Genomic DNA, 56,421 nt, shown 5'->3' with positions numbered 1-56,421 from the left:
GACACTCACCCTGTGTGCCTCAGGACCCACCCCATCTCCTTAACCTTTCCAGTGATGACAGCCAGTTCTTCCCCAAGTGTAACTCACACCAGCTCAACTCCCCCAGGAGACTTGAGTTTTAAATAAAGGAATCCCACTCTGGAAGGAAAAGGGGACAAAATAATAAACAGGTCTTCAAGTCATCCTGCTATGCAAACTGCCCAAGAGGATGAGGGCAGTGGTGGCTTAATGGGGAAGGGACTAGGCCCTTTTTAGCTTACAGGATCCAGTTTACCCCACTTAGCCTAGATGAGGGGAAGCGGGAGGAGGTGGCGCAAGGTAGTGCTCCCAAGCCCTACTTGAAAATCTTAGTCCTTGAATCTGGAAGATAGCAGCAGGTTGTGTGTTACATACCTCTTAGAAAGACCCCACCTGCATCTCCAGGATAAGAAGGTGGGCTCTGGGGCCTGTGTTAAAATCTGAGCTCCGTAGCCCAGTAGTCGTGTGACCTTGAGCAATTTATTTGATCTCTGTTCCTTAGTTCCTGCCACTATAAAATGTCAAAGATACTTAGATTGAGGGCTAGGTGTAAAGCACTTGCTTACCATGCAGGAGGCCCTGGGTTCCATTCTTAGCATCAAAATAAAAAGGCTCCTATAGTGAATTAATTGCATAGTCTCTTAAACAGTGCCTGGGCACATGACCAGCATTTAATAAATTATTGTTGCCATGTTATCATCATCCATTATCTCAATGATCTTCACTACCACTCTGGGGAGGGCTGATGAATTAGGATCACACTTAATTTTAAAGAGTGCTGGGAGGGCTGGGGACATAGCTCAGTTGGTAGAGTGCTTGCCTTGCAAGCACAAGGCCCTGGGTTCAATCCAGAGTTTTTTTCCCTGAGGGGTGGGGGGTGGGCGGGGAGAGTGCTGGGGATGTAGCTCAGTAGCAGAGCTCCTGCCTAGCACACTAGAAGCCCTGGGTTCCACCCCCGGCACCAACAAGAAAGAAAGAGCTGGGTGTGGTGGCACACACCTGTAATCACAGCAACTCAGGAGACTGAGGCAGGAGAATCGCAAGTTCAAAGCCAGCTTCAGCAATTTAGTGAGGCCCTAAGCAACTTAGAGAGACCCTGCCTCAAAATGAAAAATAAGGGTTGGGGTTGTAGCTCAATGATAGAGCACTTGCCTAGCATGTGTGAGGCACTAAGTTTGATCCTCAGCACCATATAAAAATTATTAAATAAAGGTATTGTGTCCATATACTAAAAATAAATTAAAGGACTGGGGATGTGGCTCAGTGGTAAAAGTACCCCAGTTTCAATCCCTGTTACCCCCTCAAAAAAGGAAGAAAAGAGACCTAGGAAACTCACTCTGGGTCTCATGCCTATGTGAAGCAGCAGGCAGAACCAGGTCTGTCTGACCCTGCAGGGCTGAGTTTTATGTGGCCACACAAAGCAGCACCCTGGCCCCTCCCATCCAGAGTCACTGGGCAAGGAAGACACGCAGTCCAGTCAACACACAGTGATTCAGGGGTTTTATTTACAAGAATAGAAGGACCTGGCTCTACCTGGAGCCTTGTTGGGCTATATACACAGTGAGGGGAGAGGGAGGTAGGGGCACAGCCTTTTAAATTACAATAGAATAGGGGTCCTAAGTTCTGGCATGGGTTGTGTGGGTAGGTTCAGTCCTCTGCAGGGATCAGGCCTGAGGCTGCAGAGAAAAGGGAGGAAGAAGTCACAGTGTGGTTAGAAGGAGGGGAGGGAAACAGAAATTTTTGGTCTGGGAACATCCTGGAAGGGTAGGGTAAGGCTCCAGCCACCCAGAGGAGTCGGGGGAGTGGAGGACAGGGAGGAGGCCCACACAGAAGGGGCCATACCATGGCCCCTTCAGGATGGAGCCCAGCTCACTTCCTCTTGAGGGAACCCTTGCTCTTCTCCTTGTCTGCTGATCGCTGCTTCTTCACTTTCTCCTCCTTCTTGCTCTTACTGTACAGGTTTTCATACACATCCTCCTTGTGTCTGAGGTAGGGTTGGGCACATAAGGTCAGTGGGTGCAGTTCAAGAGACAGTGCAGGGTGTCCTGGCATCCACAGCCCCTTCCAGTCATCCCATCTCACAGGTGAGCAAACTGAAGCCAGGAAAGCAAGGCAACCTGGTCATTGTCCCTTCACTGCTCCCACAAGGGCAGAGGACACATCTCATACATTAGTACATTGCTGGTACCTGACACAGGCCCACGCATGGTGGACACTTAGAAAATACTTAGGCACAGAGGTAGTGAAAACCAAGCCTGAACTTAAACCCAGACCTGGAGGTCTTCTCCAGGGAGGGAGGCCCAAGTCGAGCAGGAGAAAGAGGAAGATCCTAGGAGGCAGCAGGCAGGGGTCACTCACTTGGAGGAAGTACGGGAAGCCTTGACGTGGGCACTCCTCATGGCCGGGGGATAGGTGATGTTCCCATATTCTGACTCCTGGCCCTTCTGAGACTGTGGGCAGAGGTATGAAGGGAAGGCAGTGATCCCAGCAGGGCCAGGTGACACCTACTCTCCCCTGTGCTCCCAAGTGACCCCATTCTGCACTCACCTGCATGACTTCCAGCTTCTTCTTGGTGGTTTCAATGAACTGGGCAATGGCCACGTAGATGAACTTGTACTGCGCCTCTGTCTGCACCATGCCTGAGCGCTGTGCCCGCACCATCTGGATTGTCTTCTGGATGTCAATGTCACAGTCCAGACCTGGACAGGGATGGTGGTCAGACCTCAGGCCTACGTAGAGGCAGAGGCAAAAAGGCTACCCTGCACCCACCAGGTATGCCCACCTGCCCCCAGATGCCCCTCACCCTTGGTGGAGATGCTCTCCATGAGCATGTCGATGACAATGATGGTGCCTGTGCGGCCGATGCCTGCACTACAGAGAGAAGGGCGGCTATCAGAGCCCCAGCCGGCCCCTCCCCCCAGCAGCAGGGAGCTGCAGGGTTCATCCCCAGCCCTGGGCCAGGGTGCAAAGAGCCTGAGGCTCCAGTCACCTGAGGCAATGTGCCCAGAGCCTCTGGGCAAGCCAAGGCAGACGTGTGCCCAGCTCTGCACCCATGCTTCCACCTCAGCCAAAGGATTCCCTGGTGAGGGCCTGGGGTGCTGATGCTGGGGCCTGCAGACACATCCATCTTCCCAGCACTTCTTCACTCTTCTATTTCCTGCTCCAACTCATTCCTGACTGCTGGCTGTCCCCACCTCTAAAGATCCAGGGCCCCCACCTCCCACTATTGTCCTCCCAGCTCCTCAGGCAGTCTGGATCCTTCCCCATCCTGCCTTTCATATTTACATGTGAAAATGTAGCTTCCCATGCAAAAGGCCCTGGGTTCCAACTCCAGCACCACAAAAAAAGGGGGAGGTGGGGGGGGGAGTGACATCTGCCTCTTCTTTCTGTGGAGCTTTGTTTCCCTTTTTCTTTAAACCCTGGCGGCAGGCTAAGGGCAGCCCTTCGGACAGACGGGTGCAGGGGCCACTGGGGTCAGGGTGCAGTAGGATGTCTCCCTTCTCCTGTACACTCTGCCACTGCCCTTGAGAAAATAGTCCCTGGTGACCTGAGGCCCACTCATGGCTGGGCCCATCAGGCTGGTGCCCTGAGTCTGTCTTAATTTCAAACCCAGATTGTCAAAAATAACCCCCCCACACACCCACTTCCTTCCTGTAATGTCTAAATAAAGACCTTGGGGATTTCAAGAATGGGGGAGCGGGTAGCAGTAGGAGGGTAACTCTGGCAATGGACCTGTCTCTGGGAGGGCAGAGGACAGAGCCCAACTGACACAGTGTGGGGGCACCTCCACATTCAGCCCACCCAGCCCTGTCCCAAAACAAACAGTTGATGGTAAGAAGGAGGAAGACTGAGGCCCTAGAGGCTTGGGATCACATGGAGGCAACGGGAAGAGGAAAAGCAGGTTCCCATTTCCCCCATTCCCTGCCTGACATGAGTTACTACACCATCAACTGTCCCCATTTTTGGAGGATTTAGAGTATTCCAGACAAGAGCCCCATTTTGGGAGAGTTTAGAATATTCCAGATGTAGCAATAGGGTGTCATTTCATTTTCATGACAATGCTATGAGCTTGACTTTACAGATGAGAAATCTGAGGATCAGAGAAATTAAGTAATTTGCCCAACAACACACAACTGGTAAGTGAAGGAGCCAAAACTTAAACAAGCAGCCTTTGTCGAGGACCATGTAACTTGTGCCTCCCAACATCTAGGCCAGACCACAGGGTAGGCTCATTTGAGGAACCCCTACTCCTCCTGGATGAACCCTATCTCTCTGCCTCAGCCAGTACAGGGAACAAGTCTCCTGCATATGAACATGAGGGTCTTCAGAGGAGCTCAGGGTGCATGGGCCCATCCCAAAGACATCAACCACTGACACACTCTGGGGTCGAGGTGGGGGCATTGGCCGGAGAACAGGGAGAAACGGTGAAGAATCCTAAGTCCCCAGAGCTACAAATGGAAAAAGAGGAGGGTCATGGAGTCACACTGATCCTAAATGGAAGGCAAAAAATAAACTGGCTGAGGAGGACAAGAAAAACAGGCAGTTAGGACTCAGGTCTGCTGCAACAGCCAGTCTAGCCTCTCCCACTGAGCAGCTGGCGACTGGGAAAGTCAGAGTTGGCTTCCTCAGTTGGCAGGGGTGGACTAGATGGCACCTCCAGGGAGGTCTCTGGGGAAGGTACATCCAGCCAGCAGTGGGGCTGGTTCCAGCCAGGTCCGCCCACATGTCCAGAGCCAGGAGGGAACCCAGAGAGGCCAGGGGCTAAGGTAGACAGTCAGTGAGCTCACAGCAGTGTATGGCACTTGCTTAGCACTATTTGTGTCCCAGCTGTTATTTATCTATTTATTTATTTTAATACTGGAAATTGAACCCAGGGGTGCTTAACCACTGAGCCACATCCCCAGCCCTTTACATTTTATTTAGCCCTTTTATATTTTATTTAGAGAAAGGGTTTTGCTGAGTTGCTAAGTGCCTTGCTAATCTGCTGAGGCTGGCTTTGAACTTGCAATCCTCCTGCCTCAGCCCCCAGAGTTGCTGGGATTACAGGCATGGGCTACCGCACCCGGCCCAGCTGTTATTTTTATTACCACTGCTGTCATCATTATTCTCACCTGCAATGCACAATGATGGGCCCTGCATGAGGCAGACTTTCCTGCCGCTGGTTGATCTGGTCCAGGAAGCTGAGGACACCCCCAGGCTCACTGGGGACCCCATGGTCAGGCCAGCTCAGGTACTGGTAGTGCCAGATCTCCCGAACCAGGTCCCCCTGGGTCAAGGACATGGGGTCAGTGCCCCCTGCTCCTATGCAATACCCCATCCTGCCTTGTCCCACCCACCCTGATGAGAGAATGAGTCCAAGGAGAGGCTCTGGGAGTAAGCAGGGCCTGGTGACACTCACATTGTCCAGTGGGGAGACCTGTAAGGTACGGAGTTTATATTCTGTTGTGTCGTGCTCTCTGCAGTTGACCACAGAGTAGAGTCCATAGACACGCTGAGTGCCTACCTCTGGCCAGTAGGGAACACATTTGCTCTGAAAAGGGAGGAGAATGGGAAAAGAGATATAAGAAGCAGGGCCCTGGGGCTGTTCTGGGTCCCACTCTAAGTCCTGAGTCCCTCATGCTGGCCCAGACATTGTTGAATGAATGGATGAGCTGATTGAGGGTCAGAAGACCTGGGATTCAGTCTCAGAACAGTCATCTACAGGTGGTGTGATCTGACCAGCCACTTGACCTTACAATTCGTTCAATACCCATTGAGGCTGTGCAAACTGGGCTTGAGTTACAAACACAAGAAGCAGGATGGATGTGGCTTAGCGGTAGAGGGCAGGTTTAGCATGTGGGAGGCCTTGGTATTCTATTCCTAACACTGCAAAAAAACAAAAAACTAAGTAAGACACCATTCAAGCCCTGGTGAACCCAGGAGCTCACAGAAAGACAGGCGAACAGGGAAACAATGTGCTGCTCAGGAGTGTGGCTGAGGAAAAGGTTTATTCTCCCTCTGGGTCAGGGAGGCAATCCAAGATGGCATAATAGAGGAGGTAGCATTTGAGTTGGGTCCTCCAAAATGAGAACTCTGCCAGGCAGAGAGAATGTAAAAAGAGAAAGTCATTTCCTAGAGAAAAAAAAAAAAAAAACAAGCTTGTGCAATGCATGGACGCCTGAAAGAGCCTGGCCCATTTGGAGGCAGGTGTGTTATAGGGAAGTACAGCAATCAGAGGGAAGCTACCAGGCCTTCAAGTGTGAATTAATCCCACAGGCAACTGGCAGCCATTGAGATTTCAGAGAAGAACAACTTGATCCAGTTTGTGTTTTGAACAGAATTATTTTGACTACAGCATAGAGAGGGAACCAAGTGGGAGAGGGGAGGCTTCAGAGAGAGTGGAAGCACAGTACAGAGTAGACAGAAGGGGCAGGGAAGGAAGAGGCAGAAGGGATGTTTGCCTTAACATATATTAAGGAGAGCAGTTTTTTCTGTTTATTTCCTTTATTGCAGTACTGAAGATTCAACCCTGGGCCTCATACATGCTAGGCAAGCACCCTACCTCAGAGCTAAATCCCCCTCCCCTAAGAACAGTTTAAAGTCTGAGTCTCACATGATTTTGTGTAACTATGTACTGCAGATTGAATTCAGGGCCTCAAAAATTGTAGGCAAGTGCTCTACCATTGAGCTACATCCCCAGTCCTTAAAGTGTGAGTCTAGAGCTCACAAGGGCCCAAGGTTGGAAGTGGGAGTCTGGGAGTCACAGTGTGTAGTAGAGACTTTGTCTCTAGGCTTCAATCTTCCAACAAGCACTGGGCCCTTGCCATTTGAGATCCTTTTCCACCCTGGCATCTAAACTTTCTTTGACTTAATGGTGGTGAATAACAAGTACTATGGAGGGAATTTGGGAACTAGAGGGATGGCACAGGGCTATGCCTACCCGGCCTTTCTCCACCTCTCGGGTGGTCATGACGATGATGCGGGTGTTTTCCTGCCATACCATCTGCCAGAAGTCATTGACTGTGGACTCCAGACAGCCCTGGCTGGCAATGTAGGCCTTAGAGTTCTCATCAGGGCTTAGCAGCTGATTCTGGATGCAAGAGTACAGAAACACAACCTAGGACTGTAGGCCCCATGGCCTAGACAGGCCCTGAACCACCACCACCCTCCCGCAACCCTAGACATCAGCTTTGACTCTGCCCAGGTATTTCTGGATCCTGGAGTCCCTGCAGGAGAGGGAACTCCCAGGGCCCAACCTTTGCTCCCACATGACCCACACCACCGACCTTGACATAGTTGGCATTGATGTAGTCTGACCCAGGGATGTTACTGTCCCGTCCCTGCAAGATCACTCGGCTGTGGTCAACTGGACAGGAAGAAGATGCCTTGGGTCAGTCAGGGCTGACCCAAAATGGCTGGGTCAGACCCTTCCTAAGCTAACAGGTCATTCTTGCCTCAAGGCCATGAGGCTCACAGGGGATTGCTGGTGGGCAGGTGGCAGAACTGTCTGGGGTTGGGGAAAGAGGCTTCATAAGGAAGGTAGCTGGGCATGATGGTGCATGCCCATAATTCTGGCAACTCAAGAGGCTGTGCCAGGAAGAGCGCAAGTTCAAGGCCAGCCTCAGAAATTTAGCAATACCCTGTCTCAAAATAAAAAAGAGAAAGGTCTGGAAATGCAGCTCAGTGGTAATGTGCCCCTGGGCTTAATTGCCAGTACCACAAACAAATAAATACATAAATAAATAATTTTAAATTGTTTTAAAAAAGGGTTGGAGATACAGTTCAGTGGTAGAGCACCCAGGGTTCAATCCCCATACCATAAAAAAGGAGGGTGGTGGTAGAAGGGGACAATCTGCCTATGGGGAGGCTCCTGGGAATAGAGGCTTCTTAGAGGGAGATGCTGGGGGTGGGCAGGTGGACCTCTATGTGGAGGGTAGAGACTCGGGGAGGTAGACTCTGGGAGGATGGCTCGGGAAGGAACAGTCTCATGGTGAGTGGCAGCTGCCTGGGAACCTGGGAGGGGCAGCAGCTGCCTGGAACTTACAGGGGAGAATGTTCTTGTATCGGTTCTTGCTCTTGTTCTCTGGTCGCTGCCCTTCCAGCCGCTGGTGCAAGTTCTTCACCTCCTGCTTCTGTAAACTCTGAGAGGTGAGAGTGGAAAATAAGCACCAGCCCCTGAGAGGGCAACTGGGGGTTGAGATGCTGTGGGGGCAAATCAGTATTGGAGGTGCCTAAAGAAGACAAGGAACTACCTGGGACCCCACAAGGGTGGCCAACTGCCCCCCCCCCCACCCACTGCATGTCCCATCCCTGCTGTCCTTATTGCACACCTCAAACTCCTCCCAGAAGCCAGCCTTGGCTGTGTCCTCTGAGTCCTGCTTCTTATTCAGCTCCAAGACCCGGTTCTCAATGTCAGCCGCATTTACCCGAGTGGCATAGTAAGGCTGAGATAGGTGAGGATAAGAAGTCAGCAACCTAAGAATCTCAAAATCTGCATCAGGGATGGCCAGAGGAAGAAAGGAGGCAGCAGGGTCTGCCCCTCACCTGCCGCAGGTAGACGAAAGCCCCCGAGGCCTCCTCAATTCCTGTTTTTTTGAAATGCTCCACCAGGTCTGTCAGGCTGTCAAAGGTCTCCGAGCCACCCACTGTGAAGCGTCCACCCTGAAAGGCACCAAGTAGGGCCAACCATCAGGGCCTGGGTCTACCTCCCTGGACCCCTAGCCTTGGATCCAAGCTCAGGCAGCCCTTCCCCACAGCCCAGGCGCTGGGCACAGACAGGAACCCCAGTATGATGCCTCTCCCACTGCCTTACCTCACACATGACCTTGATGTGAGTGACCCTGAGTGGGGAGCCCGGGCCGGCCTTGGGCTGGTCGCTGAGCACAGACAGCACAAAATCACCAGGCTGGCTGAGACTCTCACGCACAAGAAATGTCCAGGGCTCACCCTTGGCCTGCAGCAGTGCTTCTGCCTGTCCTCCAGACATGTGGCCATGGTACCACCTAGAGAAGGCAGCATGAAGGAAGGAGGGCCCCAGGGGAAGGTAGAGCAAGCATTCAAAGTGAGGGTAGGGGAATCAGTACCCTCTACATGCCTAAACCCTGTGCTAGGTGCTGTTAAAACCACCACTGCATTTAGGTCTGTTAACATCCTACAAAAACGAGGAAAGGAAAAATCCAGGTCCAGGTGGCCCATGCCTGTAGTCCCAGCAGCTTAGAAGACTGAAGCCAGAGGGCAGAGTTCAAGGTCAGCCTCAGCAACAGAACAAGCCTTTCTCAAAAATAAGAATGCTGGGCTGGGGAGATAGCTCAGTTGGTAGAGTGCTTGCCTTGCAAGCACAAGGCCCTGGGTTCGATCCCCAGCACCGCAAAAAAAAAAAAGAATGCTCACAAGTTGCATTCATCCCCATTTTATAGATGAGGAAACTGAGGCTGAGAATTTGAAAACTGGTCCCAGGCCCTTGATAGATAGGCATCAAACCTCAAGAGCTCCACCAGAGTAGAATGTGGTGGCACACGCCTACAATTCCAGCAACCCAGGAGGCTGAGGAAGGAGGATAGCAAATTGGAGGCCAGCCTCAGCAACTTAGCAGGATCCTGTCTCAAAATAAAATAAAAAAGGTATATAGCTCAGTGGTAGAGTATGTGCTTAGCGTATACAAGGCTCTGGATTCAACCCCTAACACCAAAAACAAAACAAAACAACAACAACAACAAAAAAAAAAAAAAAAAAAAAAAAAAAAAAAAGAAAGAGTCCTAATCAGACTCCAGAATCCAGAATCAACCTCTGAAAGTTTAAGATGGACAGAAAGGCAGGCAGTATCCAGAATATTCAGAGGGATGAAACCAAGAAAGCACCCTCATGAAACATAGGCTTGGGCTAGGGAAAGAGAGCAGAGAGATGCAGATGTAGGACAAGCCACAGAGGGTACTGGGAGATGGGGAGACAGAAGTCAGAAAGGAGAACTCCCCCAGGGAAGCAGGAAACACTAACACCCTTGGGGAGGGTGGTGTAGGGTCTGGAGGGTGCCCAGGATGATGTCACTGCAGGGGAGGCCAGACTCAAAGGGCTCAAAGGGGCCACTGAGGCAGAAAGCAGAACTAAGGCCTTTCCCCGAAGTACAACCCCTTCCCAGGAGGAAACTGCAGCCCCACAATGCCCAGCCCCACAGGAAACCACGTGATGGAAAAAACACAAAACTCCTTCTGGGGAGAGAGTGAGAAGTGAGGTTGTGAGGTTTCCTCAGCCCAGGGACAGGGGGGGCATTTTCCAACCGCAGGGATGGGGGAAGAAGGGAGGGGGCCAGGCTGTCCTGACCCATCTCACCCCTGCCCAGAGGGCCCTGCAGCTCAGAGACATCCAGGGTCTCCTGCCCAGACACGAGCACCCTGGGCCACCCCAGACCACCCTTCAGAGACAGGCCAGAGCCCCCCACCCCCAGGCAATGGGGAGCTAAGCCCCTTCCCTTATGGCCCAGGATGAGGAAGTCCCCATGCAAATGTCAAGCTGACCACAGACAGAGAGGACGCCATCAAGGGGACAAATGCAAATTCCCACAGAAGAGGAGGATGTGTAGCCAAAGGCAGGAAACACAAACAGAAGTTTGGAGAAAGAGCCTCTCACATGCTGCCAGGGTCAGGGGTGAGTCTCAGGCTTCCTAGCTCAGGTAAACCAAAGAACCTCTTCAAGTCACCCATCCTCATCCTTGCCTGCCCCAGCTCTGCCCCCTCTTCCCTCCTGTGCTCTCCCAAACTCTTCAAAGCCAGGCCTCAGCCTGCTCTCCTGGGCACCTTCTCAGCTCCACCTTCCTCCCTCAACCCCAGCCAACACCACCTCCTGCTCCTCTACAGCAGTCAGCCTTCTTCTCCAGAAGAGAGGACATGGGGAGTGAACGAGGGTCTGAGTGTCCAAGCCCCCATGAGAGCTGCAGGAGGCAGGTGGGGGCTGGTGGTAAAAAGGAAGGAGGTGACCATGAGTAGACCAACAGAAATCCATTCCCAGGCTTCACTACTAGAAGAGAACGTGGATCAGTGGCTTCATATTGACTGCAAGGAGGTCTCCAGAGGTGGGCCATGGCTTTTACCTCATTTCCCCTCAACCTTATCCAGTTCTTTCTTTTTCTCTTTTTTTGGAAATACCAGGGATTGAACCCAGGGCTTCATGCTTGCTAGTCAAGCATTCTACCACGGAACTACATCCCTAGCCCTTTATATTTTTAAATTTTCAGATAGAGTCTCACTAAGTTACTGAGGCTGCCCTTAAACGTGTGATTCTCCTGCCTCAGCCTCCCAAGTCTCTAGGACTACAGGTGTGTGCCCCAGTGCCCAGATATTTGTAAGCTTAATGACTTGAACAAAAAAAAAAAAAAAAAAAAAATTTTTTTTTGATACCAGGGATTGAACTTAGATGCACTTAACCTCTGAGCCACATCCTTAGTCCATTTTTATTTTTTATTTTAAGACAGGGTCTCACTAAATTGCTTAAGGCCTCACTAAATTACTGATGCCAGCTTTGAACTTGGAATCCTCCTGCCTCAGCCTCCAGAGACACTGGGAATACAGGCATATGCCACCATGCCAGGTTTTAACAAAACTACTGGTGCAAGTATATAGGCATTGAATCTCAAAATAACTGAAACCTCTACGCAGTAACTCAATGGTAGAGTGCATGCTTGGTATGCACAAGGCCCTGGATTTGATCCCTAGTACAAAAAAAAAAAAAAAAAAAAAAATTGAAAACCGTCAGGATCAAGGTTCAAAATCACTTCATCAACATACAAATATAGGACAAGAGTAAGTTGGTCTGGCCCTAGGAGTCCATGTGATGAAAAGCCTAGGTTTATTCCACTGCCCTATACCCTACTAGAATCTGTCATTGAGATGTAGCAGCTCAAATGAGCCAGTGTAATGAGGAACATTCATGTTTCCCCTCCCGTCTCCCATGCTTTGGGAGGACCTGATGGGGATAGCCAGCCCAGTTGTGGGAACCACACCTTTATAGCAAAGGGTGGAGTGACTGTTTTGAGTATTGCCCTGTGTCCAGGACAGTACTGGGCCCTTTACAAACATAACCACATTACACCCTGTTTTTAATTATTTATGTTTGGGTCAAAGAACTCTATCCAGTCCCAAAGAATGGACCCACCCTCACAGGGTTGCGGAATCAGGTACAGGCGCCAAGTGTCCTGATGAAAGAGAATCCAGTGATCGTCCTCAACATGGACATCTCACAACACTAAGCTAGGCCAGGCTGGGGTGGGGAAGTTGCAGGAAAGCAGATTCAGCTCCATAGAAGGAAGAGCTTTCTAGCAACAGAGCAGACCTGCTAGGAAATGCCAGCCATGAGGAGTGGCCTCCCTGTCACTCATAGGACTGAGCTGCCAGCTGACAAGGACCCTGGAGAAAGGCAAGGTAGCCCTCTCTTGCTTCCTGGGGGGCATAGAGGAGGGGGTTAGTGCTATGAGTCACCAGGCTGTAGAGGAAAGATACTCAGACCTCTGAGATGGGGCAGGATGGGGAAGGGACTGCAAGCAGATGGTGCCTGGGGCCCAGGTGCTCACCTCCCTGACAGGTAGGGAGAAGGCAGCTGCCTCCATGGGAGAGAGGGTCAGGCTGGGTGCCCCTCACCTTTCACTGGTGGGGTCGGAGCAGTTAAGGGGGTACTTGAGGTGGATGATGGTGCCATCACGGTCCTGCAGGATGCCCTGCTGATGGGTGTAGTATTCCACCAACTCAGTCAGCGTTGCAAACTTCTCCCCTCCATACAGGTCGTAGAAATCCCCTGAGTTCTGGATCCGGATATGGGTCACCTGATCTCCCACCCTGCAGGGACCAGGCAGTGAGGCCAGTGGGTACAGAAGCAGAGGTGGGGTGGGGTGGGGAACAGGCTGAGGGTCCCGAGTATGAGGCACACAAAGGCATGGGGTGGACACAGACAGGGATGAGAACATGTAGGGCTAGGGACAAGGACATGGAGGAGGCATGGGGGCTGGGGAATCAGCAATGCCCTGGAAAACCAAGAAGGAGTGCTCAGGGGCTGGACATGTACAACAGGGCTGCCAAAACACTGGAGGGTCACCTACCTGACAGAGAGAGAGAAGTCGCCCTGGTTCTTGCGACTGGGCCGAGCCAGGAAGCTCCCATGGACTCCTCGGCCCTTGAGCAGCGTCTCTGCATCCAGCCCACTGAGGTCTCGGTGAAACCACCTGTAAGGCCCCCCGGGCAGAGTGTGAGGAGAGGTCCCTTGGGCCCTAGGGCTCCCTTACCTCCTGCCTTCTGTGGGTCCCAGGCCCTTACCTCACCATCCTGGGGACTCCAGAGAGGAAGGGGGTTCAGAGAATTAGGAGGTGCCACCTGTATGGGCAGGCAGAAAACTCTGGGGCTAAACCTCAACCGTGGCCCTCAGTGTCCTAGCCACCTTGCCACCAGAGCCTGGAGGTCCTGGTTCTGAGGCTGCCACTCCACTGGCCTGGAGCAGCAGGGCGGGGACAGGAAGGGGCGCGGCCGACCCCTTGGGGGAACTCACTTGTACTTCTCTTTTCAGAGCAGAGCAAGGGAGAAGCAGAAGGGTGGCAGGGCCTGGGGGGAGGGGCCCACTTCCCACGCTTCTGTCATCAAGGGCTCAGGAGCATGGCACCAGACATATGTGAAAATTCAAGAAATAAGGACACAAGTTTGTTGGACCTCCAGACCAAGATCATGCCTCACATACGTGAATTATCACAATCCCACATCATCTCTTCCTCCACCAGCGACTTCTACACAGCCTTTGCTGGCACAAGCTAATAATAATGACAGTGACAACTATCGTTTAATGGAGTGTTACTACACACCAGACACTACGACGATGTTGTTTACATGCCTTCTGTGAATTATTCCTCACCACAGTCCTATGGCCCTACCACCATCTTTATTCCCATTTTACAGACAAGAAAACTGAGGCTCCAGGAGTTTAAGGAATTGCCCGGGGTCATACTGTTAGTAAGTGGCAGTAGCAGCCAATGATTTTAACTGCTATATGCCAGCCCTCAGGGCCTCAAAGAACAGACGTTGAGAGACACCCCCCATGTCCAAAGTCACTGCTATGGGAGAGGATGACTCCCTTACAGCAGAAGCTTACAAGGAGGGAAGCTGTCACACATCTGAAGAAATGGGCAAAACGAGCCCCATGAAGCCCGGTCAAACTTCGCCCTTTTCTACCTCTAGTCCCTAGGCCTTTGCCCAGTCCCGGACTCAGAGATTGTCTCCCGGGGGCCATGGCTGGTTGACATTAGGAGATACAAGAACTAAAAGTTTGGGCTGGGGTTGTGGCTCAGTGGTAGAGCACTTGCCTGGCATGTGTGAGGCAATGGGTTCAATTCTCGCACCACATATAAATAAGTTAAATAAAGTTAAATAAAGGTCCATCAACATCTAAAAAACTTTTTTAAAAAAGAACTAAAAGTTTGTCTGTACATGTAATCCCAAGTACAAACACAAACACTACCAAGCCAAGACCAGTGGCAAGTTGCTCAACAGAGGACAGAAAGAAACCCCTAGGAAGGACAGGGCTGGGAGGGCCCATGCATCTTTGTTACACCTTTATTTAAACTAATTTTTGCAGCACCTGGCATCGAACACAGGGCCTTGTACATGCCAAGCAAATGGTCTGCCTCCGAGTTATATCCCCAGGACCTTTCCTTTGTTTTATTTATTTATTTAGAAACGGGGTCTCACTAACTCATTAAGTTGCTAAGGCTGGCCTCAAATTTGCAGTCCTCCTGCTTCACCTCAGCCTGCTGAGTAACTGGGATCGTAGGCATGAGTCAGTGTGCCCGACCCCTTTATACCTTTCTGAATGTTTTAAGGGGCTAATATTGTACTCAGCAGTAGAGCACTTGCCTAGCATAGGTGAGGCCTGGGTTCCATCCCCTGAACCACACACCCACAAAAATGTTGTATAGGGGGTATGTGTGACCTTTACAAAAATAAATAAATTGGGAGAGGGCAATTTCTAGGAAACTTTGGGGTGCTGAGAACACTTTCTCCATCTGGATGGTATTTACATGAGTGTGATTAAATGTCAAGTTAGGCTGGGAGCATAGCTCAGTGGCAGGGCAATATTTAGCATGTGTGAGGTCCTGGGTTCCCATCCCCAGCACCAAAAGAAATAAATTAATAAATAAGGGTGAAGTTTATCAGGTAGGCTTAATATTTTATTCACATTATGCATGTTGTATCTCAATAAAAAATAAGAGAAATAAATAGCAAAGTGTTAAAATCCAACACAGTCTGAGGGTGTCACTCAGTGGTAGAGTGCTTACCTAGTATGCATAAGAAGCTTGGTTCCATCCTCAGCACTGAAAAAACAAAGTCTAATTACCCTATGACAGCATTTTATCACTTTTAAAAACATTGATCAAGTATCATTTTTCCCCTCAAAAAAATATTTTCTCTTTTTCTTTTCTTTTCTTTTCTTTTTTAACCTCTTTAATACTCTTACTACTGCCCTACAGAATTTGTTTGGTCAATCTATCACATGGTCCAACTTTGACTACACCTTCAGTTAGGACACTAAACCCTGAAAGATCTGGAACTCCCATGGACTCTGCCCACACCAAGCAATAGAAAGAACCTTTGCAAAGTTGGTTCCACCACGGGGAATGGGGAGAGGGGGGCACTGACATCTTGGCTTGACTCTCTCAACGTTCGGGGCCTAGCACAGTGCCTGGCACAGAGAAAGTGTCCAGTGAACAAACTCATCAATACACACACACAGACTAGGTCACAAGCACATCCTTCTGGTCCCAAATTTGCTTATCCTCTATAGATGAGTGTGTGCGCGCGCGCACGAGCACACCACTTACGCAATCACAGTCCCACCACACCCCCACCACACCCACCTCATCATCCAGGCCCATCCACAAATATATCTGGTCTGGGGCAAATCCCCAGCGTGGACACACAATCCTGACCACAAACTAAATTTCAGGTGCCAAAGTAGGCACCCCAAATTCCTGACCCTTGGAAGTGATAGGAATTTCTTCAAAGGGTATCAAGCCAAAAGACAGACTGACACTCAGATAAAATATATAGTCCCCCTAGGCACAGTGACACAAGTATGTAATCCCAGCAATTTAACAGACTGACGCAGGAGGACTAAAAGGTCAAGGCCAGCCTCAACAACTTAGCAAGGTCCTGTCTCAAAATAAAATAAAAAGGAACGAGGACATAGCTCAGTGGTAGAGCTCCTGCCTACAATTCAATTCCCAAGACAAAAGGAAAACAAAACAGCAGGGTGTGGTGGTACCCGCCTGTAATCCCAGCAATTTGGGAGACTGAGGCAGGAGGAGCCTGAGTTCAAAAACAGCCTTAGTAACTTAGTGAGGCCCTAGGCAACTCAGTGAGACCCTATCTCTAAATAAAATATTTAAAAGGGCTGGGGATGTGGCTCAGTGGTTAAGTGACCCTAGATTCAATCCCTGGTCCCAAAAGAAAGAAGAAGAAAAAAAAAAAGATGGCAAGTGTAGGGTTTCAGAGACTCCTGGGATGAGAGTGTCCCTGGGCCAGGGTGCAGATAGGTAGGTATCCTGTCACCCCACAGTCATGTGTCCACATCTGAGGATCTGAGGGTTTCCGCAGGTTCAACCAACTGTGGATGGAAAACTATCTATTGATCTATCATCTATCTATCTATCTATCTATCTATCTATCTATCTATCTATCTATCTATCTATCTATTGGTACTGGGCATTGAACCCAGAGCCATTAAACCATATCCCCAGTCCTTTATATTTTTATTTTGAGACAGGGGCTCCCTAAGTAGCTTAGGGCCTCACTAAGTTTCTGAGGTTGGCCTCAAATTTATCATTTGCCTGCCTCAGCCTCCTGAGTAACTAGGATTACTGGTGTGAGTCACTGCACCTGGATGATGGAAAATATATTTTTTTGATTGTGTCTGTACTGAATGCATACAGACTTTTTTCTCATCATTATTCCCTCAGTGATACAGTATAACAAGTATTTACATAGCATTTACATTGTATTCAGTATTCTAAATACACTAAAGGTGATTTAAAATATACTAGAGGATTTGAAAAGGTTCTATGCAAATACTACACCATTTCATTCATTCATTCACTGATGTATTAGGGATTGATCCCAGGGGTTGGAGCACTGAGCGACATCCCATCTTTTTTACTGTATTTGGAGACAGGGTCTTGCTCAGTTGCAGAATCTGGCCTTGAAATTTCGATCCTCCCGCCTCAGTCCTTCAAGTAGCTGGGATTACAGCCATGCACCACAGAGTCTGGTTCATGTTACACCATTTTAACGAAGACACTCAAGCATTCACAGATTTGTGTGTCTACTGGCAGTCCTGGAACCATCTCCCCATGGATGCTAAGGGACCACTGTATTATTAATTCTCATTCCAATCCTATTTATTTTATTTATTTATTTATTTTTTTTTTGGGGGGTGCTGGGGATCGAACCCAGGGCCTTGTGCTTACAAAGCAAGCACTCTACCGACTGAGCTATCGCCCCAGCCCCCCTATTTATTTTTATTTATTTTCTGGTGGTGGGGTTGGAACCAGAAGTATTCTACTTCTGAGATATATCCCCAGCCACACCCCCACATCCTTTTCATTTTATTTTGAGATAGGTTCTTGCTAAGTTGCTGAGGCTGGCCTCAAATTTGTGATTCTCCTGCTTCAGCCTCCTGAGTAGCTGAGATTACAGGCACACACCACCAACTCTATTAAGTTGTACTAGCCCAATTTTAGAAAGAAAAACGAAGATTCAGAGATGTTAAGTAACTGCCTAGTCACAAGATTGTGAGTGGGAAGGTGAACAAGCCAAGTCTGTCTGGTGCCAGAACCTGTTGCCCTGTCTACCACACCAACCACACTGCTGTGGGCAGACATGGGTACTGGCACAGCGCATGATGGAAGATGGAGTGAGTAGGTGTTCCCCAGAGAGGCAGCATGCAACCAGGGTTGGCATGCCCAGATGTACTCAAGCAGTGCCCAGTGTAAGCAGGGCAGTGTGGCTGGGACAAATCTGTTTGGAGAGGCTGGGACAAGATTAGAAGGATCTTATAGGTCTAGCATGAGGAACCAAGAAAGGATTCTGCACTGGGAGAGGTCTTTGAGCCACTTGGTAAGAAAATGGTCATGGCAGGAGTGTGGAAGGGCTCAGGAACTTCAGTAAGAACACATTAGTGGGCTTACAGTGACCAGGCACGCAGTGGGGGAGACGGCGCAAGCAGAAACGGCACATGTGAATGTAAGAAGCAAGAAGCAGCAGGACCGGGGTGGGGGCAACCCATGCACAAAATCACCAATATTGTGTATGCAGGTTTTCACACATAATATCCAAACTCCAACAAAGTCTATCCTACCCTGGCCCGGCTTCCTCTCTGGGTTCCCTCTGCTGTAGGCACACTGTCCTTTTCCTATTTGTTCCCACAGTTGGCTTTACATTCGCCATTTCCTCTGTATAGGGGTGCTTGACTCCTGACCACCACTACATGGTTTGCTCCTCATCATCCAGGTCTCAGTTCCAATGTCACCTTCTCAGGAAACCCTCCCTGACTCCATCAGCTAGTAATGTCACCAGCACCCCTAGTCTCTTGCTAGAACATGAAGCTGTTTCATTTCCTGCATAACATTTCTGAGCATCTGAAATAATTGTTCACTGTGTTATCTGTTCGGTCTGTCACCTCTCACTGGAATGTCAACTCTGTGAGAGCAGGGACCATGTCTGTCTCATTCACTCCAGTATCACCAGCATCTTAAACATACCTGGCACATAGTAGATGCTGAACATGTAACCATTGAATGAATACTGTAGGGAAGGGGGAGGTGAAGGGAAACAAAATGGAACCAAGGCCAGAGGTTGGGAAGTGAGAAGGAAGTTGGCTGGGAATGGGCACCTTCTCGGGTGTGCCTTTCAGACTATTTTAAGGTATTGTGAACTACCCAGGGGAAAAGGTCCTAGGTAGGAGGCAGAAACAGAGGTCCAGAGGTTGGAGATAGAAATGTGAGGGTGAGAAAAGATACACATCTATCAGGGGAAAAGTGTGAAAGAAAAAGGGAACAGGGAAGTATGAATAAACCTAAGGGTCTTCACATCTTGTGGGGAGGAGAAAGTCTGTAGGGACAGGAAGCAGGCATGGACAGGGGCAGCAGGAGATTATACTTATCATCACACACCTGTTGGGAGTAAACAGGTACAATGTCCCTCCCTCCCAAATTTACAGACTTTGGGATCCAGGTGGTACAGAGGACTTACCCACGGGACAGCATCTCCTTGGAAGGATGGGGGAGTCACAGGCAGAGGGTCACGGGGATGGGGAGGAGCCACTGGCACAGTAGTGCACAGTGGTCCAGGAAGGAAGAACACGCCTGATCTCAGCCACTTCCTCCTCGATCCAGCCCGCCAGGCCAATGGCACTGAAAGGACAAGCCCCTGAACTAATGGTCTCCGGGGAAAGGACAGGTGGGGCGGAGCTGGTCTGAGACCGCCCACAGCTGCCTGCTTACCCCGCTACCCGACTCTAGTACAGCAGGCCGCCAGCCGGTTCAGGGCTTCCTTCCCTTAAGAGGGGAGGAGCCACCTGCAGCTCCACCTGGAGTGCCAGCTGACAGAGCAGCTGCAGGGCCTGCAGGGGCAAAGACCAGGAAGTAATGCTGGCCAAGGGAGCACCGACCAATGGGGAACCTCTCTGTCCGTGGAAATCAAGGAGCTCAAGGAAAAGCCCCGGAAGCCCACTCTTCAAAGAAGGAGGTGCCACCTATGTGGACCCACCCTTTCACCTGCCTTGTGGGGAAGGGAGGAGCCTTAGGTCCTCACTGGAGCTGGGTTGGGCTCATCAGGGAGTATAGGAAAGGCTTGGACAAGGGAATGAAGCAACCTGAAAAGGAAGAAGGAATCCAAGGAAGTAGGGGGACAGGAGGGAGTTGTCAGGATTACAAAAGACTGACACGAGATTAAGTCACAGGCACATTTATTGTCCTCTGAAACACCTGAGGTCTTCCTCGCCCCTGCAGCAGCACAGGGAAAGGCCAACTCTCAGGAGGCAGCCACGCTGCCACCAGAAGCAGGCCCATGGGGTGGCAGCGTCATGGGTGGTAAGAACAGAGCCTTCAGCTTGCCTGACAGGCTGGCAATCTCAGGATCCTGGGCTTCATAGGACTTAACCAAGCGAGCAAACTTAAGGACACCTGGAAGAGGGAGTGGACAGTCAACTCACATTCCTGGGGCCCAGTGTGCCAAAGACAGCTGGCAGGATGGTGGGGGGGGGGGGGGGGGGGGGACAGTGACTTGAATATGAGATACTGGCTGTGCATGGTTTGGAACAACCACTTCCTGGTGTATACTGTGTACAACTGGATGGAATGCAGTGAATAAAAATATCCCCAGTGTTCACACCCCAAGTATGAACATCCATGAGATCCCATATCTACAGCCAGGACACGGGAAGACGGTGGGGTACCTGGACCGAATCAATGAACACGCTTGGGGTGGGGAATTCAACCTCTAACCCCTGAACGGATTAGCTGAAACACCTTTTAGGAACTACAGAAGGGTGTTGTCATGCAGACGTTTCGCTAAACACTAGCAAAACAAGGTTCAAGTCCCTAGTGCTTGTTACCCGGGGGAATGGCTTTGTTTTAAAGTCTGTTCCCTCATCATAATATGGAATAATGGTGTGGTTAATGGTTAAAACAAAATGTACTTAGGACGTTGCCGGCAAAAGTTCATAGTAGGCCTTGGGCTGCGTGGGCCAATACTATTAGATTGTGGCTGCCGCCATGTGGCAAGAAAGAGGACGACGACTGTGGGGCCCACAAATTCTGCACCCTCTCCCCCATCCACCCCACCGCTGACCCTCGTCCGACCCACCTTCCCCGTCGCAGCTGAAGCCATAGGCTTTGATAACCTCCTGTTGAATCTGCGTGGCCACGGGCAGCACGAATTGCAGCATCTTGCCCATGTCGTTGCATGCATTGTCTCTGGCCTCATCCATGCGCACGGCGTTCTCTGGAGCCGAAAACGCCTGGATCACTTCCGCCAGGACCACTGCGTACAAGATGCATCCCCGGGAAGCGTCCCCGGGTGTGCGCCGGAGCACGGCCGGCGGGCCCAGAGAACAGCGCAGGGAAGAGGGCGGGGGATTAGTGAATTGGGGACTTAAGTAACCCGATAAAGCTCGTAATCCGAATTCGAATAGGAGCAAGGACTCCATATAGGAGGGGGAAAGGGATGGTACACCACGCCCTCCGCCCCCGTTTCCCGGCGAAAGTGGCCGAGTCTCGGGCCCAGAAACCTCCCAAACAAGCAGCCCAAACCATGACCAGGATGCTTCTCACCCTTGGCCTGCTCCGCGCTCAGGGGCGCGGGTTGGGCCGCGGCGGACGCCATAGAAGGACGAAAGCTGCACGTGCAGCAAAAATATAAAACTAAAACTAGAACAACCCAGAGAAGCAAGACACCTCCTAAAGCGGTTCTCAAGGCTGAAAGAGGCGGAGGGGAAGTGGCATCATCCGTAGCCGGAAGTCTTAACGTAGACTTAATTGTAGCGCCCACAAGATTCCGACAACGTATAACTAGAAACAACAATCCTGTTTTTATATACAAATCATGTGGGAGGGGCCTTCCGGCAACAGCCAGAAAGCCTGCTAGACAAATTCTAAAAGAGCTGCAACACTTGCAAAAAATGTGTATGGAGCCAACTTGGGATGTATGTTGACTCCACTATTAGTGAGGGTGAGATCAAAGTGGTGCTTTTCGAATCCCGGCTAGTGTAAAAGCAGTAGGTCACATTATAACGTTCAGGAAGAAAAACAATACTCTAAGGAACTTAGTGAACTGATTCAATTCTAGAATTTGTGAATGTTTGATATCTCGTATGCAAATGAGCTCGATGCTGACTGGCTGAGAAAGCAGCCAATCACGGCCCCTTTCTTAAGAACCAGGACAGCGATTTGCAGCAATGAAAGAACCGTTCAGGCCTTTTCAGACAGCCATGCGTAGTTACAGGCAGTGTTGCATAACGCTCTGTATTCTTTCCCTTCCAGGCGTTTGGAATTGTCACCCACTGAATGCCAAGTCCTAATCGCATGAGTTTACCGAAACTATACTTATCCTACTTGCACTTCATAATGTGCCTCGGACTATTCTCGGAAAGGATTCACGACCCTGAAGAGGCTTCAGGGTGACAACTAGTAGGATCAGTGACAGAAACGCCTCCAAAATTTGAGTAGTTTCTTTGACCTGGCCTTGCCGGATGTAGGTCCATCCCAGGAATCCCATTCCTGGGAAAAAGGAAAGGCCTAGCACCATAGTATCCCATTGCCAGCAGAGCCGACACTCTGAGCTCTTTTGAGGTCCTTGTCCAACTCTTTAGGGTTCCTATACCTAGTTCCTTAATAAGGCCCATCCTTTCCCACTTCCCTGCTGCAATAAGACCTCACCCGAACCCCTTAAGCCCACAAAGAACAAGTCACAGCCATCTTCCTGGGGAGTTGTGAGGATGTTTTTGTTTGCTTGGTTTTGGTTGGGATGTTTTTTAAAGAGCATCATATAGATATTTATATATATAAATTATTAATGTGGGGAGGGGGAGGGGCATACATCGCAGAGGGGGCGCGCACACAGGGATTGGGCAGGGCAGGGCAGCACACGATGCTACGCAAAACAGCCACATCTAACAGATGAAATAATCACACCAATGGGGTTGGGGAGAGGCAGTGACCACGGAGGGCTGGGCATAGGGGAGGAGGAAAGCAGGGTACAAGGAAGAGGGACCTGGTCCAAGATACTGTGCGCTTTCTGTCCCCACCCTTGCCACCTCCCCACCTTTGCACACCTCCTGGGCCTTGGCCTTCTGTCTGTTCCTTATTTCCTCCCTCCCTCTTGCCCAGCTGTGGAGGCCCTGCAACTGAACACCACCCTCTCCTCAGCTCTGGGTGGCAGCCAGAAGGGGGTCCTTCAAAGTTCAGATGTAGGAGTCATGGTGTTCTCTTGATCCCAGGTTCTACAGTGGCTTGTCACTTTCTTTCTTCAGGTGACTAGGGAAGAAGTGATGAATAGTGGAGAAATGAGACTGAGATCAACTCTGTCTTTTTCACAGCTAAGGAGGGGAAAGGAGGGGGTTCCTCCCCCAGGACCCTACCACCCTATTGTACCATATCCACAGCTCATCCCATGCTGGCCTAGCCCGACTCCTCTGACTCATCATCTAGGGCACCCCACAGTACCTGTAGTAGTCCTCCTGGGCAGGTAGCGGGACGCTGTGCAGCGGGTGATGAGCGTGAAGCCACTGCTGCTGCTCCAGCGCCAAGCGCTGCAGCTCAGCAGACTGTGCGTGCATGGCCTGCAGCTGATGGGCTGCGGACATCGGAGCAGAGAGGGAGGCTGGCAGGTCCCGGTAAGGGGCAGCTGTGAGCAGGAGGGCAAGGGGCACATGACTGATGAATACCAAGTACCTTCTTTAGGCCAGGGGTTAGCCAGCCACTATATACCGAGAAAACTGAAAGCAGAAAATGAAATAACACAGCCCATCCTGCAAGCTGCCAATGGTGGAATGGAACTAGAAGGCAAACCTCTTAGCTTGGCCCTAAAACCTGAGCCTCTCTTGGGCAAAGCCTCAGTTCTCTATTTTTTTATTATTTATTTACTTATTGGGGGTGGGGGAGTATTGGGGATTGAACCCAGGAGCCCTTAACCACTGAACCACATCCCCAGTGCCTTCTTTGCATTTTATTTAGAGACAGGGTCTTGCTGAGTGGCCTCATTAAGTTGCTAAGTCTGGCTTTGAACTCTCAATCCTCTTGCCTTAGTCTCCAGAGCTGCTGGGATTAAAGGCGTGCACCACTGCACCCAGCAGCTCTCCTATTCTTATTCCAGCTGCCCATGCTTCGCCAAGTCCCATTAGATCCATCCCCAATTCCCCCATTCTGTCCATTCTGTCTTCTCATTAGTGCTTCCCCACCCCGGCCTCTGTCCTTACCGAAGAGCTGGTGACGAAGAACTTCGTTCTCGTGCAGAGGGTGAGGAAGAAGGGGGTTAGGGAGGGTCCCAGCTGGGTAGGGAATCCGGGTAAGGTGAGACCCTGAGGCCAGGGGGTCAATGAGAGGGTGCACTGAGGCAGAGGCTAGAGGGCAGAAAAGAGGAATGTGTCACTAGAAGGCATGTTTGGTAAAAACCATGTATTTGGGTGAAGGGATCTGAGCAGGAGAAGAGACATGGACAAACACAAGGGAATGGAAGCACTAGAGACCTGAGAGATGGACAAGAAGAGACAATACAGGAATAGGGACACACAGTGACAGATTATAGTTATCAGAGGGGTCCAAGAATGAGGAAGGAGAGAGAAAAGATTACTTCGAGGTGGGAGATGATGGAAGTTTAGGAAATGCAACAGAAAGAGTGAGGAGATTATGAAGACAGTACCAGGGATCCGAAAATGAATATGAATTTAAGGCTAGGTCAGGCAGTGTTTTATTAGGAATATGGAAAAATAGTAAGTAAAGCTCATTACTGCCTATAACACCACAAACAAAGTCAAAGGGCCCCTTCTAGAAAGTTCCAGACCTAGACAGGGAAGGAACATAAAAGACCTCTAGCTGGAACAGAAGGAAAGGATGACAAGAAGCGAAGTCTGAATTCAGGGAACAAGAAAATTAGTATGTCAAGGGCTTTGGGAAAGGGGATGCAAGGATGGAAAAGTGGTGTACCCTCAAAAAGACTCCAGCTTGGGCCTCTTTCAGATGGTAAGGGGTGTGGAGAATGCACAGGCTCTATGGCTAGGCAAGTGGATGGAGGAATGTAAGGGAGACAAAAATCAGGAAAGCTTTCTTAGGAGTTTGTGTCAGAACAGTAGAAGGAAGTGGGTCTGAGAAGCAGAAAAGCCCAATCAGGTAAGGTGGCCCCAGAGGTCAAAGCCAAGAAGCAGGGGTCTCACCTGCATGAATGGCATCCTGCTGGTGCAGGTGCAGGTGAGAGTGGATGTGAGAGTGCTGGTGGTGATGAGGGGTCACGTTGAGCATCTGCAGCCGGGCCAGTGGGTCATTGCCCAGGGCTGCCACCCTTTCTGCATGTTGCCTCTCAGCTGCCAGTCGTTCGGCATAGGACATGTCGGGCCGCAGGGCTGGCCCAGCTGCCAGCGCTAGACGTTCTCGCTCCAGGGGCCCCAGGCTCGGATGAAAAGGGAAAGGGTGCAGGCCAGGAGGGCCAGGCTGCAGAGCCAGGCCCCCATGTCGGGGGAAGGGATCCAGGCCCGGCCCAGGAACCCCATGTAGGGGTTCCAGCTCACTAGGCTTCACCTCGAAGCCAGGCTTGAGACGATCACGGAGGTCTCGTTCACGGGCTTCCCGCTCCCTCTCCCGGGCAGCTGGATCACTGCTGTATAGGGCTGGGACATTGTAACCCAGAAGCCCTGGGTCCACTGCCCCCAGTGGCACGTAGAATGGATGGTTTCGATTGCCAGGAGACATGACATGAGGTCGGGCATATTCACTGAGAGTGCGCAGGGCTGGAGTGTCAGGACCCAGGTAGGGGGGCACCGTAGCTACAGCACTACCAGGCTCAAATGGAGGGCGATGGGGCACTGGGCCCAGAGAAGGGCACTCCACTGGAGCACGGCCCTCCTGCGCCAACTTCTGTGGGGCAGAGGAAGAAGTAAGAGTCAAAAGAGCAGTTATGAGAATATTTGGCTGGTTCCAAGTTGCCCATCTACCTCAGCAACTGAACGCCACAATGCCTCACCCCATTGCAACTACGCCTATAAAGGAATGTCCTTGCATCCCACCCCGTCGCCTTCTTGTGATCTACCGGTAGTCTGACGGGAGCAAGCCTTCCCCAGACCCAGGAATACAAAGATTGCTCCCACTGGAATCCTCTAGGGCTCCTAGTTATGGGCTGCAGAGGCTCCTCCTCTCCAACAGGTGGCGAAGTGATTCTCACTTCGCCCCCAGTCCCAGCCCAACCGGAGCCCAGCTACGCAGCGTAGAGGGAGGGAAAGGTGGTGGGTGGCGCATTTAGTGACGCACTCACCACGCTGCGTTCGAGCTCGCGCTCTTTCTCGCGCTCGCGCTCCTTTTCGCGTTCCCGTTCCCGTTCCCGTTCCCGCTCCTTTTCTTCGCGCGCGCGCTGTTCAGCCTCGCGCCGTACCTTCTCCACTAGGTCGGCCCGCTTCTTGGCCAGCTTGGAGCCCTCCAGCGGCACGAAGTACAAGTCGCTGCGCGCGCACGAGTTGAAGCCGCGGTCTAGGTGTTTGTTAAACCTGTGGGGCGCGGAGGCAGCGCGCGCTCAGTTCCTGCGAGCGGCCCCGCGGCCGGGCCGCCCTGCCCCATCCTCAGAAGCAGCCCCCGCAAAGGCAGAGGGCTGTCTGGTGTACTTACAAAAAGCACCACGTAAACCCGAGGCTCCGGTGTCCACCGTACCCCGATTCCAAACCCACTGGCACCCTACTCAGGCCGCTCACCTGGCAGACTGACTGGCGTGGCTGGGCACGTCTACCACCTTGGGAGGGGGCGAGGGGCTGCGGGCTGGGGGCACAGGGCTCTCTGGGGTCTCATACTCCTCAGCTGGTTCTTGTTTAATCTGCGTGGCACTCAGAGGTGGCCCGGAGGCAGGGGTCGCAGGTGGTTGTGGCAGAGATGACAGGCTTGAGGGCCCCACAGGTGGCAAGGGCCCGGAACCCACCGTAGGTGAGCCTGGTTTGAATGTCCCTGGGCCTGCTGGCGGGGAGGTGCCTCGAAAGCCCGGTGGGGTCCCCGTTCTGAAGGAGGGTGGTGACCCGGGCTTGTATCCAGGTGGGGTGGCTGTCTTGTAAGCCCCCGGGGATGAGGCTCTCTTGCCATAGGGTGGGGGCCCAGGTGGGGAAGCAGTTTTGTAGCCTGCTGACGAGGACGCCACAGTGGCAATGACCGTGGAAAGGGTAGCAGAGGAGGTGGTGACCGGAGGCACCGGTGGGAAGGGGTAGGGCGCCCCTTGGGGGCCCTGAGAAGGGGAGGGATGTGAACATGGGTAGGACCCTTGAGAAGAGGAAGAGTTGGAAGAGGAGGAGACTGGGGGGCCATTGGGGCCTGCTTGACTGTAGGACACCTGACCATGAGGTGGGGGCAAGTGTGTTGGCCCTGATGGGTAGGGCCTCAGAGACCCCAGGGAGGGAGACATGGTGTAAGGGTGTGCATGGTGGGAGCCACTGCTCTCTAGAGGATGGGGATATGCTCCAGGTGGAGGGGGCCCAGAGCTTCCATGATGCTGTTGCTGCTGTTGCTGCTGCTGCTGCTGTTGCTGTTGTTGCTGCTGCTGCTGCTGCTGCTGCTGCTGCTGCTGCTGGTGGTGATGGTGATGTGCTGGGGCGGGTGGGTGGGCAGTGGATTGCCCCCCCGAAGAAGGGAAGGGGCCTGGATGGGCATTGCTGTTGGCCAAGAGACGACCATAGGGAGGAGGTGGAGGGGGACCCTGGCTCCACACAGCCTGGGATGGGAGGGAAGGCTGAGTATACTTGGGTGGCTGATTGGAGACAGACAGGCTTGTTGGGGGAGGGAAGGAGTGGGGATAACTGGGCAATGCCTGGGAAGCTGGGTACTGGGAAGCAGAGGAAGAGGAGGAAGAACTGGAAGAAGAGGCTGCCACAGAGCTACTGCTAGACGATGAATAAGGATACCTCATTGGGGGAGCTGGGGCAGAAGAGGAGGAAGCAGGAGGCAGAGGGTGGGGTGAGGGAGCCAGAGTTGGGCCCTTCTCTGGGCCAGGAGGAAGTCCACCCATGCCCTGACCCATGGCATGAGGAGAGGGAAGATGTCCAGGGAGTGGCTGGGCCCCCAGGCCAGGAGGAGAGGCGGAGGCATTGTTGAGGGGTCTCAGGGCAGGTGGGGGGGGCAGATTTGGTGTGACATGAGGGAAAGTGGCTGGTGGTGGAGCAGAAGTTAGGTTCCCACCACCCACTGGAGTATTAGGTGGCTTTGTTGGGGGAGCACCACTAGCTCCAGAGCTTGATATTGAAATGGGGGTGGTGGGTGGGGGGTGCTGCTTACCCCCACTAGGGGCCCCCACTGAAGAGACAGGCCCTCCTCCTTTGGGACCCATTGGGGGTCCAGATAAAACTCCCCCACCAGCTCCCCCAGGATAGAGCTGTGGGTGAGGAGGAGGGGCCCCAGTAGGAGCCTGGAACATTCGGGATGTGGGGGGCTCCATGGGAGCATGATATCCAGTGGGTGTCACAGAGGAATGGGGTTCAAAGCCAGGATCTGGCTGTCGGGGGGTGCTGTCTGCCTGTGGAGGGGAGGGAGGAAAGAGTGGAGGCGGATGGTAGGGACGGGCTGGGCCCTGGGACAAGCCAGAAGATGAATCGGAGTCATTCTCCACGCTCCCAGGGCTGTAGATGCTGGGGGACGTGCTTCGGTTGTCCTGGTCTATATCCCTAGGGTCACTGCTGCCATCATCGTTGAGGCTTCGCCCATCCAAGCTATCCAGATCAGAGGGAGACTGTGGCCGAGGGAGCTCCTGCTGCAGAGAGGAGGAGCTCCATGTTTTCCTTTCCTTCCTAGTCATTTCCTCCTCACAGCGCACTTGTGCTGCGATGTGATGGGGACTCCTGCCATCTGGGGTTCCCCCAATCTCCCCAGCAGCCAGGCTTATTTCTCTCCTTGTGCAAATCCTGTTCCTTCTCCCCCTCTACAGCTGACTCCAAATTTCTATCTTCAACCACCTCATATTTACCCTCATCTCATCTCATTGACCCCCTTTAACTTATCATCCCCTAAACCCTTTATTCTTAAAAAGACCACTTTTGCATTTTCCTTATAACTTATTTGCTCCTCCTAGTAAGTCTTCTTAATCCTCCAATTCTTCCACTTTCCTTTGACCCTGCCTGGTCATTTTCTGGTCTGACCAAAGCCCTAAAGATCTGTTTGACATAAACACATGATTACCTTAAAAAGGACTAGGTTATGACTTTTATATCCCAGCAGAGAACAAAGTAGAAATGTGAGCAAAAGGAAGTTTGGGAAAAGAGTGGTCAGAAAATGGCTCAGAATGGCTAACAAGGTCTCCTACCTCAGTTTTGGTCTTTTTTGGTGCATTGGTCTCCTCACTTTCACTCTCTGAGATCTCCTCACTCCGGCCCTGCTTGGTGACTTTTGGCGTGGAAGCTTCCTCTACCCGGGCCTTCTGTTAAAGAGAAAGAAAATTCCTGTCTTCTACCTCCCAAGCCTCCACTGTTACCTTCTGCTAGACTGAAAGCTCCCCCCATGATACATACACCCTCAGCCCCAGTGCCAGAGCATTCTGTGTGAAGACCTGGGGACAAAATACCTTGGCTGTCTGCCTGGACTTTTCAGCTTTGCCATCACTGCTGGATGTGCTGACTCCTCCAGGAGAGGCCCGGCCCCTTGATCTCAGTTCTTCTCGGGGCCCAGGGGCCTCTTTCTTCCGTCCACTCCTCATTGACATCTGAGGAAGGAAGAAGGAGGCAGGTAGTATTTTTTATGTTGCACCTAATTTTATAATGCATGTTATTTCTGTTCTTCCTCTCTAGGTCCTTCCTCCTAGTTTCTCTGCACTTGCCCCTAACCTTTCATGCCTCTCATAGTAGCTATTACTCACTGAGTCTTTATTCTGTCGAGTCTTCATTCTTCAGGCTGTGGAGACCCCATTCTCCTCTGCCTGGGCAGCTAAATACAGAAACTTCTCTGCTCTGCCCCAAGCTCCCCACAGCTGTGGCCTGGGAAGCAAGTGTAGACACCTGGAACGTGCAGAACCTGTTTTCAGCAAAACCTGTTAGGAAAAGACCATCAGAGTTTTCATATTGCAGAACAAAGTCTGAAGGAGGTACTACTGTGCCTGTCAGGGCTAAGCGGCCCAACCCTGAGCCTCTCGACAAGTGAGACCGATAACAAGACACTGCTGGCTTGCCCCATGGGCTACCTCAGCTGTCTAACTGAGGGGGATTCTATTCATACTACAATCTCTTATCTCTGAAGAAGGCAGAAAATTCAGATGTACCTATGAGCTCCAATCCAGGAGACCACTCAGCTTTCCCCTTCATGATCACTAAAGAATATTTATGTACCCATGAATTCCACAGAGCTTTACAAAGGAACACAAAGAAATGAAGCCAAAGTATTAATGTATTTACTGTCTTCCTTGTGTCAAGTCCTTTAATACATGATATCATGTAATATTTACAACCAACACTGAAAGGTAGGTATTATTCTCATTAGGTAGGTAATGGAACTTAGGCTCAAAGATTGTGTGACTTGCCCAGCCTCCCACAGTGAAGAACCAATGACAGCCAGAATCAAGCCCTTGTCTCTTAACTTCAAAGCCCATGCTCTTTCTTCTATACTTTGCTATACTTTCCTCAGAAGCTGGTGGGGAGAATTCTCAGAAAGCTTAGATCAGTCACAGAGATAAGAATTTTTTTCACATCAGAGTAGGTAGAAGAATGTCCCATTCTACAATACTCAGGAGCACAGCCCAGTGAATCCCAAAACCGAATCCAGATATCCCCAAATGGTAGAACTTCATTTTGGAGAACCTCACAAAGACCCATCCTCCAGTACGGTTGACATTCCACATCTACTGGTTCCGCATCCAGATTCAACCAACTGCAGATGTAAAATATTTGGAGAGAAAAATTCCAGAAAGTAAACCTTGAATTTGCCATTCCCACGCCCTATCCTGAATCTGAGAATGAAGTAATGTCTAGGCATCCCCTGCTGTAGCCTCCTGTGCTTTCACAGATCCTGTCTCTTCCCAGCTCTCATTGTTTGCCTCCTTCACATTCTATGTAGTTAGACCTATGATGGCTGGTTGCCTCTGTTCTGAACTGGTTTCCTCTGTTCTAAATACATACAGACTTGTTTTTCTTGTCATTATTCCTTTAGCAATACAGTATGACAACTATTTAATCCAACAATTTAAATATTATTTACATTGTATTAGGTATTTGTAGCTAGAGATGAGTTAAAGTATATGGAAGGACTGCATAGGTTATGTGCAAATACTGCATTTTTTAAAAATATTTTTAATTGTTGATGAACCTTTAGTCATTTATTTATATGTGGTGCTGAGAATCGAACCCAGTGCCTCACACATGTATCACTGAGCCACAACTCCAGCCCCAAATACTGCATTATTCTATTCAAGGGACATGTGGTATCCATGGGGGGTCCTGGAATCAATTCCCTCAGACTTCAAGGGAACTGTGTGTTCCTTAAGGTTAAGGGAGAAGTCAGGCTTTCACATTAACAACCAAAATATTAAACAACAACAAAAAACAGACTGGGGCTGGGGTTGTGGCTCAATGGTAGAGCACTTGCCTGGCATGTGTGAGGCGCTGGGTTCAATCCTCAGCACCATATATAAATAAATAAATAAATAAATAAATAAATAAATAAATAAATAAATAAAACTAAGGTCCGTTGACAACTAAAAAAATATTAAAAAACAGACTCAAAAGATGAGTGAGCACACAGTACAGATTTATAATTTTAAGCCTATCCTCTCACTTGGCATAGACTTTATCAATCAATATAGGTAGATGTTATCATATATTGGTGTTTCCATAGCCACCTATTTTCATCTGCACTTGTTTGTATTTCTTGCTAAGAGTCAAGACTCCTGGGCTGGGGTTATAGATCAGTAGTAGAGTGCTTGCCTAGCATGTGTGACGCACTGGGTTTGATTCTCAGCACCATATATAAATAAATTAATTAAATAAAGATTCATCAACAATTTAAAAAATATTTTTTAAAAAACTCCACATTACAGACAATAAAATCTTTTTTGAGCAAAAAATACTATTTTCATACTGTTTTCCTCTATGTATCTTCCACGGATGTAATTGCGTGTGTGCGTGCGCACATGTATGCGTTCTTTTCTTGATATTAATGTTTAAACCCAGTAAGTGCAGTAGATCTTCTTAGATTAAGTGCTGCTAGCCTTATTGGGACTATATTAAGCTTACCCACCTATTCTAAGTTAGAAGGCCTGCTAGGTAAATAGCATTTCCATATTTTGTAGCATATTTTCTCCAAGGAATATAAAATAATTACTTTTCACTCACCCCTACTGAACCATACTGAGGGAGGCAGCAGGGAGTGCATCTAACCTTTCCAGGAAATTTACTAACAATTTACTTAAGAGTCACAAGATAGTTGGGACACAACCCCAGGTCTGACCTTTTAGGTCTGATGTTCTGCCCAGTGGACTAGTCATTCTCTTTTAACTACAGCTAATAGCACATTTTTTAGTTGTTTATGTATATTGGTTTTAAAATACTATCACCTGTCAGATGTGGCACACGCCTATAATCCCAGCAGCTTGGGAGGCTGAAGCAGGATCCCAAGTTCAAAGACTGCCCCAGCAACTTAATGAGGCCCTAAGCAACTCAAGGAGACCCTCAAAATTTAAAAAAAAGGGTTGGGGATGTGGCTCAGTGATTAAGCACCCCTGGGTCTAATCCCTGGTACCAAAAATAAATAAATAAATAAATAAATAATAAAATGCTATCAACTAAAAACAACAACAACAAAATCCAAAGAACAAGACCCAACAAAATAAAAGAGGAAAACAATGTGAACAATAACAGAACAAAGATGACTATCTGTGACTGGTGTATCTTTGCCAGTCCTCCTACAGCAGGGTGCCTATCTCTTCTCTTCATCACAGACTTTGTTCACTAAGTCAGTTAAGAGCTAGGGATCCAAAATAGAAAATAACAGGGAGGTACCTGAATAACAAAGCAATCATATGTGCTCTTCTTACTTTTTTAATCTGCTGAAAACTGATAAAATTTGAAGTGAATAGCTTTGAAGGAGAAAAGCAGTTATTATTAAAAGGGAGGTAATCCCAGGGAAAAGGAGTGGCAGGGGGGAAGGACAGGGTTGGGTTGTATTGGATCACAGGTCTGTTTCTGAACCTGGGCTGTGTTCTAGCACCAATCAGTCAAATTAAACTCATTTTTGCCCTACCAGACAGATACTGTAACTAAAATTTATACAACACCTACTATGTACCTGGCAACACATTGAACACATTCATTACCTTACTACAAAAGGAAATTGATACAGCAGGTGGAAAAGTAAAAAAATAGGAAAAGAAGAGGAAAGAAGTAAGAAGAGGAAATGAAATTAAGGGGAAAAAAATAAGGGAAGGATATGAAAAGGAATACAATCAAGTCACAACGCTCTCCAGGAAGTGTTTGCTTAGAGAATTTCAGGATCATTGGCCCAGCCCCCCACTATTCCAGACCTGCCAGACCAAAAGTGTCCAAAGTGACTCTCAGATACCAAAGCAGTCCAGACCAGCAAATAACAAGGCACTAGCCTAAGCCTTCTTGGAATCCAGGGCAGTCAGAGGGGCCTCAGAGGTCATCTCATCTACAATCCCTTCATTTTTACAATGGAGGAGAGGTTCAAAGCAAGAGAAGTGACTTGCCCAAGGTCATAGTTTGTTAGAGGCATAGGCAGGACTACATCAAGGTCTCCTGGCTTCCATTCCAGAATATCTGCTCTGCTCTTGGCTATTTCAGTCCTGTCCCCTGAGCCCCCTCACCTAGAATGGGCGTGGAGAACCCAGCCATGCCTACAAGGTTGGAAAGTAGAAGGTCAAAGGTTAGTTGAGGGAAGGGATCACCCTGGGGACTCTGGGAAAGAGAAGAGATACATGGGAAAGGAGACTCAAAGAGGAATCATGTTTAAGAAAATCGAACAATAGTGTAAAGCAGCAAAACGTTTACTATGTACAAACTATAGTAAGAGAGGAAGAAGCCAGAACAATCTGCCCAAAGATGGTATAACTTATTTTGTTGTTGTTATTTCAGTGCTGGGGATTTAACTCAGGGCCTCCTACATGCTAGGCAAGCACTCTACCACTGAACTTCCCCCCAGCCCCAGATGGTATAACAAACCAGAGCATTTTCATCTTTCCCCTATTCTGAGGAGGAGGGACATGGAAAAACACAAGGTAAGTAACATATCTACCTGTTTCAACAGACTGATGGATGGAAGGGGGTGCACTCCATCTACTGTCAGCACCAGAAACATCCTCCCAAAGCCAGTGAAGAGTCCTTAAAGGACCCAGCCACAGGCTGAGGTCCCACCTATTGGACATCCCATTGGATCACTGCCCTCAACAAAATGGTAAAACAATATGCCCTTCAAGAGACCATCCCATCTGGCAGTCACTGCCAGCACCACAGTTGCCAAAGCAACTCCTATCCTTCTGTAGTACCTTTAGGGGAGGGTAGCTTAAGGGTGCCTACCCCAGGCACAAAGGAAGACCTCTAAGTTCAAAGTAGGAGTGAAGGCCTTCCCTATGGAGCTCTCAGCTGAGGGACAGTCAGTGCTTTGAGGGTTTGAGGGTGGAGGTCACAACTTGTTTGGAATGTCTATAAGGTTGCCCAATTCCCTCTTTTCCGTCTTCCCAAAAACCCCTTCTTCCTAACTCTGCCTTTAGCATTCCTGTCCTTCTCATTAGTTTTAGGACTGAGTCCCTCAAGAAGTAACTGTCTGGGATTGGACAAACAGGGTAAGAGGTGACCTGGAGTAAAGAAAATTGAATCACAAAAGACATGCCCTTCCCACTTCCACCCCCAGAAAACCTCTGCCTCTGTTTCTCAAAGATGGACCTCTCCTGGCCCCTTTCCCACCCTCAGTTTCCCCAGGTTCCATTCCCCTCTCAGTAGCAACAATCCCTCTCTTTCCACCTACCACACCCCTTTCCCGGCTCCCACTTCCCTTCTATTCCTAACACCCGCAACCCCCCAGCTCTGCAACCCATGTTCTGGGCCTTTGGGGCTTCTCCTGGCGCCTTCATGCCCCACCTCATTGCCATCTCTCCAATCCATTCTGCCTCCTCAGAACCAGTCTCACAGCATCCCCAGTTTCTCCTTCGCCAACCCTCCACCTCAGCGTTTCTCCTCCTTTGGTCTCCTAGTCCCGGCTACCCTCCTGCCCCACCAGCCCTCCTCCTGAGACCCCCTACTTTCCCACCTTCCGGATCCACCAGCAGCGCCCAGGCCCCCATCTCTCGTCGGAGCCGCCCCACCCCCTGAGCCCCCAGCCTCAGGCCAGGCAGTGCCCGCAGTGGGGAAACAGGATTGGGAAAATAACAAATGGAGGCGGCGGCGGGAGGGGGAACGGGGAGGGGTGGGGGTGGGGAGTCGCAGGCCGGAACCCGGGCGGGCCAGAACCCCGGCGGCCCGGGGCCCGGGGCCCGGGCGACAGCGGATCTTACCTGCTTGTAGCTCGGGACGGCTGGCTGGCTCCGAGCGGGAGTCCTGGCTCCAGCGCCTTCGGGGGGCGGTGGCGGCCGCTCCCCCGCCCCCCTCTTCTTTTCCCGGCTTCAGTCGCCGCCGCAGTTGCGGCGGCGGCGGCCCCGACCCCCGCGGAGGGCGGCCCCCATGCCTTGTTCCCCTGCCGGCCCCGATCGCCCGCCGGCCCACGAAGCAAACCCGGATCGGCGCCCTCGCTCTCGCTCTCCCCCTCCCAGGCCCGCCGCCTCCCCCCGGCCGCCCGGAATGCCCCGGGCCGCGCCGCCCGCCCCCGCCGCGCCGCTCGCCCCCGCGCCCGGCCGGCCCTCCGCGCCGCTCTGGCCCGCCGCCGCCCGCGCCGCCGCGCGCCGCCCGCACTCGCGCGGTCCCCGGCCCCCGAGGCGGCCTCGCCCGCGGCCCCCGCCCCTTCCCGGCGGTGGTCTCCCTTGCCCCCTCGCCCCTCCCCGAGGCCGGCGGTGCCCCCGAAATGGGTCCCGGCCCGAGGACCCGGCCCGGCGCGGGGCTGCGGGCGGGCTGGGCGGCGCGTCCGGCGACTCGCACAGGAAAGCGGACGGCGGAGGGAGGGCGCTTGGGAGAGGGGGATGGGAGAAGGGAGGAGGAGGGAGAAGGAGGGAGCGCGGAGGAACCGAGGAGAGAGGGGCCAGGAGGGAGACGCGAGGGAGGGAGCGCGAGGCAAGCTGCGAGGCGGGAGAGAGGGGGGTCGGGGAAGGGGAGGCGCCGTGCGAGTTGGCCGAGGCTGAGGACTAGGGGGCCGGGGCGCGGGGAGGGCTTCGCCGTGGCAGAATGTGGGGAGCCCGCGGGCCTGGTGTGGGAGAGGGCTGGGTAGGAGGGGTTGTGGAGTGTGAAGACAGCAATGAGTGGGGCTGGAGAAGTTTGGGGGGCGACAGGCTTGTAGCAGGGGTGAGGTGGGAGGAGTTTGGAGGATACTGAAGTAGAGATTCGGATAATGGGGTTAGATTGAAAAGATGGAGGGGCATGGATTCTTTGGGTCAAGGAGGTGTGTGGCAAGAAGTGAAAGAAGCTTAGGGTGGAGGGGTTGGAGGGCTATTTTCAGAGAGAATGAGATGGAAGTTTGGGGACTTGAGGGGAAAAACTGAAAAGAAGACATAGGAGGATGAGGTTTCTGGAAGAGAGTAAAGGGTTGAGTAAAGAATTTGAGGTTAATGAAGGAAAACGGGAGAGAAGTAAACCCACAGGAGATGTCTGTGAGTAGAGAAAAGTGAGAGCATGAGGAACCTTAGGGACGAAGGAGGATGGACCAGATGCCTATTCTAGGGGAAGACTGAGCTTCTAGGTGGGAAGGGAGGTGGGATGGCTAGATCCTGGAGGTGGGGACTTCCAGTTAGGAGGCTTTCCTTTGGCAGATAAAATGGGGGAGAAGGGGTTAAAAATATTGGAAGAAAATGGAAGATAAGACCTTTGATGGCAATATGGAAGGAAAGTCATTGATGGGGAAAGAGAAGAACTGGGGAGGTGGCAAGAGAGCTCTGAGGAAAATGACAGAAATGGGGGATGGCAGTAGGTAAGGGGTATAATGAGTGGAACACCATCCTCAAGCCCATCCATCTAGTTCATTTCCATCTTCTTTCCCAAGTTTGTTCGAAATTATCACTAATGGTTTCTTAGGTCACCTGAAGGGTTCGTTGTGGACCCATATCCCCCCATCCCAATTGTTTGAACATGGAGACAGTCCCCATCACAGACCACAGGTTCTTCCTAACCCTTCCTCCTCCCCTGATCTCTAGGCAATCTCTGGCTCAGTGTGCAGCTATTCCCAGTCTTCAACCATGAAGCTAGCACTCCCACCAATCTACCATCAGTGCCTTCTTCTGGGCTCCCTCCCTGGCCCCACACCAAGCAGCAACATCTCCCAGGACAAAGGACACCAGAGACACAGGGTGATTTTTGGCAGCTGAAATTGGGAAGGCCAGAAAAAGGGAGGGAGGCAGGCTGGGAAACAGGAAGAGCTGGAGCTGGAGTATGGATTGGGAGCCTTCAGTAGCTTTCCAGATTTGGGGTAGGGGTAGGGTACTTGAGGGTCCAGTCCAGCAGGAGGTCAAGGGAGACCCTGAACTGGCATGCTTCCACCTGTCTTCTGGGAAGGAAGGAAGTTGGCTTTGTAGCAACTCAGTAGATTTTTGTCTCACAATTCCTTAGACCAGACTCAGCCAAGTTCTGGGAGTACCCAAAAGCTCTAAACAGATTCCAAAGCACTTGGGAACAAGGAACAGGAGCCAGAATGCTTCCTTGGCCTAGGAATGAATTCCCGCTCTGAACTGCCCTAAATCTGTTGGCACTCACTTTACCACCACAGGTCCACATTTCTTGCCCCTCCCAGGGCCTCCTAGAGATCAGGCCAGCTCCCTATCTTCCTATGCCCCTTTCTGTATCTCTTGGGGCACTTTACACTTCTCTCTGTTTTCTCTGGGGTCCATGAAACCTATCTGTCCTCCGTGACTCCAAGGCTGGCTAGGACTATGTAGTTGGAGCCCTTCCTCAATGCTCTAGGACAGCCTCTACTCCTTCCTTCCACCACCTAACTCCTCCTTCTCGATACACCCTCTCCCCATTACATTTCCTCTTTCTGCACTTCTCAGATCAGTTCTCCCACTGGGGCCTGGCCCAGGCCCTCCCCAAACCCCTTTTAAGGCTAGATTTTCCTCCCTTGTTTTTTAACCACAAAGACATGAGCCAGGATAGTCATTTATCTGAACTTAAAGGAAAAATGTAGACATAGGTAAGGGCAAGTTTGGGGAGAGTGGGAAGAGAAGCCAGGGCCTACCTTTTCCAATTTCTCCTCAATCGGGGGGCGAGGCTCACAACTCAACTGTAGGGAATAAAATATATACACACAGCCCCTCCATCCCTCACCCCAGCTCCCTCTCTGGCCCCAATCCCCCACAACCCACTGGTCTCCAGGCAACGGCACAAAAGGAAAGTGGAAAGAGGGGCCTGGGAGGCCCAGGGAGAGCTAGATGTAACCCAATCCAACGCAGTACCTGGGGTGGGGGTAGGGGGTAATGTGCAATAACTGTCAGAGAGGCTGCTAGCAAGGAGGGAGGGAAGAAAGGACAGGTTAGGAAAGGTAGCTCCAACTATAATGGTCCTGGCCAGCCTGGGAGTTACTGAGGAAGATAAGTTTCATGGACCCCAGAGAAAAAGAGTGCCACAGAGAAAAGTAAGAGGAGCCCCAAGGGACAGAAAGTAGCTCTCGGAGAGAAGCGAAAGATGAGATGCCCACATTGAAATTAAGAGGCACAGGGGAGACCAGAGCAAGAAGCTCTTTGTTTTGTTTTGGGTCCTGGGGATGGAACCTAGGAGCACTACCACTGAGCTACATCTTCAGCCTATTTTTTATTTTTGGTTTGGTTTGGTACTAGGGATTCAACACAGGGACATTTTACCATTGAACTACATTCCCAGTCCTTTTTATTTTGAGACAGGGTCTCCTTAAGTTGCTGAGGCTGGCCTCAAACTTGCAGTCCTCCTGCCTCAGCCTCCCAGAGTCGCTGAGATTTCAAGGGTGTGACATCATGCCCATGCATAAGAAGTTGTTTGAACTGAAAATGGCTGAGGTGTCGGAAACACAGGAATAGAGGACAAAGAGGGACCTGGACCTGGGCCCTGCCCATACATAGCCAGAATCCTCTTTTAGCTTTAGGGTGGGCAGAATGGCAGAGGGAGTCTGGGACCAGAACTTAAGAGCATAGGAATTGACTGGGAGGTCCGCAGAGGGTACAGCCTTGAAATTGCTCCCACTCCACCTCACTTGGTGTCCAGTAATGTCCCACAGAACCTCAGCTCCCTCTAGTGGCAGTAGTTCTGTGTGTAGGCCCTGCCTGATGGGATGGATGTGTCCTTACTCCAAGGTACTGGGAGGGGGTTTGTTCCCAAAGGTGGTTCTTAAGCTCAGCAGTTCAATGCTGAGGCTCCACAAGAGCTGAAGAGTTCCAGGGGCCTGCAGTCACAAATTGACACCCGCCTTACAGTCCCACCAGCCAAGGAGTATGTTCAGTACTTTCAGTTTACTAGAGGGAGGACTGTTTCCTCAGGCCTGCCTCTGCACCCCTGCTACCATTTTTTCCTCCCCTCTTTCCCATTTTCAGGAACTGATGTCCACGAAGTCCTCTTACATTCCAGAATCAGCCAGAATTTTGTTGGGAGAGGCCTGGTATGAGCTGCTCCAGTCTACAGCTTTTATCAAGGACCCTTGTAGAATCTAAAAATGCTTTAGACTGCTTCCCCCTGCCAAACAGACACAATTTTTTTGATATTTCCAATGACTCCTGGATCCCAGATTAAGAACCCCTAGTTCTGGGTTCTGAGGCCAAGCGTGCTGAGAAGGCAGATGCAACATGGACCCCACCCCGCCAGATTGGGGTAGGCGGTACCATCACCTTAGTCACAATTGTTCATTTGGACTTCCTCTCTTGGTGCCCTCCTTCCCTAGCTATGCTATCCAGTGTCACCAACTTCCAAGTCCTCCATCTTCTCTCCACTCATTTGGAGCTGAGTAAGAGTCCTCAGACACAAGAATGCACTGTGATTCAGACTTTAATGATGGTGCTCATTTCAATGCCACAGAGGTGGTGGCAACTGTGGAACAGCACAGGGAAGTGAGACAGCACTCTGGTGCAGCTGGAGGAAGAACAGGGAACCTAGGGCTGGAGAAAGATATGGAAAGAGTCCCCCAGACACACAGCCCCACTCTGGACAAACCCAGGGCTTCAGTCAGTAAACACAACATAACTGATGTTAAGACCCTTTTTTGTTGTTACCCTTTCCATTCCAGCATAACCTCCCACCCCAGGTCATCATCGGATCTATAGCCACATGAAATACAGGTGCATAATTCCATCAAGTCAGGTCAGATTTAGGCCTGAGAGTTACAGGATGAATTAAAAATAAATAAATGAATAAATAAATACACTAAGCTTTAGCTGGGCATGACCACATAACCAGCATTCCCTACTGCTCAGCACTATGCCCAGAGTTCATGGCTCATATGCAACATGGAAAACAGAGCAAAGCACAAGTGACATATGGTCCCACTCTAAACACCTCAACACGCCAACCCTGAAGTTCCTGTCATAGACACTGATCATTCTTTCATGGACCTCCTTATAGTCCTCATTCTCATTTCCAGTTTTTAAGGAAAAAGGAGGAAGAAGTGGAGAGTATGGTACCCCAAAGAATGGAGCCCATAGGAGGGAGAGCAGAAACAGCAAAGGGGCAGGGAAGCTGAAGGGCATCCGGAGCAGGCTAGTCAGGGGACTTCTGAGTGCCCTGGGGCTCAGGGTGAACTATCACAGGTCAGGAGAGCAAGAAGGAGGTTCCAGGAAGATGGGACAGAGGTTCCAAGTCTCCAGGCAAGTAGAGGGATCACAGCACACTGGGATTGCGGAAATTGTGTCCAGCGAAGCGAGCTTCATCCCCCAGCTCTTCTTCAATTCTGAGATGAGCCAGAAAGGAAACAGTCAGGGAAGCAGAAAGGACCCACATGTCTTTCACGGAGTCCCTCTAGCCTCCACATTCCCTCATTCTACCTGTTTTTGAGTCCTGTCCCACAGCGAACATTTCCTGGCTTTCCCATGTAAGCTCAGTGGTCTACCAATCAGGCTGTCAGTAAACCAATCAAGCAAAGACAAGTATTTGCTGTGCATCTACTGTCTTGGGTTTTTTGTTTTGGTTTGGTTTCATTTGGTTTAGTTTTCAGGACTGGGGATTGAATCGGTGGGGGGGGGGGGGGGGTTCTACTACTGAGCTACATCCCCAGCCCTTCTTATATTCTGTTTAGAGACAGGGTCTCATTAAGTTGCTAAAGCTGGCCCCAAACTCAAGATCCTGAACTGTGCCATCACACCTAGCTGAACATCTTCTGTTAATTCAGGCCCTAGATGTTGGCGATATAGCAGTGGGCAATCTAGGTTTTTAATTCTCTGTGACCTTGGGCTCCCTTTCCCTGAGACCCTCACCTCATGAGCTGGTTGTACTTAGCCAGACGCTCAGATCGGCATGGGGCACCAGTCTTGATCTGAAACATTCCAAAAGATGTGCAATTTAGCTCAGCAGCTGCCACATCACTGCTAAATCTCTCATGCATGCTAGGTAAGTACTCCACCACTGAGCTACACCCCAACCCTAAAACTTCTACTCCTGAAATTTCCCTGACACCCTCAAACACTGGAAGGAGAGACTCATCTGGGCCTAAAACTCATCAATCCCACAAGGATCTCCCTCCACCCCTCAGGTTGTCCCCACTCACCTGGCCCGTGCACAGCCCCACCACCAAGTCAGCAATGAATGTGTCCTCAGTCTCTCCTGAGCGATGACTCACCATGACCCCCCAGCCATTCTCCTGGGCCAGCTTGCACCTGTGTCCACACATCAGCACTGATTCCCAGCCCAGCCCCACACAATGGTCATCTCTCCCACTCCCAACCTTGGTCTATGTCAAGAAACACCTGGAGGGAAGTTGTCTGGGAGAGGAGCAGAGAATCATGGGTGAAAGAGATTAGAGACAGGAGAACTTGTGAAGGGGACTCCAGCTCTTTTCAGCAGCCCTGGGCACAATCAGGCTGGGAGCATTTGCAAGAGGGGTCCTGTAAAAATGGAGGCCAAGTAAAAGGGCCAGTAGGCACTCACGCTTGGATGGCTTCAGTGACTGAGCCAATCTGGTTGACCTTGAGCAGCAGACAGTTGCAGGCCTTTTCTTCTACTGCCCGCTCAATGCGCTTTGGGTTGGTAACTGTCAAGTCATCACCCACAATCTGGATCCCTACATTGGCTGTGAACTTGGACCAAGCTGCCCAATCATCCTGGTCAAATGGATCCTCAATGGATACCACTGCAGAAGGAGTAATAAGGAGAACTTTGATCTTCCCAGGTCTCTGCTTCAGGTAGAGACAGCCCCCTTTGATTCCCTGAAATGAATAGGTCCCCTGGCTAAGCCTGTTCATCTTGCTCCCTCCCCAAACAAGCCTGTCCTGATTCCTATCCTGATTTTTATTTCATAAAACCTCCAAACAACAAGAGTTCAGAACCTTCCCACAACCTCCCATTGTATTTCCCTATTCTCAGTCCTAGCTCCCTTCTGCATCCAGTTTCATCAATCAAGATTACGGAAAGGTTCTAGTTCCCTGCCTGGACTATTCACCCTCTCACCATCCCTGGTTCCTTCCAAAGTCCTCTCCATAATCTAAGTAACTTTTTTGTGTGTACTGGGGATTGAACCCAGTAGTGCTTAACCACTGAGCCACATTCCTAGCCCTTTTGATATTTTATTGTGAGACAGTGTCTCACTAAGTTGCATAGGGCCTTGCTAAATTGCTGAGGCTGGCCTTGATCTTGCAATCCTCTGCCTCGGCCTCCCAAGTTGCTGGGATTACTGGCATGCACCACTGTGCCAGCTTCCTAGTAGCTTTTAGAGCCCACACTTTAATTCAGGATCCAAAGTAGATAGAACAGACTCATCACAGGTACCTGTACATTAGCACAACAAAGCCCAATCTGCAGAAGGCTCCCTCACCCTATCCCTAAAGTTTCCTCTTAGGCATCTCCACCTGGCACCTAAGTTGGTACCCCATAAGGTCCAAAGTTGCCCCTACATATCCCTGCCTGGCTCCTGCTCCTCCCCCTGCTCCTTCTCCCACACTCTCTTTTCTCACCAGGATAGTCCCTGACAAAGTCCTGGTAGAGTGCCCCCAGCTGGTCCCCAGTGATATATCTGGAAGGATCAGCGGGAGACTTGAAGTCCAAGTCATATTTGCCATCTCGATAAAACTCTGAGGCAGCGACATCCATGCCAATGACAATCTTTTCTGTGTAGCCGGCCTTATCGATGGCTTCCTTCACCAGCTCCAAAGCTAGAGATGGAATACAATGAGATTATATGCAGGAGGAGTGGGCAGGGAGGGAAAAGGGAGAGAAAAATTCTGAGCAGTAGAGTACTGTTGCTGGGGAGGTGTGGTTAAGGTGGTCGTAGAGATTATCTCTAGGTCTGGGAGAAGCCATCTTCCCATATTCTAGGGGGACAGAGAAATGGAATTATTGTGAATAGTTTTTCTTTAATAGTATCACATCACCTAACTACAGATATGATCTCATTTAATCCTCACAATGATGCTATGAGGTATAAAGTGTTATTATTTCCATTTTACAGAAAAGGAAAAGGAAGCACAGAGAAGTTAACTTTTCAAGTTAACTTTTCAAGTCAAGGTTTAAATAAATTCAGGCAATTTAGTCCCAGAAACAACTTTTCTCTCTCTTTACTTTTATTTCTCTATTTTGTAGTGCTGGAGATCAAACCTAAGTCTCACGTATATTTAGGTGAGTGTTCTACTACTGAACTACAGTACCTCTAGTACCTCTACAGTACCTTTACCACTACCTATAACTGAACCTCAATACAGTTTCTCCCAGGGCACAGAAAGATTTAGGGAGCCTAGAGGCCTAAAAGGCTGGGATTGATTTGGAATGGCTCCCTGGAATTTGATATATCTCCTATGGAGTTAAAGGATGGGATGGACCCCAAGATCACCTAGACCATCTCCCAGTATTCTCAGGGGCTCCAGTGAGAACTTACAGATACTAACAGATCTGGTTAAGCAGGTAAAAGACTATCCTGAGTCTGCATGTAACTTGGCAGGCCCCAGGAACCTACCCCAAGGGCTGGTACTTCTTGGGGCTTACAGCAGTTTCAAGGACCCTCCACCCACATTCCTCAGGACTCCTAAAGTGGAAACCCTTCTATCATGATATCTCAGAATACAATAAGCCTTTGAACTGGAAGTGGGGCTTCTGACCTCACCTTCACTGTTTTCCAGGATATTGGGGGCAAAGCCACCTTCGTCTCCCACATTAGTGGCATCCTTGCCATACTTGTCCTTGATGACCCCCTTAAGGGTGTGGTACACCTCTGCCCCAAGGCGCATGGCATCCCGGAAACTCTCAGCACCCACTGGGAGGATCATGAACTCCTGCATGGCCAGCTTGTTTCCAGCATGAGAGCCACCATTGATCACATTGAAGGCCTGGGGAGCCAGAGAGGATAGTCAAAGAGCCCTTCTCTCTCTGCCCCTGAGAGTGCTGTACCCAGATCTGTACCGGAACTGTACCCAGATCACCAGACTGAGTTTCATGTTCCCATCCCTTGTCATTAGCTGCCCCATTCATGTCCCCCTCATTGTTCCTCATAAGATTTCATGCTCCCTCCCTCCCACCCCTGAGAGAGGCTCAAGCATTGTACAGTGCTCACCGGCACAGGCAGGATGAGATCTGAGTTCCCAGCCAGCTGAGCAATATGGCGATATAGGGGCAATTCCCGCTCAGCCGCCCCTGCCTTACAAATGGCCAGGGACACACCCAGGATGGCATTCGCCCCAAACTTGGCTGGGAGATTATAGAAAAAGGCACTGAGCAAAAATGTTCCTTATCCTTCTAGCCCTGATTCTACCTATATTCCCCAAAAAGAGCCAGGAAAGAAGATCCCCCTCCCCTCTCCTCACCCCAGTGACATCCCATCCATTCTGTCCTGAAAATGGCAGGGCAGGGGGAGGAGGTGGAAGGAGGGTATTAGAAAGGGCAGAAAGCCACACCCCTTTTAAACTCCCCAGACTGTCTAGGCCAACTCCCTCCTCTTTATGCTACAAAGAAATTCTTCTTCTGTCTAATGTTACTCCCTCCCACTGCAGTGGCTTTGGGAGGATGGAAGAAATCCTCTGACAGTCTCTGAGGAAGCCCCCCAGCAGAGACCCCATTTAGTTCCTGTCTATTCTATTGCTCTACCCTTACACCCACTTCCTCCCAGCCCCTACTTACATTTGTTCTCAGTCCCATCCAACTCCAGCATCAGGTTGTCCAGTTTCTCTTGCTCCACCACAGAGAGACCCTGTGGGCACAGCCCCCATTACCCAGGGCCAGGATAGAGGCTGGGTCCTAAGGTAGAGGGTCCCCCCATTCACACAGGCTCTCATCTGGCCAGCATCCAACCAGGTCTCTATGACAGCAGCCTGCTAGCATTATGGGATGTGAACTCCCATGGGAGCAGGGGACAATAAGAAGTCTTTTCCCCACCCTTCCCCTTGTAACCATGATTCCTAAAAGATGGGTCTTTCCCTCCCCATCCTCCTTCCCATCCAGAATTCCTTCCAGGACACTGGTCCTGCCATCCCCAGCAAAGAGTGGGCCTCACTGAGCTGATGAGAGCTGGTGCAATAGTGCTGTTGATGTGGTCCACTGCCTTCAGGACACCTGGGAAGAGGAAGAGAGGCTGGACTGGGTCAGGGTAAGTCAGAGAAAAGAGGAGGAGGAGGGGAAGGCATGCTAGGAGAGGGTTGGGGAGCATGTGAGGTAAGGGTATAAGGCTGAGGAGTGGCAGAGCCTAGAAAAGAGAAAGGGCCTCACCTTTGCCTAAGTAACGCTGTTTGTCCCCATCCCTCAACTCCAGGGCCTCATAGATGCCAGTGGAGGCTCCGCTGGGGACTGCAGCTCGGAAAAGACCTGGAGAAGACAAGGAATGAGGAGGGAGGGAGAAAGACACTACAGGGACAGGGATTCCTTTAGCCTTCCAATCCTGATCCTAAACTCCTGCCTGCCACATCCAGTCCTCTCCCCATACTTCTCCCTAACACTACATACACCACCCCAACACACAGCCAGCTACATAAACAGTGGCTTCCTCATCCACCCAGCAGAAGCCCACAGGCACAAGTGGAAGCCATAGAAATGAAGCTCTGCCAGGAAGCACCACACACATACACACACACACACACACACACACAGAGAAGCAGATATACAGAGGTAGGGCACGTCTCACACTAAACTAGAACACAGACCCACCTAACCTGGTTCCCCTAGACAAGGAGGTTCAACTCCACAATCCAGCCTTGTGAGCCTGGCCCAGGACCCAATTTCCTCAGAGTATCAAGGAAGGCCTCTCAACCTAGACCAGAATTAGTACATTACCCTTAGCAGTATGCAGATCCACCTCCACGGTGGGATTCCCACGGGAGTCCAGGATCTCCCGCGCCCAGATCTTCTCTATGGACATGATGGCTGGGATCTCTTTGGGTGAAAGGGAAGAAAGACAGGAGGCTTAAAGGGGTGGAGCTTGATATCAGTGGGAGGGGCCAGAGGCTGGGAGGGATGGGAAAGAGGTTACTGCAGTGGGTGGGGGGTGGGGAGGAGCTGGCTGCAGTCAAGAGGCTATAGAAGGGGTACCCCCTCCCCCCATGGGGAGAGGAGAAGGTCAATGCAGTGAGGAAGGGGAAGTCACTGCAGGGGGGGCGGGGTGCCATCAAAAGAGGAGATGGGAGAACTCCGCAGGGAGAACTCACAGTGAGGTGGGGAGGGACATGACAGCGGTTCCCTCACCCCTCAGCAGCTTCTCCGGCTGGTGGGGTCCCCCCCCCCCCCCTATCCCCAGAGCAGAATGGCTGCCAGGCTGGCATTTTTCCTTGGAAGTAGGAAGAAGGTGGGTTGTCTGCGCAACCTCTCCTTGAGAGTCCACATCCTACACATATTAACACTCCAGGGTCCCAACCTCTCTCCCAAACAAGTGTCCATCTTTCTGAGAAACGTGCAGTAGAGGAATCTAGGGGGCCCTCCAGTGCCTGGGGGTTGCAGCTGAGTGGGGAAGCATGAGACCTGATGGGGTAGTGAGGCTGGGCCCAGACTCTCCTCAATCCCCAAATTCCCCACTCCTTCCTTCCCTCCTCCATAGAGCTGAGAAAAGGAATTGCAAAAGGGGAGAGGCGACGTGGGGAAGGAGTAGGAGAGAGGGGAGTCTAGAGGAAGTCTGGGGGAGCTAAGGAAGGGTGAGAGAAGGCATCTCCCCCATTGCAAAGCAAAAAAGACATGCCAGAATAAAATGCATAGCCCGTGGAGACGCCGAACTTAAGAAACAAATCGGCTGGACCCGAGGCACGGGGAAAGAGGCAGGCAAGGGTGAAGAAACGCGCAGTTAGGTGCAGGTGCAGAGAGGGTAGGTTCCTAAACGAGGGAGCGAAAACCTGAAAGCCAGAGGAGAGGTCCGCGAAGGCGGGGGATGGAAGGTGCCGGGGAGCGAGGGCGAAGAGCAGGTGCGCAGCGCCACCCGCAGAGATGCACGAAGGACAAGGAAGGAGGAAGGGACACAGCCAGGGAAAGGGAGTCAGAGGGTCGCCGGCTGGGCCAGGGCTTCACCTCGAGGCAGCAGACTCAGCTGGTGTCGGTGTCGGTGGCGGTGGCAGTGGCTAAAGCGCAGAGAGAGCGGGAGTGGTGGCAGCGGAGACTGCTGCGGCTCGCCAGCGAGGGCGGGGGGCGGGGGGCGGGGGGTGGCGCCTATAGGGCCGGGCCGGCGCATGTGACCCGGAGCCCCCGATGAGTCAGGAGCTGCCGGCGGAGGCGCACGTATCATCGGGTTGGGTACCGGTGGGGGTGGGGAGGGTGTGGGAAGCAAACCGGGAGACAGGGGAGACCCAGGACCTGCCCCAGGACCGGCCGAGCATACGCAGGCTCACCAACGCCCCGACCCATTCCAAGGAAACAGGCGCGGTCTCACACCATAACCCTGCGTGTACTGAGCCCCACACTGCCAGAGAAGCCCATGGCAAACTCAGTAGCTCATAAATCAAGTTAGACACAAGAGTATCAAAATGTCTATTTATTTGAAAACCAGCGGAACTGTCCCTAACACCCCTGACTGCCTCCGCAGCACTTTTCTCCAGCCAACCCTACAAGCATCCTTGGCTGCTCCCTGCCTAGGCTCCAGGCCCACTGGAACACCTCACACTGCTCCCAACAGTGCCTAGGTGACCATCACAGAGCCTGGACCTCAGGCTGTGATGAATTCCCAGCTCTGGAGCAAAAGGAAGCATCCTGTCTTCCCCGGACAGTGGTATGAATGTAGTGGCCTGAGACTGGAGTCTTATCAGGTCTTGGGGTCAAGGTCATTGGTCTCCTGGAGGAAAAGAACAGAAGTCCCCATCAGTAGTGCCAGCTGCCTTCCAGTTCTCTGCACTCCTCTTAGTCTCTCACCTGCCCTCTTTTCTCCTCCTCACCCCTGTGTCCTGTTATTTTTAGCTTTGGAGTTTTAGTGCAGGATCTTCCTCTCCTACCTTCTCTCCCAGGCCCTGCTGCATTCCTCATACACCAACTACCACTCCCTTATGCCATTCCATGCTCCCAGACCTGTTCTTTCATATCATCTTCACTCCATGCTAGCACTGGCTGCTCACCAAGTCCTCTGTCTGCGCCACCCCCCCCCCCCCAGTTTTTCTCAATTACTCTTCTGACCTCTTGATGTATCTCCTAGGCTTTTTATTAGTTCTCCCAGGCCCTCTGGTCCTTTCTTCTCACCCTTCACCCCTAACTCTGGTCTCTCTGAGGGTTCACCTTGCCTTACCCCCACTGCCTTTTGCAGAAACTTCACTTCCCCTCTCTGCCCACCCCTTGGCATCTTCTCACTGCCTCCCCACCAGCATCCTTACTATCCTTGGAGGCTAGAAGAACCACTGCTAGACCAATGGCTGGTCCAGTTCCAAGTCATGCTCAGGCTCAGCCTCCTGCTCCTGTTCCTCCTTCATCCTCTGACGGATCTCTTCAGCCTCGGCCCGCTCTTCCTCCTCATAAAACTCCTTGTCCAGACGCTCTAGGTGTGCCATCTGCACCAGGGCCTCCTGACGGTAGTCAGTCTCATCTGTACATGGGTTCTCCAGCAACACCAAGGCTCGAAGCTTGGGCAGGTCCCGAAGCTTTGCCAGCTCTCCCAGGTCACTCACCATGTTGCCCCTGCGACATGTGGGGTCAAGAGGGTTCATCCAGGAATAATGGGCTTTGGTTGCTAGCTGCTAGGAATGGGGCCTCTGGAGGGAACCTCCCACGGGGACTGTTTTTCTAGAAATGCAGACTAAGGACAGGCCTGCCAAGTGCAGCCAGATTTGCCACAGAGGTGCTGTCCAGTCCCACTCCTGTCCTGCTTGTGCCCTTCCAGGATACCTAAGTGCCATATTCTACTCTGTGATGTCTCATATTGTTATACCTTTGGAACAGCAAAGCTAAGCCATACCCTGTCCTGTAGTTGGGGAGGAGTGGGCAAATTTCCATATATTATTCAAACAGATTTTTTTCTGTGTCAATCACACCTCAACAGAAGTTAGAAGGTAGGACCAAGTTTAGTAGAGAAGGAATGGGAGGACTGGGGATGTACCTCAGTGGTAGAGTGTTTGCCTAGCACACTCAAGCCCTGGGTTTGAACCCCAGCAGCACAAGGCAAAAAAAAAAAAAAAAAAAACATTAATTCTGAAGAAATGGGATCTAAGCATGGCGTCAGAGGGTGGTGCTGTGCTGATACTCCCCATAGGAAGGAAAAGGAAGTAGCGCGAGGGATGGGTCAGGCCTCCCAGTCTGAATAACAAGTTTTGGTCTCCTAATGTGCCTCACTGCTGTGTGATACTCATATTTATTTAAATGTTTCAGCCTGATCTTCTTTTCTCTCTCTCTCTCTCTCTCTCTCTCTCTCTCTCTCTCTCTCTCTCTCTCTCTTTTTGTACTGGGGATTGAATCCAGGGGTACTTTACCATTAAGCTACATTCCCAAACTTTTTTTTTTTTTTTTTAATTTTGAGACAGAGTCTCACTAAGTTGCTTAGGGCCTCCCTAAGTTAGTGAGGCTGGCCTCTAATTTGCAATCCTCCTGTCTCAGCTTCCAAACTGCTGGGATTATAGTTGTGGGCCAATGCACCTAGCTGTTTCAGCCTGACTCAATGAATGTGCTAGGCCTCCTGCAGTGTTTCTCATGTGGAGCATTACAGGCATTTTGTATGGAATGTTCTAATGCATTACAGGATGTTTAGCAACTCTGCCCCAGAAGCACCTTCCAGTCATTTAGACAACATGTACACCCTTTCCTCCACTTACCTCCAAACATACCCAGTTAATAGTCACTAAGTGCGGCTGGGGATATAGCTCAGTTGGTAGAGTGCTTGCCTCACAAGCACAAGGCCCTGGGTTCAATCCCCAGTGCCACCAAAAAAAAAAAAGTCACTAAGGAAGGGCCTATTATCCCTATCTAGTCCATTAGTAGGAAAACCTGCATATGCAAATAGCAGATACATGCTATTAGCAGATCTATGTGGCAGAACTAATTGATAAAAGATTGCCCCAGGGGTCAGAGGCAGGAATAGGGGCTTCCAGGTGCAACCACCTCTTCCTATTTGGATATTCTTTCTCTTGCCAGCTCTTGATTTCTTTTTATTGCCCAAGAATGGAGACAATTTCCTTACATCACTGCTTGAAGAAACACACATAAATCCTCTAGGGATTGAAGATATTGCTGAGTGGTAGAGCACATGCTTAGCAAGTGTGTTAGTATGTGTGAGTCCCTGGATCTAATCCCCAGCCCCACCAAAAAAAAAAAAAAAAAAAAGAAGAAGGAGGAAATGGTAGAAGAGGAAAAAAAAAAAAATTAAAAAATCTTCCATTAGATAAGAGTTGCTCAAAGAAAATCCCCAGACCCAGGCACCTTTCTAGAGATTTTCTTTCAAATACTCCTCCCTCAAATCTGAACACATCTTGTGTTTAATATCAGTAAGGGAGCCATCCCTCACTAAGAAGACAATAGAGAAAGGAAATAGAAAAAGGTCACTCACCATGTTTATAGAAATAGAGAAAGGAAGTGGGAATTTGTATAGAATCAGGCCAGGAAAAGAGCTGGAGACAGATTATGAGCCCCTGAAGATCAGAGACTATCTCTGATTCCTTTAGATGTTCCCAAAACACAATACAAGGCCTGGCACATAGTATATTCTTATTAATTGTACATTTAATTAATAAGGATTCAAGAGTTTCCAGTTATAAAGGTCTTAGTGTTGGAATTAGAATCAAATGCAGAAGGAAGTTAAGAAAAGCAGGGGTGACCATCCAGAAGGCTAAGGTGAGGACCTGGCTATGCACTAGGATTGGAGCCAAGAAGGAACACAGGTTCAAAAATTGTTCCTGGTCAATGGTGACACAAGCAGGGAGTACATACCTCAAGTTGAGGTACTGCAGTGATTTCATTTCCTTGGAGAAGCCACTCAGAGTTTCAATTTGATTGTCTCGAAGATGCAAGGTAGTGAGATTGCTTAGGTTCTCCAAGCCTTCAACCTTCTTCAGCAAGTTCTGGGCCTAGACCCGGAGACACAGTTAATTGATTAAGAGAGGAGAACAGGGATAGGAAGTCAGAAAGAAATGAAGCAAAAGAGGAAATCCAAGAGGTGGGGGGCTGTGGGAGAGTAATAGGGATGAATGAGCAGAGGGTGTATAGAGAATAAAGGAGAGGGCTCAGTGGTAGAGTGCTTGCCTAGCATGCAAGGCCCTGAGTTCCATCCCCAACACTGCTGCGAAAAAAATTTTAAAAGTATGTGGGAACCAGGTGTGGTGGCTCATGCCTGTAATCCCAGCAATTTAGGAGGCTAAGGTAGAAGGACTGCAAGTACAAAGCCAGCCTCAGCAATTCAATGAGGCACTAAACAACTTAGTGAGACACCGTCTCAAAAATGAAAAATAGGACTGGGGAGATAGCTCAGTCGGTAAAGTGCTTGCACTGCAAGCACAAGTCCCTGAGTTCAATCCCCAGCACCACAAAAAAAAAAAAAAAAAAGAAAGAAAGAAAGAAAGAAAAAGGGCTGGGGATGTGGCTCAGTGGTTAAGCACCCTGAGTTCAATCCCCACTACCACACAAAAGAAAAAAAAATGTAAGCCAAACACAGCAGCGCACACCTGTAATCTCAGCAACTCAGGAGGCTGAGGCAGGAGGATCACAAACTTCAGCCTCAACAACCTAGTGAGAAAAATTTAAAAATAAAAAATAAGTAGGGCAAAGGACGGCGAACATGCTCAGTGGTATAGCACCCCTTAAATTCCTGGTACAACAACAACAAAAAAGACCCTGTCTCAAAATAATAAAAAGGGTTGAGGATGTAGTTCAGTGGTAGTGGCCCTGGATTCAATCTCCAGTACAAAAAAAGAAGGTCTAGGAGAAACTGCCATCCAGAGAAAGGTCAGCTGTAATTTCCTACTATATATCTCACAAATGCCACCTCTAATTAAGGAGGAGATGCTTTAACCCACTCTCAGACCCAGGAGTCCCATTCCTCCACTGAGAAGTGGCTATGGCACCATCCTAGAATGAAGAATCTCAAATCTAAAAAACTAGACATTTAAGTGATCTCCTTAGCCTGATATCTGAGCCATGGTTATGACACATTTTGCTGCTGCATTTTTCTGTATTAAAGCAAATTACTATCTGCACATTGTGTATTATTAGTCCTGCTTGGTGGGAAGCACCTTGCCAGTTTTAATTTTGCATTTCCATAATATCTGGCACCAAGTAAAGGCTCAAAAACTGACAGCAGTTACCTGCCACTGTATATTTGGTTATATGTAACTTGTTTTGATCTTTACAGGGCCTCACAGCCAAGAGTTTGCCTTGATTCTCAAATGAGCCTTTGGACTTGTACTTTTGGGCAATTTGTAACTGTTAAGATTATGTAGACTCTTGGAAATGAACTAAATGCATTTTGGAAAAAAATGATAATGGTTGGAATTATGATGATGAAGTTAGTAGCTAAGCCTAAGGATCCTGACCCCAAGGACTGCACCCTCTTCCCACTCCAGCTATTGTCCAGTGAACTACCAGGAAGAGGTTCTTCAGCTTAGGAAGGTTGAGTCCCAGGGTGGATTCTAGCTGGTTCCCCCGAAGCTCCAGGGTGTGCAGACTGCTCAGTTTTTGGGGGTCCAGACCCGTCACCATGTGGATGTGGTTCCCTGGGGAAAAGGAAGGTGTCAAGAACTCAAAGGGCCACTCTGAATGTTCAGCACTAGAACCTGAATTTGGGATGTTTATGAGTTGTCCTCTCCCTATAACACAAGGTGGATAGTGAGAAGGAACAACTTCAGAGCCCTGTGGCAAGTGGATCCACCCAAGCCTTTGAGGATCAAATGAAGAGTGTCCAAGCAATCGACATATCTAACTCTCTCTCAAGTTTTTGCTTAAATGTCCTCTTCTCAATGATACTTGTTCTAACCAATCAACCTATTTAAAATTGCCATCTGTGCTTGCCCCCATTCCTCTTGTCTGATCTATCTTTTCCACAGCATTTATCACTTTTTAATTGAACCAAGGGATACTTTACCACTGAGTAACACCTCCAGCCCATTTTTTTTTTTTTTAATTTTGAGACAGGATCTTACTAAGTTGCCCAGGCTGGTCTCAAATTTTGCGATCCATTTATCTAAGTGCCACAGGTCACTGGAATTACAGGCATACATCACCATGCTCAGATTTTTTTTTTTTTTATTGTGTTCATTGTGAATTGTCTGTCTCCCCCAACTAGAATGTAAGCTACACAAGTATTGGAATATAAGGGGGGGGTGGGTAGTGGGAATTAAACCCAGTGAGCTACATCCCCAGCCGTTTTTTTTTTGTTTTGTTTTGTTTTGTTTTGTTTTAAACAGGGTCTCACTAAGTTACTTAGGGCCTTGCTAAATTGCTGAGACTGGCGTTGAATTTGTGATCCTTCTGCCTCAGCCGCCTGAGCTGCTGGGATTACAGGGGTGGAATTTATGTTTTGTTCACTTCTATATCCCCAACACAAAGAACTGTTATAATGAACCATAATGAACTTCTTGACCTGTGTGTGTATGTGTGTTTCTGGTGCTGGGGATGATTCCAAGGCATCATGCATGTCAGAAAAGTGCTCTTCCACTGAGCTACACCCCTACCTCTCCAAGTGCCTTAATGAATGAATGAATGAATGAATGAATGAAGAGTGCTGTGTAACTCAGTCAAGGACAATATGGCCCTTCTGTCAGACCCAGACTAGGGAAGGAAAGAATCTGGGCCAGGAATGTATCTCAGTGGTAACAGTACTTGCCTAGCATGCTTGAGGCCATGGGTTTAATCCTCAGTACTGAAAGAAAGAAAGGAAAAAAAAAGGAAGGAAGGAAAGCATCTTGTGTAGCCCATCCTAAGGACCCACCTTTGAGATCCAGGCTTCCTAGCCGAGGATGAGAGATGCCTTCAGTGTCAGTGATCTGGTTGTAGGCAAAACTAGCAATTTGCAGATAGGGCAGTTCATTCAGTCGGGCAGTCCGAAGCTGATTGCTATCAGCTTTAAGCCACAGCAGGTGGGTGAGGAAATTGAGTGGTGACAGGTCTGTCAGGTGGTTTTCAGAAATATCCACATAGCGCAGATGGATGTAGGAGCGCAGCAAGTTAATGTCTGTCAGGTCCCTAGGAGATGGCAGAGGGAGGATTAGAGGTAAGAACACAGAATAGGCAGAAATGCTAAAGCAGAGGGTAATATGGAGATGGCTTATAATAGGGAGAATAGGTGACAGATGGGGAAAGAGAAGATAGGTGAGTTTTTTTATTTTCTTTTGTTCTGTGGTGCCAGGGATCAAATACAAGTGTTCTACTACTTAGCCAAGTACATGAATCCTGTTGAGGGCAGAGACTGTCTTTGAAGAGTTGAGATCTACACTCTAAAGGATAGGTGCAGAAGTCCAGCAGCAACATCACACATACTCTTAGTCTCCATTTCTCCAAAGAGACTTTTATTCGTTTGTTTTGCAGCACTGGGGTTCAACCCAGGGCCTAGGACCAATGTTAGGCAAGCGTACTGCCACTGAGCTATACCTCCATCCCCCAGAGAGAATTAAGAGATCCTGAAGAGTAAATTCTATCCTTCCCTCCCAACTAGTTCAGGATGAGAGAGATCCAAACTTTCAGTCCAAACACCCAGGAATGAGAGTGGGAAAGCAGGTGGGACCCTACAATATCTTAGTCCTCATCTGATTCCTCATAAACGCACCTGTCTTTAAGCTCCAGCTTAACATAAGCATGCGCCAGTCCATTACCAGTCTTACACAGCAAAGAAAGCCCTTCCTTCATCATGTTCTCGGTGAGAGGGATAGGCATCCACTGCAGGAGGAAATAGAGTAAGACATCCCTTTCCAGCCCACCCCAACCTTAGGACCCTCCCTTTGCAGGTTCTCACTTCTTCAGAGAACTCTTCCCCCTCCTTCCTGTAGTCCTCCCACTCCTCTGTCTCCTTCTCATCATCTTCTTTTTCCAGATCTTCCTCGTCTGGCTCTGGCTCTGGCTCATAGTCATCCAGATCATCTTCATCTGACATCTTTCTCCCCGCTGGAAGGTTCTGGAGTCAGATCAAGCTCATTCCTTGTCCTGAGAAAGAAAGATTTGGCTTTCACCAACCCTCAGCTCCCTGACCTCCATTGACATGGACCCTGCCTATCACCCCTGCTCTTTCAACTGAGCTTCTTCCCTCATCTTGTGAACATTTCATTTTGACTTCCAACATCCACTTCGCACATATCATATAGGACACCTTTCCCTTCAGAAATACCTTCCTGGACCCCCAGACCTTTTCTGACCTTCATAGTTGCTCCAACTCTCCAGCAGACCAGATTCCCTGTTTCCTGGACTTCCTTCTCTCCACTTCTTCCATCTTCCCCTTAAGCCAAGTCATCCTTCAATCTCCCCTACCAATTTCTCTTCCTCCCCTCCGTTACCCTCACCTTCCCTCTTCCAACTCTAACCCCCCCCCCCCCCCACACACACACACACTTACACCCGCTCTATTCATTGCTTGTAGCTTTGCCTCCCAGCTTAGCCCCATTTCCCTGACTTCTGGAACACCAGTCTGACATGCAGTATTCAACCCTCCCAAGTAATGCCCGTTCGCAAACGGATGCTGACCCCGGATCTGCTTAACTAGAAGCAGTTCTGAAGAGGGTCTTAGATCTGAGAAGGAAGGATTGTTTTGAAGAGGCGCAGAGTGGGTAGTAAGATTGTGTACTGTTGTTATGGCAACGCAGGGCGGGGCACTTGGCTGCGGCAGTCCGCGACCGTTCGTGAAGAGCAGCCACCAACTGAAAAGCAAATCCGCTGGAGCGGGAGGTTCGGCAGTTGCCTAGTTACGAAGCCTAGTTCCCAATCCTAGGAGCCCGGATGAGGCGCGGAAAACGTCGTGGAGATAATTGGCGGAGGTCGTAAAACAGTGGGCAGGGCTTACAACAGTCCAGTGAGGCGGGAAGGAGGAGGGTCTAGCCATTACGTCACCCAAGACCTTAAAGGGACTGGATATACTTGATACAAAACCACTGT

General features: G+C 50.3%; 5 protein-coding genes across 10 annotated transcripts; all 5 read right to left on the bottom strand.

Moving 5' to 3' along the window:
- Nucleotides 1-1,501: 1,501 nt before the first annotated feature.
- On the bottom strand, nt 1,502-19,550 carry PTPN6 (protein tyrosine phosphatase non-receptor type 6). Of its 3 annotated transcripts, none has more exons than XM_079141068.1 (16): nt 19,269-19,550; nt 13,079-13,201; nt 12,624-12,818; nt 8,810-8,999; nt 8,542-8,658; nt 8,328-8,441; nt 8,042-8,138; nt 7,284-7,363; nt 6,938-7,087; nt 5,417-5,548; nt 5,130-5,284; nt 2,822-2,889; nt 2,566-2,717; nt 2,377-2,468; nt 1,892-2,002; nt 1,502-1,694 (listed from the first exon to the last, which is right to left on the bottom strand). In XM_079141068.1, the coding sequence occupies exons 1-16, from the start codon at nt 19,280-19,282 to the stop codon at nt 1,616-1,618; spliced, it is 1,869 nt and encodes a 622-aa protein (XP_078997194.1). In that variant the 5' UTR covers nt 19,283-19,550; the 3' UTR covers nt 1,502-1,615. The 3 variants fall into 3 exon arrangements, with proteins under 3 accessions (XP_078997194.1, XP_078997196.1, XP_078997195.1); XM_079141070.1 differs by having other exon boundaries at nt 1,861-2,002; nt 19,269-19,545; XM_079141069.1 differs by lacking the exon at nt 19,269-19,550 and adding an exon at nt 13,293-13,493.
- Nucleotides 19,551-19,966: 416 nt separating this feature from the next.
- LOC306661843 (protein C10) lies at nt 19,967-21,667 on the bottom strand. Its single transcript, XM_079141124.1, has 3 exons — nt 21,350-21,667; nt 20,883-21,059; nt 19,967-20,200 (listed from the first exon to the last, which is right to left on the bottom strand). Exons 1-3 carry the CDS (start codon nt 21,399-21,401, stop codon nt 20,049-20,051), a joined length of 381 nt encoding a protein of 126 aa, XP_078997250.1. The 5' UTR covers nt 21,402-21,667; the 3' UTR covers nt 19,967-20,048.
- An 826-nt stretch (nt 21,668-22,493) lies between these two features.
- Nucleotides 22,494-35,482, bottom strand: ATN1 (atrophin 1). 2 transcript variants are annotated; one of them, XM_079141061.1, is made up of 10 exons: nt 35,235-35,482; nt 29,598-29,768; nt 29,307-29,444; nt 29,049-29,162; nt 26,467-28,496; nt 26,037-26,265; nt 24,946-25,642; nt 23,992-24,135; nt 23,240-23,420; nt 22,494-23,050 (listed from the first exon to the last, which is right to left on the bottom strand). In XM_079141061.1, the coding sequence occupies exons 2-10, from the start codon at nt 29,622-29,624 to the stop codon at nt 23,017-23,019; spliced, it is 3,594 nt and encodes a 1,197-aa protein (XP_078997187.1). In that variant the 5' UTR covers nt 29,625-29,768; nt 35,235-35,482; the 3' UTR covers nt 22,494-23,016. The 2 variants fall into 2 exon arrangements, with proteins under 2 accessions (XP_078997187.1, XP_078997186.1); XM_079141060.1 differs by having other exon boundaries at nt 26,467-28,499; nt 35,235-35,481.
- A 4,327-nt stretch (nt 35,483-39,809) lies between these two features.
- On the bottom strand, nt 39,810-47,629 carry ENO2 (enolase 2). 2 transcript variants are annotated; one of them, XM_079139089.1, is made up of 12 exons: nt 47,455-47,629; nt 46,237-46,335; nt 45,676-45,771; nt 45,464-45,522; nt 45,091-45,160; nt 44,528-44,661; nt 44,081-44,303; nt 42,939-43,136; nt 41,917-42,118; nt 41,537-41,645; nt 41,247-41,305; nt 39,810-40,723 (listed from the first exon to the last, which is right to left on the bottom strand). In XM_079139089.1, exons 1-12 carry the CDS (start codon nt 47,612-47,614, stop codon nt 40,654-40,656), a joined length of 1,479 nt encoding a protein of 492 aa, XP_078995215.1. In that variant the 5' UTR covers nt 47,615-47,629; the 3' UTR covers nt 39,810-40,653. The 2 variants fall into 2 exon arrangements, with proteins under 2 accessions (XP_078995215.1, XP_078995216.1); XM_079139090.1 differs by lacking the exon at nt 47,455-47,629 and adding an exon at nt 46,884-47,029.
- A 396-nt stretch (nt 47,630-48,025) lies between these two features.
- LRRC23 (leucine rich repeat containing 23) lies at nt 48,026-56,168 on the bottom strand. Of its 2 annotated transcripts, none has more exons than XM_079142468.1 (8): nt 56,014-56,168; nt 55,292-55,479; nt 55,106-55,215; nt 54,272-54,525; nt 52,927-53,057; nt 51,280-51,416; nt 48,729-49,041; nt 48,026-48,211 (listed from the first exon to the last, which is right to left on the bottom strand). In XM_079142468.1, exons 2-7 carry the CDS (start codon nt 55,427-55,429, stop codon nt 48,768-48,770), a joined length of 1,044 nt encoding a protein of 347 aa, XP_078998594.1. In that variant the 5' UTR covers nt 55,430-55,479; nt 56,014-56,168; the 3' UTR covers nt 48,026-48,211; nt 48,729-48,767. The 2 variants fall into 2 exon arrangements, with proteins under 2 accessions (XP_078998594.1, XP_078998593.1); XM_079142467.1 differs by having other exon boundaries at nt 48,741-49,041; nt 56,014-56,164.
- Between the last annotated feature and the right edge of the window lie 253 nt (nt 56,169-56,421).

Source organism: Sciurus vulgaris, assembly GCF_902686455.1.
Source record: "Sciurus vulgaris genome assembly, chromosome: 5".
In the NCBI taxonomy this organism is placed as follows: domain Eukaryota; kingdom Metazoa; phylum Chordata; class Mammalia; order Rodentia; family Sciuridae; genus Sciurus; species Sciurus vulgaris.
Note: the sequence above shows the minus strand (reverse complement) of the source record. Positions and strands in the feature narration are given on the sequence as shown.

What these genes read in the sequence shown, in the direction of transcription:
- ATN1 (XM_079141060.1), bottom strand. Translation starts at nt 29,624, where the DNA reads ATGAAGACTCGACAGAATAAAGACTCA. An exon ending in GCGAGCTCGAACGCAGCGTG is followed by an intron (nt 25,643 to 26,036) that starts GTGAGTGCGTCA and finishes TCTGCCCCACAG; the next exon opens with AAGTTGGCGCAGGAGGGCCG. An exon ending in GCAGGATGCCATTCATGCAG is followed by an intron (nt 24,136 to 24,945) that starts GTGAGACCCCTG and finishes TCTGCCCTCTAG; the next exon opens with CCTCTGCCTCAGTGCACCCT.
- PTPN6 (XM_079141068.1), bottom strand. An exon ending in GACTTCTCTCTCTCTGTCAG is followed by an intron (nt 12,819 to 13,078) that starts GTAGGTGACCCT and finishes TGGTCCCTGCAG; the next exon opens with GGTGGGAGATCAGGTGACCC. An exon ending in TCAATGCCAACTATGTCAAG is followed by an intron (nt 7,088 to 7,283) that starts GTCGGTGGTGTG and finishes TCTTGCATCCAG; the next exon opens with AATCAGCTGCTAAGCCCTGA.
- ENO2 (XM_079139089.1), bottom strand. Translation starts at nt 47,614, where the DNA reads ATGCGCCGGCCCGGCCCTATAGGCGCCACCCCCCGCCCCCCGCCCCCC. An exon ending in GCTGAGTCTGCTGCCTCGAG is followed by an intron (nt 46,336 to 47,454) that starts GTGAAGCCCTGG and finishes TTTCACCCAAAG; the next exon opens with AGATCCCAGCCATCATGTCC. An exon ending in TATCCTGGAAAACAGTGAAG is followed by an intron (nt 43,137 to 44,080) that starts GTGAGGTCAGAA and finishes TTCCATCTCTAG; the next exon opens with CTTTGGAGCTGGTGAAGGAA.
- LOC306661843 (XM_079141124.1), bottom strand. Translation starts at nt 21,401, where the DNA reads ATGGCGTCCGCCGCGGCCCAACCCGCGCCCCTGAGCGCGGAGCAGGCC. An exon ending in GAGCGCGGAGCAGGCCAAGG is followed by an intron (nt 21,060 to 21,349) that starts GTGAGAAGCATC and finishes TCTTGTACGCAG; the next exon opens with TGGTCCTGGCGGAAGTGATC. An exon ending in CTTCAGCTGCGACGGGGAAG is followed by an intron (nt 20,201 to 20,882) that starts GTGGGTCGGACG and finishes TCCCTCTTCCAG; the next exon opens with GTGTCCTTAAGTTTGCTCGC.
- LRRC23 (XM_079142468.1), bottom strand. Translation starts at nt 55,429, where the DNA reads ATGTCAGATGAAGATGATCTGGATGACTATGAGCCAGAGCCAGAGCCA. An exon ending in GGGAAGAGTTCTCTGAAGAA is followed by an intron (nt 55,216 to 55,291) that starts GTGAGAACCTGC and finishes TTCCTCCTGCAG; the next exon opens with TGGATGCCTATCCCTCTCAC. An exon ending in CTGCAGTACCTCAACTTGAG is followed by an intron (nt 49,042 to 51,279) that starts GTATGTACTCCC and finishes CACATGTCGCAG; the next exon opens with GGGCAACATGGTGAGTGACC.